The 66,248-nt window shown below is 37.3% G+C and overlaps 2 protein-coding genes and 1 pseudogene across 2 annotated transcripts; 2 read left to right on the top strand and 1 right to left on the bottom strand.

Moving 5' to 3' along the window:
- Positions 1-22: 22 nt before the first annotated feature.
- LOC110712006 (calcineurin subunit B-like) lies at positions 23-3,814 on the top strand. The gene is made up of 5 exons (XM_021890436.1): positions 23-326; positions 423-547; positions 662-758; positions 1,716-1,807; positions 3,196-3,814. Exons 1-5 carry the CDS (start codon positions 257-259, stop codon positions 3,535-3,537), a joined length of 726 nt encoding a protein of 241 aa, XP_021746128.1. The 5' UTR covers positions 23-256; the 3' UTR covers positions 3,538-3,814.
- Positions 3,815-5,777: 1,963 nt separating this feature from the next.
- Positions 5,778-17,303, top strand: LOC110712064 (annotated as a pseudogene).
- Positions 17,304-18,888: 1,585 nt separating this feature from the next.
- On the bottom strand, positions 18,889-19,350 carry LOC110712063 (peptidyl-prolyl cis-trans isomerase FKBP42-like). The gene has a single exon (XM_021890487.1). It carries the CDS (start codon positions 19,348-19,350, stop codon positions 18,889-18,891), a length of 462 nt encoding a protein of 153 aa, XP_021746179.1.
- Positions 19,351-66,248: the final 46,898 nt, after the last annotated feature.

The raw sequence follows: 66,248 nt of genomic DNA, 5'->3' as shown, positions 1-66,248 counted from the left end.
CGATAATCATTTATCATTTAATACAATCCTGAAGGAATTGCTGTTTTGGTAAATCTCGATTTTCATTTTATGGATTTCAATTGAAGGGTGCTTTTCAAGTTTCAATGCATCTATTTGATAGTTATAATTTAGAGGGCGTGCTTAATTTTTTATTTTCCTATAATTTTTTTTGGGATGTTTTCGATGATAATTAGTGGGTTGTTTTTAATTTTTATTTTTTTGCTTGACTAAGCATCACAGATTGAGAAGGAAGCAAATGGGTAATGCTCCATCAACGCTTACCCAATATGATATTGAAGAAGTTCAAGAACACTGCAATAAATTGTGTATGGGGTTTATTTTGATTTTCTCTTATATTTTGTAGAATGCTAAATTTTGTCATGATTCAATGAAATATGATATATGCTATTGTTTTAATATAGTCAATCAGCAAGAGATAGTTTCTTTGTATCAAAGATTTTGTCAACTTGATCGGACTGCCAAAGGTTTTATTTCATCCGATGAATTTATGTCTGTGCCGGAGTTTGCAATGAACCCTTTAGCTCAGGTATTGAGTGTGTAGATTTTGATATCATACTCGTGTTGCCTATTATGAATTAACTGTTAATTAGGATTTTTTCGCGGAATTGATGTTATGAATTCGTGGTGTGTCTTTATGCAGAGGTTGTTGAAGATGGTTGATGGTTTAAATTTTAAGGATTTTGTTGTATTCTTATCTGCATTTAGTGCCAAAGCAAGCATTGAGCAGAAAGCTGCCCGTAAGTTTTCGATTTTGATCGGATAGATTTATGTTTATCGGGGATTGCTAATGGTTATCTCAATTAGTTGTTGTCTTCATCTTCTAGGCAAGAGTGCTACCTCATAATTTTGATTGTTCTGCTGCTTGAGTAATATCTCAGTCTTTGTAAATGGAATAAGGTTCGGTCAACATTATGGCTAGCAGAACAGCCTATCCTATTTTTTTGAGTTAATTTTAAAAACTTGATGGGCTGTATGACTGTATCCTTCCTGTTTTTGTTTACTTTAGGATTGCATATGGATTGAAATATTGTTTTCTGAGAAGAAGGATTTTATTTTGTGGGGCCAAGATATCATAGGGGTTTTCTAAGTTGACTAGTGATTTTCATCGTTAAGATATTATACATAATTAGAATGACACCAAGTGAATACCATGGCTTCCACCCATGGCTGAGGTGACAATCTGGCACCCTTTGTATAAATTTTTAGACAATAAATCTTTAAGAGCTAAGAGCCAAAGACTCAATTAACATTATTTCTTCCTGGAACCAGCTTCTATTTACTTTGCCTTTGTGAGGCCAAGAATTTGTGGCACGTTAGTAGACCTCAAATTTTGAAATAAGTTGTTGTAGACCCCAAATGATGCAATTAAAATGTACTGAGGAAGTAAAAGAAAATTAGTAAAAAGAAAGATAAATCCTTTTTGTTTATAGATGTGTAGTTAAGTATTTGAGAATCTGGTTAGATTATCAGTCATTGAGTTAATCAGTGACTATCACCTTATCTTAATGTGTGATTATTTTGTAGATTCTCTCTCCCTCTTCTACATTAAATCCTTTAAAAGAATGATTATTAACTCTTCTGTGGTACTTGTATTAATGCCCCTTTCAACATAACAATTTGTTAAATGACACCTGTGTAAGCTCCAAATTTCAGTGAGCAGCTATAGTAAACAAATTCTCTTGTCTCTTTTGCAGTTATTTTCAAGGTTTATGACTCGGATGGTAATGGGAAGGTGACTTTCAATGACATTATAGAAGTTCTTAGTGATATGGCTGAGCAAAGAGAGGTATGGACAGTTTTACAACTACATTCATTCTTTGCTTTTTATACAGAGTTCATGCGGTTTGACACAAATGCCATGACCTGTATAAAATTTCCAATGGTGAAAACTACTAAAGATGGTTGGCTTAATTTAACAGAACTTTTTTTTTCTGTTTTATTCTTTACCAGTTACTTTTCCATTGCACGATAAATACCTATATTATACATAGCATATATAATTTTATTCTTTACCAGTTAATTACCTGTTTTTTTACCAGGCCACAAGTATTCATAATTAGAGATATTTGATTCCCGATCCCTATAATATTTTTCTTCCAGCTTTTTTTATTAATTATTATTATTCTTTCATATATAAATCAAATAAAGTAATATTTTAAATATTACTTATAAACATATATTATGGGAAACTTTCTATCCATTTTTTTTTTTGACAAATCTTCTTATAAGATATATAATCTACTATTATATTTTTTCCCCTATATTACCATTGTCCTTCTTTATATACTCAGTATATATTTAATTAAAATATTGTTTCAAATCTTTATTGTCTTTTATATTAAGAAAAACTAATTTACATGCAACAATGTAGGATCATCATCCATCAACCCAGGATCTCCACAATTTTCCTTCACTCTCCAAAACCCTTTATAAATACCCTTCAAACCCACGTTATCAAAAACACCTTATTAAAAACACAACTCCCTTTCTTTTACTCCACAAAAAAAAAAAAAAAAAAAAAAAAAGGGCAACAGATAATGTAGTACAATTGTTGGATTTTTGGGCAAGTCCATTTGGGATGAGAGTGAGGATAGCATCAGCTGAAAAAGGAGTGAAATATGAATACAGTGAACAAGATTTGAAGAATAAGAGTGAATTACTACTTAAGATGAATCCGGTTCATAAAAAGATACCGGGTCTTGTTCATAATAATAAACCGGTTTGTGAGTCTCTTATAATTGTTGAATACATTGATGAAGTTTGGTCTGATAAAGCTACTTTGTTGCCTTCTGATCCTTATCGTAGGGCTCAAGCTCGTTTTTAGGCTGATTTTGTTGAGAAGAAGGTAACTCTTAAGAATTTTAACTTTTTTTTTATTTTTATTAGCCCGTCTCTTGTCAAGCGGTCTGATCGGAGATTATTATTGTGTTTAAAATCAATAATTAAAGGATTTCGATTAAAAGTAGTTATGGTAATTATAAATGAGTATTTATTAATTCGAATGGAAAAAACAAGTAGGAAATTACGAAGTCTACCTAATTATAAAATGGTGAGTTTGATTTTCACTACCACTACTCTAGCTAGTTGAAATAGGTTCATTTTGTAATAATTTATATGTTAAGTTAGATGAAGATGTATGTTCAACATTTTATCAAATGACTAACATTTGTACAGATATACGATACTAGGAGGAGAGTTTGGACCACTAAAGGCGAAGATCAAGAGGCGGCGAAGAAGGAATTCATTGAGCATTTGAAGGTATTGGAGCAAGAGTTAGGGAACAAATCTTACTTTGGAGGAGATGAATTTGGGTTTGTTGATGTCGTTTTCATCCCATTCTATAGTTGGTTTCACGCCTATGAAACATTGGCCAACTTCAAGATTGAAGAATCTTTCCCAAAGATCATTGAATGGGCTAAGAGGTGCATGCAAAGGGAAAGTGTGGCTAAAGCTCTTCCTGACCAAAACAAGGTTTATGAGTTTATTTTTGAGTTAAAGAAGAGGTTGGGCATTTAGAGAAGCTGCTTTTTTTTATGCTGCATTGTATGGTTTGGTGAGAGTAATAATGTAAGGCGTATGTTATCGTAGGATTAATAATGTTATCTTATTGTATGGTTTGGTGAGAAGTTGGTTTTTTATGCTATATTATTGTATGGCTTAGAAGTTGAGACTGATTTATTTGAAAACATAAAGCGTATATTATCGTATGAATAATAATCTTACTCGAGTGTTTCTAAGTTTAGTGTCTCTTGTTACTCCTATGAACCCTTTCTTTCAAAAAATTTGACGCAATTTTATATTCTCTCGTCCCAAAATTAAGTGTCCGTTTTTAATATTTCACAAAGATTAAGAAAAGTGTAAAATCACGTGGGTAAGTAGTAATGAGAATAGTTACAAAGAATCAAATTGTATTATACGGAATATTTTACTCCGTATTTTTTAGTAAATATAATAATATAAAAACACTCAGAATATAAATTAAAATAAGTAATAAAATGACTAGTATGCTACTATAGTATTTAACACTAACCATGTATATTGATTAGATTATTTAACAAGTAGGGCTAACCAAAATTATCTGAAAATCCGAATCGAAAATTAAGGTACCCGTCTCAATAACCACAACAATTCAGGTACTCGATCCGATAATTTATTATCGGGTACGGTTATTGGGTATCATTTTAAAATTAACGGTAATTCGATCCGATAAGCAATTTTTTTTTTCCTACGTAAATCTATTTATCCAAAATCTAAACTCTTACTTTACATCGTAATCACTTCATAATTTAAATGATTAGTAATTATTAAGGGTGAGCATGAAACAGGTTCCCGCACTGTTACACTATCAGTTCGGATACCCGATAACCAATAACAATAAAAATGATATCCATTACTTGAACTTCGGGTACCCGAATTTTAGGAACGATTATCGGGTATCCAATATGATATCCAATAATGAAAATTTAGAATTTATAATATAGTTATTATGATATCATTCAACAATAATACCACATGATCATGACCAAATTACTAATAATTACTAGGGGTGAGCAAATTGGGTAACCGGTCAAAATTTTAGGACCCAGACGCGGAATTGGTTGGGACGGGGTCCTAAATCTGGAACCGGAATTGAAATTTGTTAAACCAGGTCCTAAAATTAAGGACTTAGAATTGGAATCACCGGATACCGATTTCGGTTTTGGGTACCCACTTATGTATATAATGGGCGAATGGTATACATAAAACCTAACGATCAATCATCAACATCAAACAAATAAAATCACAAAATACAAACCCAAAAAGAGTCGTAAATTTGTAAAAACAACAATTGAATTTAAATTGAAACAATCAGTCAAAATCAAATCTAATAACAAGTCATTAACATTAAAAAAGTCACAAAATACAAACCCTAAACAAGTCGCCAATGCTTAATAATAAAATTCACCAGGAAAATCTAGAACACAACAATTGTACATTGAAACAATCAAATCAAAATCAAAATCAAAATAAAAAATGAAATAGCACTAACCGTGAAAAACTGATAGATCGAAATTCGTGAGGTTGTGACATTTGATGAGAATGAAGAAGATTATCTCTCTAAAACGCGGAAGTTTGAGGAAAACTGGAAATTGTGGTGGGGGATAGCCTTATAAGGTGCAGGAAGGTGCCGGAGAATGCTGATTCGGACGTTTTTTTTTTATATACTCCTATTTTTTATTCCGCTTCATAAAGGTGGTACCGCTAATAGCAAGTAATTGAGTTCCTATTATTTTACACACACGTTAATAGTTGGTATTATTTTAAGCCAATTTTTCTAAAAATAATCGAAAGTTGTGATTATTTTGAGCAAATAAGGCAAAGTACGAATTATTCTGAGCAATTTTTCCAAAAAAAAAAAAAAACTTCAAAAAATTGGGTTGGCACTAACCCACCCTAAATACGCCCCTAGCTGTAACCTTCCCTCTCTTTCTCCTCCATTGAACCATACTCTGAAATTCTCCATTGAAGCGGCTTCTGAGCTTTCTCCCCTCCATTGAAGTAGGTTCTGAAACAAGGTACCTTCCTTTTAATTATCGAATATCAATTTCATATTCAATTGTTTAATTCCACACTTTCGTTAATTTAATTTTCAGTATACTCAATTGGGGGTTCAGATGATTGAACTATTGTATTTAATTAGTCGAAGAATTTAAGGTTTGCTAATTAAGTCAAATTTGGTTGCTTAATGTGTTGCAATCCTCTGCCCATATACAGAAATGCCGCGAACAACCACAATAGAATGCCCAGGTTGCCCACCATTAAGAGCCCTAACTTTCGACGTACTTGGCCTTGTTAAAAATACTAACTTTAATTTTAATTTATGCTTAATATTACCATACAATTTATTCATTTCATGGGTGTTTTTGTTTTTTATTTTTTTTAATTTTTGTTGAATAATTTCCTTACAAAATTATCGCCATTGTTGTTCAGTAATTGAAGCTCGGAGTAAGCTAGATGGAGTTCCTAAGGTTGTAGAGAGGTGGGGTGACCCTGATTCCTCTAAAGCTATCCTCGCCGCTTCTATCAATGACCTAAAATCCAACCATGTATGTATGAGTTTTTTGTTCCTATGTTTATATTTTTGCTTATGATCTTACTTTTTTGTGTGCGTGTTTTTGTGAAGTTAGTGTATTGTGATGAGCTTGTTGTTTTGGTTTATGTACTGTGTTTGCTTAATTCTAATTTTTTGTGTTATTGCCTGACAACGTTTTCTTAATGCGTTTAAGACTGTATATTTGTTTCATTAGCTATATTTCTTGATGAAATGGAGTTTTAGCCTCACAGTGCATGTTTGGGATTGTAGTTTAACTATCCCTTTGTGGGTTTAGAGTGTGTTCTATTCACTTAATTTATATAAGTGGAAATAATGTGAACATGAACAAGGCTTTGCTGTTAGAGTATGAGTTCAAATTACATCATCAGTTTGACAATTAAATCTGGAAGGATGGAGCTATATTCCAAGGGTGTGCCGTGTCATATACTTTCTTGTCTGGTTTAACATGCTCGTATGCCTTAATTTTATAGGAAAAGTTGTAGATTTTGTACATATTATGCTACTTCATTGTATCTATTCAATTGAAAAATCTTCTAAATATTGTTATTGATTGCTTCAGTTGCTAGCAGTTGCCAGGAAAAATGGTGCAGTAAGTTGCTTGCTTCCCATGTCAACACCAATGTAAATGGTATCATGTGTATCCTGTTTTAAGCTCATAGTTTTTGCTGCGTTGTGTACACGGTATTGTACTATTCAGATTGAAGTTTTGAGTCCGGTTACTGGAGAGTTGCGTTTTTCAATCTGCGATGATGGTGATGACACTTCTCCATTAGATGACCCGATTGCTGGATTGCATTTATTTAAAAAGCGGATGGTAGAGTCATCATAAAGGTAGGTCATTTTAACTCTCTTTGTATGACATCAGAAAATAAAAGTTTCTTTTTGGTTTTTAAATTTTGACCTGAGTTAGTAAAGGATACAATGGGGTCACTGTGGTGGTATTAAATTAATCTCTATATGTTTTATGTGTAACTAGGTCATGCACCTTGCTTTCTTGTACAACTAAAGGGAAAGAAAGCTTGAGAAGAATCGAAGATTTTGATTCACACACTGGTTCTGTTTCTTTTGCTACTCCAGAAACGTGGAGTGTGTGCGGTTCTGGTGAGATTTGCTGCTCCAAAGTACATGCTGATGAAGGCTACTCTGTGTTTGGAGGGTAAGCCTTGTGTATTCAGAACTATATTTCTTAAGAAATTTAAAAATTAAGATCTTTTACTGTTTCATTTCATTTAAATAATGTTGATTTTGTGTTGAATGATATGCTTTAAATTCTGTTATTATGTTTATTTTTAGGAAAGGCATTGAAATTAACATGTGGGACCTAGAGAAGACTAGTAAGATTTGGAGTGCAAAATCTGTAAGCTAAATAATTTTACTAATTAATTACTTCCTGAACTGCAATGTGACCTTGTTGTGTTTCACTTTTGTCAAGCAGACATAAATTCTGTTTATTGTTGTTATGCTTTTGCAGCCCCAAGCGAATAACCTTGGAATTTTTACGCCAACTTGCTTTACATCTTTGACCTTCCTAAGCAACGATGATCATCGCAAGGTTGTGGCTGGTACCAAAAACCACCAGGTAATATTAGCTGATGGAGATTTTTGTTGTCAGTTGTATGGAGGCAAATGTGGTCCTTTTTAAGACCATGCTTTGTTTTATTAACTTCCTTAGATTTGGGAGATCCTTATATAGCCAGTTTCCTATGAGTGGTGGGGGGGGGGGGGGGAGGGCGGGTAAGGGGGATATGGAATTTCCTATGTCTTTTTTCCCCTAACGTAGACATGTTTGAGCACATTTGTAATTACATAAGCTATAGATTGCAATCCGCACTATTTCTTCAAAAAAGGTTTTCTCTTTGTTGACTTAGGGTCTGAAATGTCTCGACTTCTATTACTCTGGATAAAGATGCATGAGCAATGCTCCATATCCTTTCCTATGATCAGTCTGGGTGCGTATTTGAGCAGATGGAGAGTAGCTTTAGTAATTCCCATCTAGGGATGCAAGAACTTTTCATAGACTCAGCACACGATATGGGTGAAAGTGTCTTTGCTTGTCTGAGTGTCACTTTCTATCAGCCACTAGTGGTTTACTCTTGGCCATGATTACTGCATTACTTCATGGATATTTTTATACACCATTATTTATTTAAAGTGTTTGTACCCCGTGGAGACTACCTATTCTCATTGGGGACCTTTCGGAACGTGACCCATCAAATCTCTGGGCATATTCAGGAATATGCAAATCAAATCCACTTATTTTAGCCTTTTTTCAGAAGTTGATCTAAGTGTTAAATTTTCCTTTTTAAGATGGTTATTCAACTCAATAAGATATTTGCCTCTGGTTACCTTACGTGATAGAAATTTTAATTTTTCTTTTAAACTTGTTTTGATGTATTCGAAAAATAATACGGAGTAATAGATAATAAACTAGCCCAGTTTTTTGAATTTCCAACTGAGTAATTGTTAAAAACCCATCCGCCTTAGCCCACAAGGAAGTTAAATAAGTCATATTCACTAAAATGCTTCATTAGAAAGATGTAAACATTCCCTTTATCCATTTCCAGAGAAAGTACAAATAGCCATTAAAACATTCTATTCTTTCTCTTCATCTTCTATTTCTTTGTCATATTTGGGAGCTGTTATTTTTAATCAGTGACTAAAGATACAATTATATTTTGAAGATTTTAGGGAAGCATAATAGCAAGTTTACCTTTTATTTGCATTATTTGTTTACCGAATTTTAGCTTATGCTCACCTTTGTCTGGATAGGTTCGCCTCTACGATACATCATCTCAGAGAAGGCCCGTGTTATCTATTGATTTTAGGATGGACATACTATATATGTAGGAAATGGTTCTGGTGATCTGGGTTCTTTTGACATTCGTATAGGTAGTGAATTTGAATATCTTGAAATATAATTATCTTGTCTTTTTGACCTAACATTTTTGTATGCCAGTCTTTGGTTGATTGATTGTATATCTGGATAAGTAGGTCATATTGTTGTTGTACATAGCATTGCAATTTCTTTTATTCAATCGATCACGTCACTAGTGTTTTATTTTTTAAGAAACTTCTCTTAATGTTGGTTTATCTCTTTTTTTAAGGACATAGTTGAGCTTTTATTCCTATTTGAATGTGCTTATGTTACTTTGTGATTCTTATACGTAGTTTGTCCAGGCTAAGTTGGCAAAATCTAGTGCAAAATTGCTAATCTTGAATACAACAATCAATCAATCAAAGCCTTAATCCCATAAGTAGGGTCGGCTACATGAACCAAATTTAATTATTCCATGTAGTCATTGACATAAATCTTCCTCCTGCATCCCTTACGATCCAATGCTTCATCCTCATTCAAATCCATATACTTCATATCCTTCCTAATTTCTTCCAACCAAGTCATTTTTGGTCTCACTCTCCCTCGTTTAAGCCCTCCATGTTCCAACTCTTCCACTCTTCGAACCGGTGCATCCTCGGGTCACCGTCTTACATGCCTAAACCAACGCAAATGATTTTCCCTTAGTGTGTCTACAATGCCTGTCACCCTTACCCTTACTTTCTTGCAAATAACTTTATTTCTGATTTTATCTCTTAGAGTGTTCCCGCACATCCACCTTAACATGCGCATTTCCGTAACCTCCATCTTTTTAATGTGCTCATTCTTCGAAGCCCAACACTGGTTTTATGGAAGTCCTGTAGAATTTCCCCTTCAACTTTAAGGGGATGCTTCGGTCACAAAACATTCCAGTGGCTGCTCTCAATTTAAGCCACCACAACTTAATCCTGTGGGCCACCTCTTGATCAATGTCACCATTTTTCCTGCCTACATACTTAAAACATTCACTTATGAAAGCGTCATACCAAATATTCAGCCTTACTCCAACTTAGCTTAAATCCTCTAGATTCCAACCTTTGCCTCCATTGCACCAACTTTGCGTTAACCCAACCTTTAGTTTCATCCACCAAAATGATATCATCTGCAAACAACATACACCATGGAACCTCATCTTGAATTGGTCTAGTTACACCATAAACACCTTTACACCTCTATTGATATACCATCAGGGCAACGACCTTCTTAGGCTTCATGTTCCTCATTGCATTCTCCACCTTACTCTCCTAATCCTCCGCACATACTCCATGTTGATTTCTTCATCACTCACGGAGGTATCTCCTGCCAAAACTCCATTACTTCCATTAAACAATTCATCGAAGTACCCCTTCCACCTTTGATGTCCTCCTCTTGTATTAAGACAATTTAGTTCTTATCTTTGACAAATTTTACCATGCCAATATCCTTCCTTGCCCTCTGTCTTCTCTTTGCCATCTTATAAATGATCTTTTCTCCCTCCTTGGAGTCGAGCTTTTCATAAACCTCATGATAAGCCTTTACTTTCGCTTGGTGAACAACTGCCTTTGCCTTAATCTTTGCCTCCTTATACGTTGCAAAGGTTTTGTCACTCCTACATTTTCCCAAGGCTTGATAGCATTCCCTTATTTGCTTAATTACTGCTTTCACATCGAAGTTCTTCCCCTTATTCCCCTAAGACCTCTTTGGCCACTCTTAGGAAACAGTTCTTCATTCGTAACCAAGTCATGTCTGGATCCTCCTTATAGTCCACCATCTTATCCTTGGCTCCTCTTGTCTTCCTTTTTTCTTCACCTTTTCTTTCAAATGAATAGTCATAACCAAAAGCCGGTGTTGGGTGACCATACTCTCTCCTGGATGACCTTGTAGTTTAAGCAACTTTGTCTATCCGTGCTCCTTGTGAGCAAGAAGTCTATTTGCGTTGCATTTGCTCCGCTTCGGAAAGTTATCAAGTGTGAATCCCGTTTCTTAAACCAAGTATTAGCTAGAATTAAATCATATGATTGTGTAAAATCCATAATAGCTTCACCACCTACGTCCTTCTACCCATACCCAAAGCCTTTATGAACACCCTTGTACCATCTTGACTCACCCCAACATGCCCATTTAAATCACCTCCAATACATAATTTCTATGTGTGGTGGACATCCTGTACCACCTCGTCTAAATCCTCCCAAAATTGTCGCTTCTCTTCTGCATTTAACCAACTTGGGGAGCATAAGCACTAAGGAGTCAGTTGGTTGGATCATTTGGAATGGATTGTAATGGAGTTAGAATCTATTCCAGCAACTTTTTTGTTTGGTTGAGTTTTTTAGTAATGGAATCTCATACCCAAGGGGTTCTCATTCCCCCTCTCCCCTCCTTACCTATGGAATTCCATACCAACCTCTCCCCCTAAGATTCACAATCCATTCTATTAATGAAGTATAGAATCCATTCCAACAATAAAACCAAACAACTTTAGACTAGTATGAGTTTTAGAATCCATACCTCTCTAGTATGAGATTCCATACCAATTCAATCCAATTTGATGAACCAAACACCCCCTAATTACATTCACAATCTCCTTTCCACATAGCAACTTCACCCTATCAACCTATCATTCTTCTGAAAGACCTCGATTACCTCTTTCAACAACCTCTCATCAAGAATCACACCAACTCCGTTCCTAGCTCCACCATTCCTAGTCTTGTGGCTCGTTTCTTGTCCAACGTACCACACCTTATACCCCATAATCAAGCCTCGAGCTCTTTCTCCTGTCCACCTTGTCTCTTGGAGGCACATGATGTTTACCACATTAATTTTTTTTTGGCATATGAAGTTTTTGTGAATATCCAAAAGGATATTATGATAAAAATATTCTATAGCACAAAAACCGAAGCACCCAAGCCATCTCATATAGCATTAGTTTAACACTTATTTTACTGTCTAGAAAGAGTGGAATACGAGACTCACTTGATAGAGAGAAATACTTATTATAAACACCAAGACATATCAACACTGAAAAATCATCCTACAATAAGAAGTTTCTTGTACATCAATGTATGGTACACCACCCTAATACATTCCCAATAGATATCTGGCCGATCCTTTCTTTGAGTGGTAATTCTTTGCTCATACCTGTGTATCTGAAATGCTATAAACATGTTCAACAAAAACAAAAATGCCATAGAGCTGGAAAATTGGAATCATCTTCTTGCAGAACTTAAGTGCAATATCAATATTTTTGTCTAACATGAAAAGATCCATGTTAAACTTCAATAGTTGCAAAATCGCCGTTCTCAGGGCGAAACTGAAATGAAAAGCTAAAAACAGATGAGTGATAATTTCTGGCTTTACACCACTGAAGTTACACAAGTATCACCCAGTTTCATTTTGTGTGAAGTGAATGTGGTTTTTGAGCCATTACTTTGAAGTTTGGCACCTAAGATGGAGATTTTGGATGTGGGGTAAAAATGTTGAATTGGCTTGGCTTAAATTTAAACCATTAAGTACAGAGTATTTATCTTCAGTTCGAATGCAACTTGATGTAATTCTTTAGTATAAGCACATTGCTGGAAATGGCTGGGTGGGTTCCTTCTTCATACATTTTTTTTAATGTAACTGATGTGCGTGATTTGAAAGCATGGATCTTCCCTTTCTCCATTTCTCTTGGTTTTTATATTCTGCTTCCTTTCTCCTTTTTGCGTGCTCACTTTTAAGCTGACTCATGCTTCTCAGTCTGTGAAGGGTTTTCATTAAATAACTTAATAGTGTTGTTTTGTCTATATTATTAAAAGGGAGTGCTAGAAGATCCAATAGATAGTGTTAAGTGCTCATTTGGTTTGAGAAAAATGTGACAAGATAGTGGTAAAGCTCTAGAGTGCAAAAGTTAGTGTTCACTGGAGGCAGATTTTAAAAGTTCTGGTTTTTCAATTGGGTGTAGATTGAAAAAAAAGAAACCTTTATTTACACTGCAATCTGTTATTGAGAGAGGGGGGGGGGGGGTCAGGTTGGAACAGTTCCCCAATATAGGTTTTGTTTCCATATATATATGAAGAACAAACACAACATTCATCCTGTACTCTCTCCATCTTCGAACACAATACTTGATAGTTAACAGGACAAGAAGCCTTACTCACTTTCATCACAGCATGTATACATTTACCAATTCCTTGGATGAAATCAAGTTTATTTTCAAAAGCTCTGTTCTCCCTCAAATTTTATACACTGTTCACTGTTGTAGTAATCTAAGAACTTTTAATGCTCCAAAGCTTCTTGTCCTTCAAACCTTTCCCAAAATAGACTCTAGTAAGTATCAATGTCGTTTACCTACTCTTCTAACCTTTAGCCAGCCACAAACTTCTAGGATATGTAATTTATCAAATCACATTAAAATACTGAGAAACTGGATCATAGGGATACATGATGGGAAAAGAATTTAAACACTGATCTTTATGAATTGAAGCTTCTCCATAACATTCTGTCTTCTTGCTTTGTTTAGGGTCCCTTTTACATAATTCTTATTCTAGGGCAAAAAGTGAAGTGTTAATAGTAGTCAATTAAGCTATATGATTTTGCTTTAATTTTTTTTCTTTTTGTTTTGAATCTATGACTTCAAATTTTTGATGCTTATGTTAATGTCTTACTACAATGAAGTTTGGTCAGTGTAATAGGCTTTCATTGGAGACTAATCTTTTCTTTCTTTATTTATTTATTTAATATGTTGAATTGTGATAGGGAAGTTACTAGGATGCTTCTTGGGAAAGAGTTCTGGTAGTATTCGTTCCATAACCAGACACCCTGAGCACTCTATCATAGCATTATGTGGTAATTACTTAATGATTTATTTTTGTTCATTTATTGATCAAATTATGTCTTATCTTATATATATATATGTGTGTGTGTGTGTGTGTGTGTGTGTGTGTGTGTGTGTGTGTGTGTGTGTATATATGTATGTATATATATATATATATATATATATATATATATATATATATATGTGTGTGTGTGTGTGTGTGTGTGTGTGTGTGTGTGTATATATATATATATGTATATGTATATATTTATTTATTTATTTATTTATTTATTTATTTATTTTATCATTAATAATTTTCTTTTAGATGTGAAGGGGGTGGGGTTAACTGTTTTTATTTTCATGTATATATAACAAAAATTTAGCTGAAAGCGAAGGATGAGGTGCCTCCTCATTTTGAATCTAAGATGAGCTTTGACTGCTGTTTGCAGAACTTTTCTTATATAATACTTTCCTTTCTGAATCAGGGTTGGACAGTTATGTGCGCTTTTGGGATATTAATTCTAGGCAGCTTCTTTCTGCGGTAAGTTCTTTATTGCCATTCAAATGATTGTCTTTAGGAGCTTCCACGACTTATTTCATGCATTACATATTTTCAACTCTGTATGACGTTTCTAACTATTGCTCCTAGTGGGATCATTCAATTTCTCCATATTCCAATCTGATTTCCCTAAATCCATGCATACATGTTGATGCCTCCCTACGAAAATGCAAGATCTGTAATGTAGTGTGTTTTGGAGGGAAATTTGGGGAATTAAGCTCAAAGTATAACTGTTGATGTCATTGCTCATAAGATTTGAATTTACTTGCACAACAGCTGTTTTTTAGCTACTCAAGCAGTCTTGCGTTAAAGATGCTCTATTACTGAAGTTAAATTATGGTTTCTCCATCTTGCGTAGCCTATTATTTCAAGAATACTATGAAAATGTTGGTCATTCATGTGATTTCTGGGGAAATAGTTGTGTAAATACAAATTGGCCGGGGGCCCTCTGAAGCTTTAACTTGATTTGGTTCTTCTGAAAGGAATGTGCTATATGCTGAAGGGGTTCTTTTTTTTTAGTTCAACTGCAACTTGAGCAGTTGTGGAACCAATTTGTGCGTACTTTTTCCTTGTGTGGAGTGTACTATTTTGTATATAGGCAGAGATTTAAAATTGATATTCTTGTTGTGGTCAATCAAAATGCAACATCAGAATAGCCTTGTCTTCCCCTTGTACTGAAGTAGTGTAAATAGTTCATAAGTGGATTCATAAGCTGGTTGGTTAGATTGACTTGTGCCTGAAAAAGTATGATTATCTTATCATGGTGATCAAATGTTGCCTATTGAAAACTATAGTTCAGATTTAGCACCAATTTTTAATTAATTGCACCTTAAATGTTCAAATGGGCTTCTGAATATTTGTGGTGGTGATGTAAAAAAGACTAGTACGTTTGTTTATCAAGTTGATACTTTAATAGTGCTTGTTCTTTTGCATATTTTGCATTTCTTGCTGCCTTTTATGAAAATAATTATGTAGCAAACTTACACAAGTATTCTTACCAGACTGTTTAGCTTTCAAGAAAGTGTTAATATAGCAGTTGCAATTATGATTGCATCTAGCTACGCAGTTGTTTTTCTGCACTATACTACACATCATGTCCTAGTAAATTGTGAAATAGAGAAAGAAATTCTCTAGCACCTTTACCAGGTTGATTGTATTGCGTTGCGATGATTCTTTTTTCAAGTTTAAACCATCGCCAACTTCTATATTCCCACATATCTGAAACATTGTTTTTCATCTGTAATGCTGGTGCAGGTGTTTTTAAAGCAACATTTGACCAATGTGGTATTTGATTCAAATTTTTCCAATGAAGGTTAGTTCATTTCTTCAATGCCACCTTTTGATGCCTCTTAATATGGATCTTTCGAAGTATTTTTTATGGAAATTTTTATGAACTTGAGGAGTATCACGTAACATGAAAGTGAGATGATTATTTTACATAAATTTTAGTGCTATTGTTATTCTTTTTGCTACCTTGAATTTTTCTATGGGAGGCAAATATACCTTGATTTCAACATCTAAATAAAGAAAATGTTACAAGGTTACGTTCTCTATTTTTCCATATATAATTATTACGTCTTTCTTACCTGTTGTACTTCTATTCTTTGACCTTTAATTCTGCACGTGATATCAATTAATTTTTTAATGGTCATACACTCATTACATGAGATTTTCATTGCAACTTTGACACAGTATCCATTTAAACCAGTTATATATGAGCCATTGCATTTTTTTCTCCCTTCGCTATGAATCCTTGAACCTTCTTGGCGTCTTATAGTTGTCAGAGCCGGTGTTCTCATAAGAGTGATGAACCAGTCTCAGTCCCTGTCTGGACCTGTTAGAGGAGAGATCTATTCTAGGTTTATTGCAGAATTGTACATGTATACAAATCTAGATATGAGATAGTGATATTGATTCACATAAGGATACATAAATTATTCCATTTCTTTCGTTGCTATAGCCTCACTAGAAAATCTTCTTTAAATCCTATTTTTAATATATTGATGAACCGATTAGTAATGAAGTGAAACGATTATTTTATATGTGCAATTATGTTCTGTTTGATAGATAATAAAGAGTAAAGAGGCTTATAAAGAAAACCTCTTGGCAAAGTCTGTGGTAGATTGGTAGTACAATTTCACTTTTGTGTATCTCATAAATGTCTATCTCTACTACATGCTTTAGGAAATTCAAGAAAAATACAATTGTGTCAGAAACTCAGGGAAAAGTTGAAGTACTGAGATTCACATATTTCTCACAAACTTACATACATATTTATCTGTTACTGTAGTTTTGTTTTTGGTTTTTGGTTTTTGTTTGTTTGTGTTTTTTTTTTGTTTTTGTTTTTTTTTCATAATTATAATTATTTTTATTTTTATTAAAAGCCTTGTGAAAGAACTTAATCATGCAGTCCCCCTCCCTTTTGCGTATCTGATGAAACAGTTTGCTTTTCTCCTAATAATTAGATATCCTTTTTGAGTAAGTAGTAGTTTGTATTTGTTGAAATAAACTAGTATTCATGGAATGATCAATATTTGGACAGAAACGACAATTACTATAGATCCACACAAACATGAGATTCATGTTAGCAATGAGGAGCAATTTCAAAATGAAGAAGACGCACTGCCAGTAAAGAGGAAAAAGGCTTCTAAAGGAAAAATTGAGGCCAAGAAGGAAAAATCCAAGAAAGTGAAGAAAGTTAAGGACGAGGTTCATGTTGAAGAGTAATATCATGGTCCCTGGAAAGATATATTCTAAGATTTTCAAACTTTTCAGGTGCATCCATTTTTGCTAGATTACAGGTTTTAAGACGTATGAGTCTTTGTAGTAGTTATTTTTATAAAGTTTATTTATATAATTATATATTTTTTTATTAAAGAAAGAACAACTAATGTAATTTGTGTTTTTTAATACACTTTTTTGGTTAAAGAACAACTAATGTAATAAGAGATGATAATACACTTTCACGAGTCAAATTTAGGTGCAATTGTGTAATTTGTGTTTTACAACATTACAAGTGTAAAATGGAGTTTTCTAATTAATTAGGATGTCTAAGAGAAAACCACCTAGAAGTATAAGCCAAACTAGACAAAAAAAATTTAAATAAGAAGCTAAAAGTGAAAAGAATAGACATTAAATAAACATTTATTGCACCGATTTACTTGTGAATTGTTAATACTTAAAAAAGAAGAAGTATATTCAATGTTTATAGATTGCATATAGCATTATCCTTTTTTTTAAAAAAAAAAAATTTCTTAGGCAAAAAACTGCTCTGTTTATAATAATTGACACACTTTATATGATACGTAGTTTAAGAAAATAGTACGGAGTATGCATGAATTAGATCATCCAATGTTTGCTACTGTGTACTACCATTTGCGAAAGTCTTTCAGATTTAGCTTAGGTGGACGTTTGCTGACCAAAGGTTAATACATAAATACCCCTAGCCCCATGACTTGGAATGACAACACTATCTTTTTTTTTAGACAACGGAGTAATAACCAAAATACACTACTACTCATCTCTAGCGAGACTTGCTAGATTTTGACTTTTGAGTAGTCTTACACGAGGTACAAATACTACAATAATTAAAATCAAAAGTAAAAACACATAAACTAAAATTAAGCTTCTTATTTGGATGGCCGGAGAGATTCATTGATGTACCACCTTTCCTCTTCATAACTGCATGAAAATTGGATTTTATGATAGGATAGGCATGGGTAGGGTGCAAACTCTTGCTTTGTTTTGAATCCTTTCTCTGATTCTCCTTTTCTGAAGGCTGGAAAATTTGTCTATGGCTTCTAAAGAGCTTTTCCTCCTCGACTTACTCTTAAACTCTAGTAGAGGTTGAACGGGTTCTTTCTTAGGAATTGGCAAACTGGTATTCTTCTCTTTAAGACCCTGCACTTGATACTCATCCTTGATATAGATAGATTCTTGCGGCAGGTGGACATGGTTAGTGCCAACATCAACAAAGGTATTTTCAATTTCATTCACTAACGATGACTGTTTTTGATTGGTGTCATCATCCTCAATAACACTGCTTCCCTCGAACTATGTTCGTGAGGGGTCTCCATCATGATATATCTTTTGGGGTAAAGGTACGCACCTTCGACAAAGACGTAGAATGTGGTTGATGGAGCCACAACTCTTTCCCCTACCTCAACTTATGTAAATCTGGACGGGCGATTCTCAAACAAGAAGATGGCTTTTTCCGGTTGACAAAAGCCACCTTACCCTCACAAGAGGTAAAACTCGAACAATTCGAGCCTTTCAAAGTATCCACCTTCATGGGGACTCCACTATCCTTCATATAAGACTCCTGACTGCCATTAAGCACTTCTTTGGTAGCTTCCAGCTTAGCAACAAAAGTCTCCACTTCATTCTTCTCCACCTTGGACCCTTCAAGTCTAGTGCTAGAATCTATATCTCTTTCATTAATTAAGCTTCCTTGATCATCACCATATTGAAGATGCATATTCTCCTCAACCTTTTCTTCATTACCATCCTGTTTCCTAAACACAACTTCCTCAAGTCTAGTCATTTCCTTCCCAATTTCCTTATTATTAGGTTCAATCTTTTGCCGATTTAAAATCATCATATGCCTTCTCCAATGCTATTCCTCTTCTAAACAATGCGTTTACATTTCTCTTATTAGACTCCAAAATCAAGGAACATGAAGTAATGGCCTCACTAAACTTGTTGAGCTTAATTGCACTAGCTGCAATATTCAAAAGAAGGCTAAATGCTAACCCTTTCAACTCAAGGTTAGCCTCACACATATGAGAATCATCACTAATGACACATATTATAACACACAAGTATTTGATACCTTTATTATACATCACAAAAGCAGTACTAAAATTTTTCAATTTGAATAGGGCATTTGCTTCATCCTTTAGAGCAGTCATATACGAGATAGTCTCCTCTGGGCTATTGGTTTTTTCAAACATTTCCTCAACATCACAATCATCCTCCCCCAAATGGTCTAAGTGATGTAGCAAGATAGGTCCTAAACTTGAACTTTTCCCCATCCCTTAAAAAAAACCCAAACAATTTTACGCACAAAAAAAAAAAAAAAAAAAAAAACAAAACAAAAAACTAAGCTAAAACCAAATTAGCAAACAAGCATCTTCCCTAGAAGCTAGAAAGATGCAGACTCAGAGCAAGAACAATTATATTGAAAAGGACTTACAAATTAATTGAAACGCCGACGCCGATGAAAAAAAAACCCACAGATCTTTGAAGATACATAAATATTGAGACATCAGGCAATTGGTGCTTTAAGGGAAGCTCGCCGGCGAGCTTGCAGGTGTAGGAATGCAGTGGGTTAGGGGAGAGAGGTATTTTCAATTTTTAGTTGTCAGCCATCAAAATTATCATAATTTTATTAAATTTGACTAATTTTAGATTCCTTTTATATATGTTTATAATTTTGAAAGCAAAAAAAAAAAAAAAAAAAAAAAATCAAAAAATAGAAAACCACAGCGATACCAAACGAATTTTATAAACATATTTTTATTTATTTGCTAATAAAGGACGTTTGCTAGATAAATGTTATTACATAAATACCCCTAGCCCCACAATGTAAAATGAAAACCCTACCCTAAGATAAATTTTTTTTATTTATCTTTGTTATAAATTTAAATTTTCTCTTTTTATCTCCTCTCACCCCATCAACCCCGGAAATTAATTATATACACCTGAGTGCACCGTGTACATAACTAACCCAAGGTTATTTTTTGCTCTTCACTTGATGATTAAATTAGAAACAATCATCAAATTGAGAACAACATACTCGTGTGTGAATTGGTACTTATGTGAAAATTGTGGAGTAAATATTATGGTACTTCAGTGATATATGCATGATAGTAAATTAGTAATGTAATAAAAATTAGTAATGTAATAATATTGCATGTTATTTGATATATGCATACTAGTAAATTAGTAATGTAATAAAAATTAGTAATATAATACTTAGCACAAGTACACAAACCATACAAAATTAGTCTACGAGATTGTGTACTTGTATGATTAGTTCACATAATAATAAAATAACACAAATGTCATTGAAAGAATGTGTGTATTTAAGGGGTTCTGGTGTGACAATATTAGTAATGTCATGAATAATAACGCTATACACACTATGAAAAATGGTGAAAATGTATGAAATTGTCCATATCAAAGCATAATAACGCTATTCATGCATTGTCCATATCAAAGCATAATCCTTTCATGTATCATTGCGCACACACACACGTACGTGCGCACACAAGTTTGAACATCAAGCCATAGGGTCTAGCTTTCTAAACCTCAATCCTAATGCAAGGCTAAGGTCTCATAATCGTTTTTAGGTCAAAATCAAGCTCAGATTGTTCTATCCTAGAGAAAAGGTGGAAACTCCGTTGTAATTGAAGCGCTTACCAGAATTGGGGGCTTACTAACACTCGTTCTTAGATTTCGAATTAAAGGTTAAACATCCTCCCAAGTGAAGCCCAATACAAAAAATTTGGGATCTAGTCCCCACTTCCCTAGAAAAATTAGCAAGCATGCTATCCCTATAAAAATCAAGGCAAGAAAAAACTGTCATTAACTCCATTCTAGGCAGATTGACCGCCACCAGCAAATCTGACTGCCATTAGCCCAGGTTAAAGCAAGGCTGACCCCACTATAGGAAAACTTAGCTACGGAGTACTGTAATAAAGGCCTAAGAAACCAGTCTTAAGACACCATGTAAAAGACCTAAGGAACCAGTCTTAAGACACCATAAAATTCACTTATATGATTTCTTAAATAAAGAAACCTTATAAGAGAGATATCCGATTTTGTGGGTGAAAACTAAGAAACCATATATCACTATAATCCAATTTCTTAGATACAAAACCTTATAATAGAGGTATCTATTTTCATAGGTTAAAAATAAGAAATCATATATCAATCTATTACAGTTTCTTAGATTTTTTTTTTAATATAAGATATAAAAAACCCCCTAAATTATCTTCATAGGATTTCTTCTAAAGTGAGGGCTTCCATAGATACCAAAAAGTGACTCCCTATTTAACATGCTATGATTTAGTAAGCTATATTATTTTACATACCGTACATATTTTTGGTAAATTGGTTAAATTTTTCATCCTCTTCCTTTTTGCTCCATCTAATTGGTCATTCACTCCAACATGACCCACATTGGTTGACATTCTAGGACCTAAAAAAAACACTAAGTCTTATTATTTTTTGGCTTTATATATGTAAGGTAGAAATTATTATTGGGCTAGGCTATAATTTTGATATGGGCCATAATTCAGTTTGGATTTCGGTTTTTGGTTTTTCAAATCTTAAAACCAAAACCAAACCATATTAATTCGGTTCTGGGATTCTCAAACCGCACCGCACCATATTAGAAAAAAATCCGCACCACATTTCTAATTCGGTGTGATTTGCGGTTTGATTCGGTTTTAAACCGCATTAGTTTCACCCCTAGCTAAACGGCTCTTATGTGGACCCGATCTACTCTAAACTCTTAGAATATCTCCTTGAACCTGTTAAAACCGTACCCCTAATACTTTAGAGTTAAGCAAAAGCCTTCGTCTTTGAGCACAGAGGGGGCTGGCAAGTTTGTGTGCCCTACGCAACTAGCCTATGAACTTGGTGCACAATTGCAGCTCACACTTTTCTCGTCGTGCTACCTATGTGTTTCATGCACACGTCCTACATGACCGACGTACAGTTTGGGAGTTTGGAACTCTGGGCTCCATAACCCACAGTTTGAGAAAATATCGAGGGAAAAAATTGATAATATGGGGAAAATATTTGAATTACCACCCGTTAGGTGGGGTCCACAGACGGAAAACCACCAGAATATTGAAATGAGTGGTAATCTGAGCGGTTATTTAATTTAAGGGGTGGTAAAATAAAAATAAAAATTAAATGGGTGGTTATTTTAAAAACAGGTACATTTTTTTGGTGGTAATTTACAAATTATCCAAAAAATTATTGTTGACTTAGATTCAGTCAAAGTGTATTGACCATTACCAGAATTCAGATTCCCTTGGTCACGCTTGATGGAGGATTAAAACAATGGTTATTTCAACAAATACCTAATTCGTTAATTTACAATATACCTATGAAATTTTTCAAATACACCATATACACCTGAGTTTAACAACAATGTCACCAAAAGCGCAAATTAGTAAAGGACATTAACTCGTTAGTCTATATTTCTTTTAATTAATAAAAAATTAAAGTAATTATTTAATTATAATTATAAAAAAAATAATAAATAAACCAAACCACCCACAACTCCCCAGGCAGCCACCTGCCCCCACCCTAACCACCCCTCGCCGGCGCTCCGCCCTAAACCACAGCGTCGGCGCCACCCCAAAACCCCTTGCCTCGTCGACGCCCCTCCCTTTCCCCTAAACCATCCTTCCTTTACCCGAAAATCACCTCCCTCGAAAAACCCTCCATCTCCACTCACCGGCGCCCAAACCCCCTCTTCTGCGCCGGCGAACTTAATTCGCCACTCTCCCAGCTTTTAACGCCCCCTTTTTCCTTGAACCAGCACGCTAAAACCTTATTAAAACCAAAATCGAGACCTTAAAACCAAAATTAGGGTTTCAATTTTGGAGTTTTAGAGTTTCAGGGTGGTGATTTTCTGCAGCCGGCGGCTATGAAGTTGGGGAAAGGGCAGAGATGGTAGGGGGAGGGGGTTTTGGAGCGCCGACAGGTGGGAAGGGAGGTTCTTTCGAGGGAGGGAGGGGTTTTAGGTGTTGCGGGGATGGTGGTTTGGGCCAATTTCAAGGGGTTAGGTCGGGCTAACGCCGACGCAAGGGTTCAGGTGGGATTTGCGCCGACATCGGTGTTGGCGTGGGGTTCATGGGAGGCGGTGGTGGCGGTGGCTGGGTTTAGGGGAGGCGGCGGTAGCTGGCTGGTTTTTTTTTTTTAAATATTTTGATTTTATTAATAATTAATTAAATAAATTTTAAAAAAATAACTAATCAAGAGATGTCACGTGGCACAATTAACCCTTAATGATTAACGGAATTGACGTCTGTTAATCATTTGGGTATATGGGGCATTTTTGTTAGACTCGGGGGTATATGGTGTATTTGAAAAGTTTGATGAGTATATTGTGAATAAGCAAATTACTCACCCGTGGAAATCAGAACGGAATCTCTGGCTGCCATGCATTCACATTAGTGTATTATTTTTGTCAATACTGCTTTCAATAATTGGTCTAATTCATAGTTTTCTTTGTTGCAAGTTGATGCTTGAGATTTGTTGTTAGCAGGATGTTGATCAAAGCACTTGACAGGAACATATAATCAACTCGAGTTTAAAAACATAAGTATATGATTTTGAAACGCCTAAGTTCTAGAAAGTAGATAATGTGATGACTCAAAGTGGACGAGTACATATTATAACCATCCAGAATCATGTAGCTTCAACACACTATTACTAAGAAAACTAGGAAAGGTTACTTGTCTTGGTAGAATTCCGCAAGACCAGGAATGGATTGGAATCTTCACACAAAACTTGTAATGGACCGATATTCTGGTGCCTTGTCTCCTGCTGCGATAATAACCAAATAACGCAATGATCATTAGTCAGGGCATTCATCTTTCAACATGTAGGACGTAGGTATACAGCTCCAGTGTTGTGTATTAGTATTGTGTGCAGAGGGGTATGAAGAGTATGAAGGGTAATGTCATGTTCATTTAGATTGAAGTATTATCCTCTATATAACTCATGACTTGTTCGGTCCTTTTATAGGTAGTAATATTGTCAATATTGTCACAAGTTTATAAAGTAGGGTTTATATAAGAAGTATAATGTTGTAAGAAAATTATAATTCATGGTTTGTCTTCCCTTTCCCTTCACAAATTTTCATTAATATTGGTAACGCTAATTGCCAATATATATTCGCGTAGAAAAATACATTATTATGAAAATTTGTATGAACTTATCATAACTATAAAAGGCCATCATGAATTTATAACTTTCCACAGATTTTAAACCATATCAAATATTATGAACACTTGCATCATCCTAAGGTAGCTTACCTTGTGAAAACTGAGGGGATGCTTGGCTTCTGAACAATATAAATGTCTGCATAGAGTCTGGAACAGCTGCAGAATCTCAGTGATAGTCTTTCTCTTCTCATTCATGGAAACAAGCAACATCTTCTTCATGTTTTTAGCTTCTTATTCAAGTACGTCCAGTCTGTTATTCAGGATTTCCACGGGTGCTACAATATTTCTATTGCTGTCGTTGCCACCACTGCTACTACTACCTTCAACACTCTTAGGAAAATTCGCGGTAGATTTTTCATCCATTATTAAGGACCCTGTCGTTGATTCATGTATATATATATATATATGTATATATATATATATATGTGTATATATACATATATATATATATATATATATATATATATATATGTATACATATATATACATATATGTATATATATACATATATATATATATGTATACATATATGTATATATATACATATATGTATATATGTATACATATATATACATATATACATATATATACATATATATATATATATATATATATACATATATATATATATATATACATATATATATATATATACATATATATATATATATATATATATATATATATATATATGTATATATGTATATATACATATACATATATATATATACATGTATATGTATATGCGAATATATATATATATATATGATCATGTGAGAACCAAGTCCTATAATAGGAACTAGGAACTCATCGTGACCGTTGATCGCTCTCAATCTAGCTAACGGCTCATGTTTCACCCGCCTTTTTCAATTTCATTAAGGGTATTTTCATAATTTTGGCAGTTGAATGACCTCCCTTGTTTTTCCAGGCGCCGCTTAATTTTCTCTCTCTCTTCTTTCGCATTTCCTCTCTCTACCTTCGAATTCTCTCAAAGGCGATTATTCGCGATCTGCACTCTTCGCTTGCGCTCATTGATTTGTCAAATTATTTGATTTTGATCTTCAATTACCTCGTATTCTTCGATTTTTGTCATTCATTTAGGTAATTTTCTTGTGTTTCTGATTTTATTCTTTATTTTCGTTGTATTTTGATTTCATTGTTTATTTCATTACGATTTTCGAGATTTAGGGTTTTTTATTGTAATTTTTATCAATTAGTTTATTTTTACTTATTAATTGTTCTCTGATTTATTTTCTACGATTTAGTGTTTGATTTAAGGCTTTATTTTTACGATTTAGGGTTTTTTTTATTTCCGATTTAGGGCTTTTACATTTACTTACCCAATTCATCGTAGTGGTTGTGTATAAAGTTGCTATATGGCTGGTTGGTCTTAATCAAGGAGTAGAACTTGTTGTGATTTTAAATTTACCTTTTACATTGAGTCATTTACTTTTCATTATTAATTTTGCTTAATCCTTATAACTTCATTTTTTTTAGTTTGTTTAACTTTTTGAGCTTTTTTATTTACTTTTTGCTTTGAGTCATTTACTTTTTAGTATGCGTCTAATAGTTTTTATTAGTATACTTTTTTAAATGGTTTACTTTTTGTTATTGTTTATTTACTTTTTTTTTTTTGATTCATTTACCTTTCAGGAAGATAACTGAAAAGGTAGAGCATTGTTCTGCTGCTGTCACTGATGAAGATATGAATGTAAGAATTTTCAAAACACCCACTCAGCCTGTGCTTCCTAAGATATATTATAATCTAGTGGTGATAAAGAGTATATCCCAGGTTGTTCTTTAGAAAACAACCCTATTCTTGGAATGAAATTTGATAGTCTTGGAGATGGTATTGCCTTTTATTGCAAATATTCTAATGAGTGTGGATTTAAAGTCCGTTCTAGTACTACTAAAGTAGATAAGAATAAGGTTAGTTCTAGTAATGGTAAAGGAGTTACTATAATTAAATATTTATTATGTAGCAAAGAAGGGTATGTGACAATAACAAGAAAGCTGGTAAACAAGTTGAAAGTGCGTGTTTAAGGAAAAAGAATGTGAAGAGAGTTGGATGTCCTGCTAATATTAAATTTAGGTTTTGTAATGGTGGGCAGTATATGGTTTACTCTATTTATGAGTCTCATTCTCACCCTTTTTCTTCACCTATTACTAGGCAGGTTACTAAATATGAAGTTAGTTTAAATTTTGCTCATAAGAAGTTTATTTTTTACAACTTAAAGTTAAATATAGGGGCTATTATGTCTTATAGGATCATGAAAGAACTTTGAGGTGGGTTTAAAAATGTCAGGGGCAGTAAAAATGACTTCAAAAATTTTTCTAGGGACTTGAAAGTTTATATCTCTAATGCTGATGGTGCAATGTTTGTTCAAAACCTTGAACAAAAAGTGAAAATTAGTAAAGGGGGTTATTATTTTGATTACTATGTTGATGAAAGCAGGCACTTGACACGTGTTTATTGGGCTGATGCTATTGGTAGAAGAGATTATCAATTGTTTGGGGACTCTTTATCTTTTGATTCTACCTATGATACAAATAAATACTCATTGGTTTTCTGCCCTTTTACTGGAGTTGATAATCATAAGAGATGTGTTACATTTTGTGTTGCTTTATTATCTAAAGAAGATGTAGAATCTTTTGTGTGGCTATTTCAAACTTTTTTGAAGTGCATGGGAAGAGAACCTTCTTGCATAATCACTGATCAAGACCCTGCAATGGGTATTGCCATACAAAAGGTTTTTACCAAGACTAAACACACGTTATGTATGTGGCACATAATAAGGAAGGTACCTGAAAAGGTTGGAACTCGGTTTTGTAATGAAATTGAATTCTTGAAAAAGCTAAGTGCAGTAGTTTAGGATAGAGAAATTGATCCCCACGTATTTGTTGATGGCTGGAACAGTGTTATGGAGGAATTTAACCTTGTAGATCATGAGTGGTTTGCATACATGTTCAAGATTAGGCACCTTTGGATCCCTGCATATTTCTGGGACTGGTTTATGGGTGGGTTACCGCGTTCTACTTCTAGGTCTGAAGGTGAAAACAGTTTCTTTTGTAATTTTATGAACCCTCATGTGACCTGTGTTGAATTCTTTGTCCGTTATGAAACTACTCTTGATACTCAAAGGCGTGAACAGGATGAGTTGAACAAGCTTAATAAATCTGAGCCTCAATTGGTTACTCATTTACACTTGGAACAGCACGCTGTTGTTGTTTATAGTCGTGTCATCTTTTATGATTTTCAAGAAGAATGCTAGGCAGCCTGTTTCTCATGTGGTGTTAAAAGTTGTAGTTCTCTATATGTAGATTGTTTCGGGGTTTTTTGATGTCCTGCGGGAGAGTTACAATTCCGGGACTGGGATCCTTACGCCTGTATCTGCAAAACAACGAAAACTCCGGTTGGTGGGAGCTCCGCCTCTGACGATCAAGTTAGAACGTGTTTAGGAGTAAAAAGTGCGGAAAGTAAAGGTGATCTGGTTCCTCTTGGGGGAGGAGCGATCAAGGTGTGCAATTAATGCTAAGTCTGGTCTAGCGAGTAGTATGCACGAGGGTTTAGGCTTTACTTGGTGAGATGATTAATTAATTCTGAATATCTTTAATGAAGGCTAATTACTGTATTTATAGCCTCGAAGTACGTGCCCAATACTAGGTTAAATGGTAAACCTAGGACTGGTTGGGCTTGCCTCGTGATTCGGGCCGCGTTGGCTATTTTCCAGGTTGGCAGTCTAGGTGCCACGTGGCGTGGCTTGATTGGTCCATGTTGGACTTCTTGGAGCATGACACGTGGCAGCCCCTGATTGGCCCACGTGGTTGACACGTGGTAGGTGCTGATTGGTCCACGTGGCGGGGAAAAGCCCCTAAACATTTGCCCCTCACAGGTGTCGACTCGTAACCGGGCGACGGCCTATGACAGGTGTCGGCCTGTGGTAGGCCATCTGATTTTTCCCGCCCATTTTTGAATTTAGGGTGTGACCCTTCAAATTCTTAGATGACCCTATATAAGGGCATTTGACCAAATTCTAGTTCACATTTTGTGAACTTTGCAAGAGAACTCGAAACCCTAAACTTTTGCTCTGAGACTTCTAGACGACTGATAATCAACCCACTGTTTTCTCTAGCCGACTATTTGCGCTAGCCGACTGTTTGTGGTGACCGGCTACTTCAGACTTCCATCTCCTTTTCTCAGAAAACACACTTCAGGTAACCGTCTGTTTTGCTCTTGCACTTTTTCATTTCTTTGCATTTTTCTTTTGAAAATATGGTATCCCAAAAGCACCCGGCACGACCTAGGTTAGTGATCAGTCGGTCACCAGGGACGGCTAAATCTAGGACTAGGAGTGCCACCTGCCCCTTTTTGGACCAATCTATTCCCTGTGCTCCAAGGCCGACTGTCTCTGTGTCTATGCAGGACACTATGGCCAGAACAAAAAGGACGGCCTAATATACAAATTCAGACGGCTCCTCATATTATGTTCAGATGAGCGAGCTCTCGGACCAGCCGCCTGGTCCCCCAAGCACTCCGAGTGATTCAATTTTGGGAGAATTAGAGGAGATTCAGGGGGCCACTCCTATGCTTGTTGATATGTCAGGACTAGAGCCGGTCCTTTCTGAGAAAGAGGAGTCGTCCTCTTCTGGGAGTTCAAGAGACTCTAAGTTGAACTCATCCAGCCGGCATTCTCCAGACTCAGAAGAGAGGCATTCTCGTCTTCATGAGGCGATAGCGTCTCATGCAATCAAAAAGGGGGACGGCTGGGCAGAGCCGTCTGTTTCTCATAGGGAGTTGAACACCCCCTACTATTGCCATGTCCCCAAAGGCAGGTAAAGCCATGGCTGAGAGACAAGGGACATTTCAGGCGGACCATGTAATGGGCCCTAATTATTTTCTAACAGTGCCGGATGTTGAAGATACAGTAGTTTGGCCTGAGGGGGCCAGCTATGGGGACGCCTGTTTTGGCTGCTATGAGGCGGCCATTAAGGCTGGGTTAAGATTCCCCTTGCATCCGGCTGTTCAACAAATCCTGGATGGGTACCAAGTGGGGCTTTGGCAGTTGGCCTCAAACTCATAGTTCAACATTCTGGGCTTTGTGGCCGGCTGTGAAATGTATGGGGTTAAACCAAATTTTGAAGCGTTCGCCTAAATGAACTATCTGAGTCGGACCCCAAAAGCAAGCGGTACCAGGTGGTACTAGATTTCCAGCCATAAGGGCTATTTGATGACCAGGGGGAAGGAAAACAAATGGAAGGACTGGAGGAACACCTTCTTTATTATCTCCAGCCCCAACAAACTTTTAAACAAGAGGTACAACAGGTGGAACAGGGATCCACCTTTCCTCGCAGGAGGCTCTGGCCTGCCACGTGTTCCTCGTCAAGCTAAGGAGGAGATCCTTGATCGAGGACTCTTCAAAGTAGAGATCAAGGCCAACTATGCAGCGGGGGTACGAGAGCTAATCCCCCTAAACTGCATACCCAAGTTTAGTTGGTTGTATGACGAGTACTTCTTGGCCGCCTGTGGCCTTAGTGAACGGACCATTAGAGGTAGTTGACCCTTTTTGTGTTCTTGTATTTTCTGATTAGCTTGTATTTTTACTAACTCCGTGATGTATTTTGTAGGTGAAGCCATGGACAAAATCTCTGCTTCTAAGAAGGCGGCCGCCCTCCTTCGCGCGGCTATTATTGGCCAGAAGCGGCCCTCTACCGACTCTCCCTCAAAGGAGAAGTCCAAGGTGAGCTTTCAAAACTACACATTCTGTGTTTTTCCTTTTTTATATATTTTTTTTATTTTATTATATTTTTTTTACTTAATAACTTTGACTTCTTGTCGCAAGATGGGGTACCCAGATCCTCTCCCACCCAGCAGCCGAACCCCAAGGTTCGGAAACAGACGACTGGGAGTACGCCTGGTTCTACCAGGAAGCAGCCGGCTGAAAAGCAGGCGCGGACCCCTCAAAGTGGGTCAAAACAGACAACTGTCCCTAGGGACACTCGACCTCCAAGAGGTATAATTGGTTTTATATTTCTTTGTCAATATTTCTTAGATCAAGCGGCCTGATTCTTTCTCCTTGTCTAATTTTCCATGCTTCCTATTGCAGGCGGCCATCAGGAGCCGGACTTGGTCCAGATGGCCAAGTCTATGGTCAAGCCTATTCCCTTAGACGGCAGGGAATCAGTCAGGGGAGTCGGCACCCTTGACTTGGACTCTATCATGGGTCTACTATCTGAGGTAGACTTGATGAATTTTCTTCGACATTGGGTAACATTGGCATTTAAATGCCGCCTGTTTCTTGGAAAATTTTGACGCCTGTTTTGTTGATTTGCAGGCCTTGCTTCGTGTTCATGGTCTCCGCCGACCCATCAACGAAAAGAACAAGGAGGTAAAGGTTGCGAAGGCCATGGCCGCCTCTGATTGTGACCGGGCAATGTTTCAGATTGCCCAAAATGAGATTTTGACAACTGGCATTCTGTATTATTAGGCGACTGCCACCTTGCAGGTCAAAACCGAATTGGAGGCGGCCAAGAAGAAAAACATGGAGCTGAAGAAGGCGGTCAAAGACCTTCAAAACCAGTTGCAGCCGCTGAAGCATGCAAAACATGCGGCCGAAGAGCTTAAAAAATCGAACCAGAAGCTCAAAGAGCGCTTGTCAAACCAGGAGGCGGCCCTGACCTAGCAACTCAGCGCTAAGGCTGAGTCCGAGAAGATGGCCTTGGCCCAGGATATGATGGAGGACTCTTCTGCCATCATGAAGATGACCTAGACTGCCCTCTTCCCAGACTTAGATTATGAGCAATGGGAGTCCAAATTCGCCGCTTGCACTGAAGAATATAATATCAAGGTTATGCAGCAGGCGGCTGATGAGGATGAAGAGAAGGATGAGGCGGCTGGCTCCTCTTCTGATGGTGAGGATGGGAATGAAGAGGAGGAGGAGGCGGACGTCGACAAGGGGGAGACTGAGAAAGAGGAGGCGGACGCCAATCAAGAACAGGCGCCTGCTAATGAGCCACAAGAGAGTGTGCTAGAGGAGCAGGCGCCCATTGCCGAAGCTGATCAGGCGGCCGCCGTTACTGAGACCCCTCTCTTGAATGCTTAAGCTGCATATTTTTAACTCTTCTTCGGCCTGCGTCCCGTCTCTTTTTTTGTATCTCTTTACCCGACCAAGGGGTCAGGGTGTATGAATATTTTTGCCGGCCTCCATCGCCGGTTGTTTATGAATGAATTTTGGCGACTGTTTAGTCGTCTTGTCCAGCAATCTTAATTTTGTTATTTCCCTTTGCCAAGTGTAGAATGTCTTTAATAGCTGCTTGTTTATCATGCCGACTGTTCTTTCTTGTTGTCTTCCTTTTTGCATCAAAATTTGCCCCTGGCCGACTGATTGTTTCTTTATCAGTTAGTCGGTCATGAGTTCATTCGGCCTTCCCTTGAAAGCTTGGGATAGCAGACTTTCCAGACTTGGATTATTTCAGGAACATTACCCAGGCCGCCTGTTGGTCGCGCTTGGGCACAGGCGGCTGTCTTGAGGGTTTTGAGCAATGGTCGTAGTAGGCGTAGTTGAGGGGCTAAGTACCAAGATCTTAGTAGGGTTCCCCAAGCTTTAGTTCAGGTTGCACAATGGTAGTCAGCGTTTCACTTGGTCCATTGTGGGTAGCCACCTAGTTGAGGAACATTCATCCTATTTCAGTAGGCCTGGCGTTCTTATAAGGGCGCTACCTAGGTTGTTGGGCGCCTATTTTTATTTTAATTGTTTTTCAAGTTTGATGGAAATTGGCCGTCTGTAAACGGGACACCTGTATTGATGGGATCCGCCTGTATTTTCTACAGACGTTCCCTTATTAAGTCTAGAGGGAACAGTAGTGAACGACCGCCTGTTTTTAAGAACAGGTGGTCCTTTAATACTTTTGGTTCCATTGAAGGGAGGGCGACTGGTTATCTAGTCACCACCTCTTTTGTTTGAGTAGTAGGAGGGTCAAGCAGCGGAGGCCGCTTGACTTCCTTTATTCGCCAAGTTTGCTTGGCTATTTAACCCAGATTATGCCAAGATGTTTCGGCAGTTTACAGGGCATTGATGTTTGGTAGAGACAGGACGCCTTGTCTGTACAAATGCGCCTGTATTGGTGGACCTAGTTGGAATAGTGGCAAAGTACCCTTATTTGCCAAAAAAACAAATGTTCTTGTACCTTTTAGGTTCCAAACTGGTCTGGGTGACTATGAGTCTCCCTTGGGGCTACTCAGTCTCCGCCACCGATTTAAGTAGTAGAGGTACCAGGCGGCGTAGACCGGCTGGTCCCCTTGATTCGCCAAGTTTTGCTTGGCTATTAACTCAAAAGGTACCGTCTGCATTTATCCCAAGTAATGACAGGCGATCATTTGACTCAGATGTGAACTGACTACTACTGGTTCGGTTAGTAGTAGAGTTATCTTTGTCTCAAGTGTAAACGGGTACGGGGTTGTCCTTGGGGACAGTTGTTCCGGTCCGTTTGTTTGTGGTTTATAGAGCATTATTCCACCCAAAAGGGAGCTGCTCTCTGCGACGAATCTCATCCGGAGGGATGTCGCCGGACGCCTGCTATGATGTTGGGATAGGTCGTATTAGTTTAATTTTGAGATAGGATCAGTCGGATTGATGCCTGGGATGATCATCCGGCCATAGGCCTTGTTTAGTTCATGGTGAACGTAGATGCTAAGTTACCTTAGACTTGAAGTGGAGGAGAGTAGCCGTCTGTTTTAGGTTCAGGTGGCGTGCCTCTCTAATAAGTAATACACATTGGAGAGTAGCCGCCTGAAAATGTACTGGTGGCATGCCCCTTTAATGACAAAGTATTGAAAATAATTGCAAGTTTTATTAATAACCCTTGTACAATTACATCATTCAGAAGTAGTACTTCTTCAAATTGTCTACATTCCATGTTCTAGGTAGGAACCGGCCGTCTGGTGTTTCCAGGCGATAGGTGTCGTCTCTAACCTCTTTATAGATCCGGTAGGGTCCTTCCCAGTTGGGAGTTAGCTTTCCCAACTCATTAGCCCTACCGACTGCTTCCATTTTCCGTAGTACAAAGTCCCCCACTTTCAGTGGATGCCTGTGTACTTTCTTGTTATAGGCTCTGGTCATTCTCAGACGGTAGATCTCATGGTGTAGGGCTACGTTGCCCCTACGCTCGGGGAGTGAGTCCAATGCTAGGCGCATGGATTCCTAATTGGCCGCCTCGTCATACAGCATAACACGAAGAGTCGGCTTATAATGCTCAATGGGTAGAACAGCTTCTGCCCCATAGGTCAGGAGGAATGGGGTTTCCCCGGTCGCCCCTTTTTCAGTCATCCTTATGGCCTAGAGAACATGTGGTAGTTCATCTGCCCATAGGTCGCCTGCTTTTTCAATCTTTTTCTTGATACCATCAGAGATAATCTTGTTGAACACTTCTACCTGGCCGTTTACTTGGGGTCGGCCAACTAATGCAAAGTTGTATGCAATTCCTTGATCCCCCAGCCAGTTCTTGAGAACAGGCGTCTCGAACTGAGGACCATTATCAAAGACCATTGACATAGACACCCCAAATCATGTAATGATGTTCCTCCAAATGAATGAGATAACGTCCTTGGTCTTGATACCTTTGACAGCCTCGGCCTCTACCCATTTGGTAAAGTAGTCGACCGCTACCAGGATGTATATCCGGCCGCCTGTTACAGGTGTATACGGACCCAAGACATCCATGCCCCACTTGGCAAATGGTAAGGGGCTATGTATGGCCGTCAGATCAGTGGCCGGACGATGGATTAGCTTGCCAAACCTCTGACACTTGTCGCAATTTTTCACCATCTCCATAGCGTCTGCTTCCAGGGTTGGCCAAAAATATCCCTGTCGCCTGGTTCTACGAGCTAGGGACTTGCCGCCTACGTGGGAGGCGCAGTATCCCGAGTGCAAGTCTTCTAAGATCTCTCGCCCCTTTTTCCGGGGTGACACATTTGAAGAGAGGTTGGAGATAGCCCTTTTTGAAGAGTTCCCCTTTATGCATTTCAAGGTTGGACGCCCGTTTTTTCAGTAGGACCGCCTTTGAGTGAGTAGCCGGCAGGGTGCCGTCTGTTAGGTTTGCCCGGATGTCATCCATCAAGGTGGAGCTTCTGTCTAGGATCCCAACAGGGTCATCCTCGATGCTTCGTTTATCCATTACTTCCCAGAAAACCGTCCTTGGTGTGTCGCAGGAAGCTGATGATGCTAATTTAGAGAGGGCGTCCGCCTAGTTATTCTCAGACTTGGGAACTTGATATAGGTGAAATTCTTCAAGTGTCTCGGCCTCCTGCTTTACCGCCTGTAGGTACTTGATCATAGCCGGATGTATGGCTTCATAGTCACCATGGTATTGGCTTACGATAAATTGTGAGTCTGAACAGGCGGCTATCTTCCTTGCCCCGACCACCTTACACATGCGGATACCAGCCAATAGGGCTTCATATTCCGCCTCATTGTTTGAGGCTTAGAACTTAAATCGTAGTGCATACTCATATCTGTCCCCTTCAGGAGACTGACATATGACGCCTGCACCACAACCATTCATTGTAGAGCTCCCATCCACATAGACTTTCCAGACTTGCTCAAAGTTCTCTGGATCAGTCGACCTGGTTAGTTCCACTATGAAGTTAGCGAATGCTTGCCCCTTCACTGCTTTCCTTTGCTCAAAAGTGATCTCTAGACTTTGGATCTCGGTGGCCCATTTGATAATCCGGCCTGATGACTCCATGGTTGTTAGTGGCCGCTTGATTGGCTGGTCAGTGTAGACCACAACCGGATGTGCTAGAAAATAAGGCTTCAATTTTTTAACTGCCATGAAGAGGGCAAGGCCAATTTTCTCCACCATAGGGTACCGTAACTTGGCGTTCTTCAAGATGTGGCTGATGAAGTAAATTGGGAGCTGGCAGCCGTCCCTTTCAGCAAGAAGGACGGCACTAAGAGCATGGTCCAGAGACCGCTAAATACATGTATAGAACTTCCTTGGGCAAAGGGCTGGCCAGCCTTGGCAAGGAGTGCAAGTGTTGTTTCAATATTTGGAAGGCCGCCTCTGCATTCGGCCCCCATTCAAACATGGTCTTCTTCTTGTTAGCTTGGAAAAATTAGAGACACTTGTCACTCGACCGGCTGAGGAATCTCCCCAATGCCTCCAAGCAACCCATAAGCTTTTGAACTTCTCGGACAGTGCGGGGCGACTGCATGTCTATGACCGCCTGTACCTTCTCCGGGTTAGCCTCTATCCCCCTTTGATTGATTAGAAATCCGAGGAACTTCCCAGACTCAACACTAAAAACAAATTTCTTGGGATTGAGCATGACCTGGTGCCGCCTGAGTGTGGTGAATGTTTCTCGGAGGTCAGCTAGGTGGTCCGTCTGGAGTTTAGATTTAACAATCATATCATCTATGTACGCCCCCACATTCCTTCTAATCTGGTTGAAGAAGACCGTATTTATCATTCTTTAGAAGGTTGCGGGCACATTCTTTAGTCCGAACGGCATGACAGTATAGCAAAACAACCCCTGATCTGTGACGAAGGCCGTCTTCTCTAGATCTTTCTTCCACATAGGTATCTGATGGAAGCCTGAGTAGGCGTCCATGAAGCTCATCAAGGCATGGCCGGTTGTAGAGTCGACCAGATTGTCAATCTTTGGGAGCGGTTAATTGTCCTTGGGACATGCCTTGTTCAAGTTTGTGTAGTCTACACACATGCGCCAGGTCCCATTCGACATTTTTACTAGCACAACATTCGCAACCCAGTGTGGGAAGTAACACTGCCGAATGAATCCTGCGTCTAGCAATTTCTTAACCTCGGCGGCTGCTGCCTGGCTTCGTTTTTTTGCCATGGTTCCTCTTCTTTTGCCTGACCGGCTTCTTTTTGGGATCCACAGCGAGCTTATGTACGGCCAGATCCGAGCTTATGCCTGGCATCTCTTGAAATTCAAATGCAAATATATCTTTTAGTTCCCTTAACAATTGGTGGAGGTCAGCACCAAGTTCAGCAAAAGCAATCGTCCCGACCTTAGCAGTCGTCCAGGACAATGTCTATATGTTCACCGGCCGGCTGAGGGCGGAATTCATCTGACCGATCCTCGGCTAGTGATTGCTATTGTTTTTCTTTTCTCTCGGCCTCCAGATGGGTGGCCTTTCTTTTCTTGCCGGCTGCTATTGGGGCAGGCTCGACTCCCTTGACTTGCTCAAGGTCCGTAGTCCCTACACTGGGGCCGGATGCCGCCAAAGTGGGCTTGATATCAGAGAGGTAACACTCCCTGGCCATCTTCTGGTCTCCCCTTAGGGAGCCGACTGTTCCATCATCTCTCTCAAATTTGAGAAGCATGAGAGAGGGAATGATGACAACTTTTGAGTTATTCAAGGTGGGTCGTCTTAAGATCATGTTTTAGGCCGACTACCAAGAACCGGACCACAATGTGACGGCCCTCCCTTTCTCGCCCAGGCGGATAGGCAGATCTACCCGTCCAACTGGGTGCACGACCCCTCCTCCAAATCCTACTAAGGGATGGGAGACCGGGTGCATGCTCTCGAGCTTGTACTTGAGCTTTGTCAAGAACTTGTGACTGATGAGATCGGATGAGCTCCCTGTATCAATAAGAATCTGACCAACTCTCTTGTTGGCCACCTTGCATTCAATTACTATGGGGTCGTCATGCGGTCCCCTAATTGTTCCCAAGTCTTGTTCAGTAATGACAATTTCAGGAAACGAGCTCTTAGAGGCTCGTCCCTAGTCGACTGAGTTTATTTCCAGCCGCCTGATGTTTTCCTTGTTGCCCCGGATAGTAGGACCTCCTCCTGCGAAGCCGCCTGCTATTGTATAGATTTGTGCTTCGTCAGTGTCCGAACTATCAGCAGGTGTCGACCTCTTCTTGCCCGCCTGTTTCTGTTTGGGTTGTTGGTTACCCTTAGATTTCTTAACATAGGAATTGAGGTCCCCTTTGTCTGCAAGGAGGTCTAAAAGACGCTTTAGGCTGATACACTCATTGGTGTCGTGACCAATGTCCTCATAGTATAGCAATATTTATCTTTGTTCCGATTGTTGACAGAACTCTTCATGGCAGCCGACTTCTCAATTAAGATCCGGTCCTTGATTTCCTTGAGGATAGCATAGCTATTCTTGTTAAACTCATACTTGGGGGAGTATGGTTTGAATTCTTCTTCTTCTTCTGGGACGGATGGTCGGAGGAGTTAGCCACCCAGACTTCTTTTCTTTTTCTTTCTTCTTTATTGGCCGACTGCTTTGGCCGGCTCTCTCTTTTTTCGGACTTCTTGTGGTCCGATTGCTTTCCAACATTGAAAAGGTCGGTCGCCTAAATGTAGGCGTCCGCCTCCATCATTGCTTCTTGGAGGGTGGTCACCCTCTTTCTGACAGGGTCGAATTTGAAGTTCGACCCGTCCTTCAGACCTTTGAAAAAGTCCGTGTAAGCTACTTCGTCAGGTAGTCCTTATATCTGAATTCTCATCAGATTAAACCTCTTGATGTAGGAGCGCAGTCCTTCCTTCTCTCCCTGTTGTATGGCCCCCAAGTCAAGGGTGGTCTTTTTAGCAGGGATGTTCATTGAAAAGTTTGAAGTGAACAGGTAGGCGAGGGTCTTGAAATTATTGATACACCCGGTCGGCAAGTTGCCGAACCACTGCTGGGCGATGCCCTTCAATGTGGTCGGGAAACACTTACACCATGTGGCGTCATCCAACCCTTGGAGGTACATAAGGTTAGTGTACGCCATCAAATGGTCTTCAGGGTTGGCAATGCCATCATAGGCCCCTACCAACACATTCTTTACTTTGGCCGGCTGGGCGGCCTCTGTTATTTCCTTGGAGAAAGCGGATGGCAGTTCTCCTAACTTGACCAGCTGAAGCTTCCAGTCCAAGGGCTTGACATTCCTTGCCGCCTGTCCTCCAAAGGGAGTAGGCTGCATGAAATATTGAGATTGCGGAACATATGGCTGGGGGGCACATACGGTACCGCAAGATGCTTCTGGGAACCCGAACGAGAGGAGGTGCCGCCCGTCTGGCTCTCATAGTTTGATTTTGAATATCTCATGGAGGTATTGTGTAGACTGTCTTGAAAATCAGACATGGAGGCCGACTCTGACAGTCGGTCATTCTTCTTCTGCTCGAGTAGCATTCGAGCATCGGAGTATGTTTTCTTTGACCCGTTCGGCTGAACATAACGGATGGGCTTCCTCTTCCCTGGTGAGGCGAAGCGGTACTTAGTCAGGTCGATCACTGGCGCCTCCCTCTCCCTAGGCTTAGGGTAAGGAGTCGCCTCCCGATCCTTTACCGGCTTCTTCCTCCCAGATTGGGAGGGTCTTCTGGCCGACTGTTCCTTTGGTGGAACAGGTGTCCTCTTGTTGATAAGTTCCTAGATCTCCCCTTTGAAACTATTCATGAAGGTCATGAGTTCGTTTCTGGTGATGGGGGCAGATCCCTCGGCCGCCTGTTGATGATCAAGCGGCGGACTGGCTGGTTTAATGGATTCAGCCAGGTAGTCCTCTCGTTCCCTCCTTTCGGTGGGACGGGTGGGTCGAGCTCTGAGGGACCCGTCAGGGGCCGTGCGAGTCTCGACCTCAGTTTCATTGTCCGTATCCTGGTCTGAGTAGACCTGGGGGTCGTCCATGGGACGCTTGTCACTTAGAATCGGTACAGACTGTGATGCCATCTCGAAAGTACTCTCCCCACAGACGGCGCCAAAATGTTTCGGGGTTTTTTGATATCCTGCGGGAGAGTTAAAATTCCGGGACTGGGATCCTTGCGCCTGTACCTGCAAAACAACGAAAACTCGGTTGGTGGGAGCTTCGCCTCCGAAGATCAAGTTAGAACGTGTTTAGGAGTAAAAAGTGAGGAAAGTAAAGGGGATTTGGTTCCTCTAGGGGGAGGAGCGATCAAGGTGTGCAATTAATGCTAAGTCTGGTCTAGCGAGTAGTATGCACGAGGGCTTCACTTGGTGAGATGATTAATTAATTCTGAATATCTATAATGAAGACTAATTACTGTATTTATAGCCTCGAAGTACGTGCCCAATACTAGGTTAAATGGTAAACCTAGGACTGGTTGGGCTTACCTCGTGATTCGGGTCGCGTTGGCCGTTTTCCAGGTTGGCAGTCTAGGTGCCACGTGGCGTGGCTTGATTGGTCCATGTTGGACTTCTTGGAGCATGTCACATGGCAGCCCCTGATTGGCCCACGTGGTTGACACGTGGCAGGTGCTGATTGGTCCACGTGGCGGGGAAAAATCCCCTAAACAGAGATGGTGTAGAGTTTTCTGTAATTGTTGATCATGAGAAAAGGAAAAACTTTGATGTAAATTTTGACTTAGCCACATATGAATGTAGTTGTACTTGTAAAATGTTTGAGAGTCAAGGCATCTTATGTAGACACATTCTGTTTATTATGAAAGGCAAGTCTATACGTGAAATTCCTGATCTTTATATCATGAATCGTTGGAGAAAAGACATTCTGAAGAAAGCTTCAGGCATAAATGCTGTTCTGGATGATGCTTCTAAGTATGATAAGAAAGAAGAAATTGGTGAGTGATGTGTGGTCCAAGATATTCAGTTGTATGAGTTTATCTGAGAAATCTAAGGATGATTTATTAGGACATGATTTATCTGAGCTTATTAGGACATTATCTTCATTTGAGGAGCAGATGCTGACAAACAATAATCCTAGAAATGCAACTAGTTAAAATAAGGTGGAAGATGCTGATATTTAGGTTTTGGTTGGGTCAAATGAAGTAGATGTAAACATCTTGCTTCCAAATCAGTGTCTTAATAAAGATTCTGCCAGAAGTTCAAAGCGGTTTAAGAGTGCAAAAGAAATAGCTTCTGAAGAAAAATCCAAAAAGGGCAGAACCTGTAAAGCTTGTAGGCAATCTAGTGTTTCACATGACAGTAGAAACTGTCCAAACAAGTAGTTCTTCAGGTATTTTACTTTTACATGTGTTCCATTTACTTTAATCTGTTATTTATTTACTTTAACATTTAATTTGATTTACTTTATATTTTTGTGCAAGTGTTATTATACTTGTACTTTTTTTTAGGTGTTTTACCTTTGTATTTTTCTCCTTTACTTTAAGTTGAAATTTATTTACTTTACATTGTAATTTATTTAATATAATCTGTCATTGATTTTCTGATATTTATTTTTGTGTAGTTATTATAATACTTGGAAATTTAAAGATGTTTTGGAAGATCAAGATATACTGAAGAAATATTAATGTTTTATTTTTTTTTATTTTTTTTATTAATTTTTTTTATGTAATATTTTTACATTTACTCTAAGTAATTGTACTGCAGAAATAAAGTTCAGTTTATTTACTTTTAGCTATTATACTTTAATTTTATGAAATATTTCATTTACTTTATGATATTGTTTTTTTGTGCCTTTCACAATGAATAATATATCATATGAATTGTATTATCATGTAATATTTCATCTTCTACCACCGCACAACCATCGTATGGCCATTAACACTATCACATGGCCAATAGTTGAAATAATATGGTGCATCACCTTCCAAACAACAATCTTTCGGAAAATTTGTACTTTTTTTTTAATGTGAACAAGCATTGAACTAACACCTCCACAACCACCTCACAACCACCTCCACCTCCACAACCACTTCACAAAGACTTTATTTTTGAAATTTTTTCTTTTACTTTTAATTTCATGTCTTTTACTTTAACACTAATTCCCTTTACTTTTAAATAGAACATCATATTTCTGACTATTTTTTTAACATTATTTATCTCTTAAATTTGTTCCTTTTACTTTAATGATAATTTCATATACTTTTGGATTAATTTCTTTTACTTTAACATTACTTTTTGATTGATTTCTTCTACTTTTATATCTAGCACCATTTTTCACATGGAATAAGTCTACTACTTCAACTCAGAATTATAATATGTATTCTTCATACAAACATACTACTTAAACCTTCAAACTAATGTTTTGGATTAATACTATACAACTTAAAGTACTCTAATGCCTATGATATATTCAAATCTATTAAATTCTTCAAATGCTTTTTACTTTCTTCTCTTCCCAATCCTCAACATTTGTCAGCAGTTTCTCTTGCATTTGATTTTTATCATTGAGAAGTAGGTCAAGTACTGTTTTTATATGATGGTGTGTCAATCTTTGAAATTCCTGTAAAAAATAAAAAGTTAACCTTAGTTTTAATAAATTATGCTCTAAGTAATTCATATAACTTAAAGAATTTAAGAACTTCAAAAATAAGTATGGTAACTTACCTCTTTTATGGTTCCCAATCCTATCCCATTAACACTATCATACACCTTCATGTGCAGCATTTGATAGCTTCCTGAGTAATTTTCTTGTCTTTATTTTTGGAATGGAAGTTAAATTATTCTTAGGTTGTAGGACAACATATCATCTGCTTTTTGATGCTTTCTTTTTTTAAACAACTTCTGCATTTGTATGGTCTGCAATGGAATGAATATTAATGTAATATGATACATTGAAAAATGAATTTAATGACATTTTGTTAATCTATTTATGCTTTACCGTTTCTGAGATAAAACTCTTTACAGGCTCCCATTCATCAGTGTTCTCATATTCAGTGTTGTCCAAATGATCAATTGTTTCATTTTTTAAGTTTATGACAGCAAGAAAAAATAATGATCTTCCCGCTTCAAAGGTATATATACCTGCACATAAAAAATATTTACACATATTTACTTTAAAGTTGTTTTTTATTACTTTAAACATATATCTTTCTACTTTAAATATTTATTCTATTGGTAGGCGTGTCGCGTACCTATCAAAAATAACCTAACAGACCAATACTAATGTAGACTAGCAAGTAAGGGTCGGATCCCAAGAGACTAAGGTTCGGAAATAATTAAATAGACTCGAATTTCTACTAAGCAAGAATCAATTATAATCAATTATCTAAGGAACTAAGTATGAGAAGAATTCGAAAATAAACTAAATGAGATGATTAAATCAAGTACTTAAAACATCCAAGATCTAGTTTCACCACAATTATTATCGATGCAATTGTAATTCTACCCTTAACATACGATTTCAATCGAACGGGGACAAGTAAACCCTAATAAATACCAAGGATCTCTCTTGAGTATCAATGGCTTCCCTAACATACAATCAATCCTATTCTCATGGTATCATGCATATTAAAGACATTAAACACATTACTCTGACTTCGCAATTATCAAACCCAACTACTCTCGTGTTATAAATCAAACCCTAAATTAATTTACTCAAATCCGTTTATACCCAACTCCCGCTGTGATAAAAACAATGGAATAATCGCAATACTATAGTTACGTCTAACCTAGCATTGGCATAATCACAATCAATTTAGCAATTCAATTGTTAAAGTTATTAAAGAATTTAAAGATTTAATTCATGCATCAATAATAATAGGGCTACACTAGATCTTGAATTAAAGAATCTACTCACACATGATTAAAGAAACAAAAACAATAATAAATAAAGAAAGCATAATTAAATAACAAAGGATGAAAAATAAATACCAATTCTTAAATAAAATTGAAAGTAGAAAGCTTGAATCTTGAATTACAAAAACTTGGAAAATAGAAAAATGGAGAACTAGTTCTTAAGGAGAGAATTAAAAAAAAAAAAAGGCTTAATTAATGAATGATCCTCAAAACACGGCTAAAAGGTTTATAAACAAACCTAAAAAGATAAGATTTAACTCCTAAGTTTGGCACACTGAAATACAAGGAGGCACGGACGTGCCTCTCTAAAAATAAAAACGCTGCTGAGTCTGTCTTCCAGGCACGGACGTGCCTGACTGCTGGGCACGGACGTGCCTACTTCTTTACCTGGGCACGGACGTGCCCCCTTGCTAGGCACAGACGTGCCTAGGGTCTTCAGTAAGGCACTGTTGTATACTCAGAAGCACGGACGTGCCTCATAGTAGGCACGGTCGTGCCTACCTCTAAAAGGGCCTTTTCTTCAATTCTTCAACTTCATGGGCCTTGGCTTACTTCATGGATCCATAACTCATCCAAATTAGTTCTATTATTCCTGAAATTCATCAAAAACAACACAACTACCCATAAAAGCATCGAATTATCCAAACTAAAGCAAAATACGCCAAAACGGACTCAAATACTCAACTAAACTAACAAAACTAACTAAAAATAAGCCAAATAATATACACAAAACACGACATATCAAACTCCCCCAAGCTAAACTAATGCTTGTCCTCAAGCATTTAACCATGAATCACAAGGGAGGAGAATGACAACTCCTCAAACAATCACAATGTGCATTAAGTTCAAAACCACGAGAAAAACGAAATCAAGAGTCAACATGCACAAAAACCACCATTCATCTCATATACTTGGACTTGACAACCAATCTTACCACACATCTCCCTATACCTACTCACACAAACATGAATAGTTCTCACTTAAGTTGTGAAAAATAAAAACAATAACGCTCATGTGTTTTCGGGGTGAAAAATGAAGCCACTCAACCTAAGCATAGCATGCATATCAACTTCACACAACCGACCTCTTTAGGCTTGCAATGTGACTTTCTCCACTTTTAGTGATTGATGCAAACACGAAAATCATGAAATCCATATTAGTTAAGCTCGGTAAATAAGGGTTAGACAACGTATTTTGGGAATGTGGTGCTCAAAATAAAACAAATCCTAATCCCACTACACATTCAAATGTCGGATTCAATCCAACCTTATTTCCTCCAACTCCATACAATTATAAACATAGCCCTTTATTCTTTCCTTCCCTTTTTTTTTTCTCTTCACACAAAGAGGACGGGATTAAATAAAATTAAAATGGAAGACTTCTCTATTGTTTCAAAGGCCTTTAAGACCATATTTCTTTTCTTCTTTTTTTTTTCTTTTTCTTTCTTCCTTTTTTTCTTTTCTTTCTCATAATCTCCCTTCTTTTCTCTTTTTTTTTTCTTTTCTTTTCTTTTTTATTCATTTTTTTTCATTTTTTTTTCAACATCATTCACACTCATAGGGCTTAACAAATGTAAAACACCTTCAAAATAAACCTAGAAAAATAGTTCTAAAGCTTTAAATGTAGGGTATCAAGAAGGGGTTAATATGGCTCAAACTGGTTCAACCTACGGGTGAATGTAAAATAAAAATAAATAAAAACAAAAAAAAACATGAAGGCCTAAAATGTGGAGGCTCTAATTTCTACAAGGAAATTTCAATCATCTTTTCGCGACATGCATCATAAAGTCTCAAATAGTCAAAAAGCAAGACCAAGAATTCGATTATATGAAGGACAATCTAATCGCACAAGAAGAAACATGAATGAGGTAGAGTGAAATCAGTCAAATAAGGCTCAAGACTCTCACCGGGTACACAAACTATTCACATAAGTAGAGCTGGGAGACCATCCTGGCCACAACCTAGCTCAAATCCAAGCACATCAATGAATGGGTTTTCAAAAACTCTTTTTTTTTTCAAAAAGCACATGTATGTGATTATAATCATAGAAGCATAGTCATGCAATGGCATATTATTCGACACTAGAAAGAAATAAACTACCCAAAAACTGAAATAAATCTAATATATACAAGGTGAAAAGCATATCCTCCCCCAAGCTAAATCATACATTGTCCTCAATGTATGCATATAACAGTGTTAAATGAACAAGGGGAAGTGGAAACAACCTACTGATCAAGAGGGGCGGGGGGAAAGCCATACCTTGGGTCGGTGCTAGGACCGCCCTGAAAGTGTTGTCGCATCATGCCCCCGATGTCATAGAAATCAGCCTGAAAGGTGGCGAGCTGATTCCGCAGGTCGCCAAAGGTGGTCGCCATGCTATCATGGGACATCGACAGGTTTGTGACCGCCCTCTGCGTGTCACTGACGTCCCTCCTCAAGTCTCCCATGCCAAGCATGACATGGTTCATGTCGGCCCTCATGGAGGCAATCTGCTCCTCCAAGCTAGGTGGGCCTTGCGGCCTTGGAACTGGGATATCCTCCTCCATGTGCGCATGACCCTCTCCTGTGTGCAGCTGGGCTCCCTCTCCCATAGGCAATGGGACACCCTCAATATATTGTGGTGGCCAAACGAAATCAGGAGGGATAATCCAAGTATCCCTCCCAGCCACCGGAGGGATCCCGAGCTTCGGGAGGAAAGCATAGGGAACCGGTCGTGGTAGAGTAGGACGACCGACTAGCCACTCGTAGCCTTGGTTCCGAGGGCGTCTCTTCACCCAGCTCATCTGCTGGAAGCTCTGAAAATTCAGTGTGGTGGGGCCTCCGACCCTGTACTGGTCCAAACCTGCCCAATCCTGCACATAGCCAACAACCAACAAAGAAAGCATACCACCTATAGCAATGTCACCGGACCCCATGGTTACGTAATATAGGTGATCTAAAAACCATGCCCCTGGGTTAATCATGTCATTATACTTAGTGGGGTCGGGGTGAGCTAACAAATGCCATAGAAAATAGAGCTCCTTGGCCGAGCAAACTCCCCCTGTGTTACATCTAGCAAATAGGGTCCAGGAAAAGAGTCGGCAGATAAGTCTCATGGCTGGGTGGATGATGCATGAGGTCTTAGAGTGGCTAGGGTCGTAGTCATCTAGCCCAGTCAAATCCCGCCATGTGTTAAGGTCACTATAGCCAGTCAACCTACTGTAGTTTGGTCTACCTATTTGGCCAAAGGTGGGGAAGCCTAGCAAGACATTAACTTCCCTCACCGTAAGGGTGTGACGTTCACCAAGACAATTGAATGATACGTCTCTAGGGGTGTTGTTGTCGGGTCTACGACGGACTTCTAAGGTAGAAAGAAACTCGTATGTAATGTTGGAGTAGGTGTTGGCATGTTTGGCTAAGAAACCACTCCATCCTAGCCGGATAAGTATGCGTTGGACCTCACCTCCCATACCCAAGGTTTCCATAGCCTCTTGGTCAAAGAACCGTGTAGGCACTAAAGGTCGGGATCTAAGGCGAAGAAATTTCTTCATGTATTCCTCATTTTCCTTGAAATCAATCCCGAATGTCTCAATGGGTGGAATATGGGCAAGTGGTACAGGAGGAGGTTGTGGAACAGGAGGGGTTCTAAGGTTTTTGGAAAAGGTGTTTCTAGGGCAGTTTCTTCTTTGGTTTGAGGAGGAGGCCATAATTGATGGTTTCACAATGAAATATGTAATTCAAGCACAAAGAAACAACCAATTAATCAACCACCTATGTCACAAACTCACAATTATCAACAAAGTGCAAAATTAGTTTCACCACTACACTACACCAACTCTTAATCACAATAATCAGAATAAAGCAAACAAACCAAACACAACTAACTAACTCAAACAATTTCTATGAGCAATTCGTAGCAAATTAAGCATAAAAATCTAGAGACCGAAAGTGCAAGAAAAGAGGGTACCCAAGGTGTGGTGGGTGTTTAATACCCGCAATTGATCCACAATAGTTACAAATAGGACCTTAGAATCCTTTCCTTGCTTCCCAATTGCTCCAAAAAGCCTTTAATCAAAAACCCCCAAATTGATTTTCAACCTAGGGTTCTTCGAAAAATTGCAAGAAATTGGGGTTTGGATTGATTTTTTATGGTAATGGAGTGTATGATTGGAGTAGAAAGATTGAAAACTTGAAGATTGTTGTGAGATTTTGTGAAATAAGGTCAGAAATTGAAGGGGGTGGCCGAAATTGGGGTAGAAAGAGAGGAGAGGGAAGCTCTTGAGTTTGAAAATTGAGAATATGTGAATGAGGGAAGGAGGGCAGCCGTGCCTCTTTATTTTCGAGGGAGGCACGGACGTGCTTCTTCAAAAATCGGGACATTGAACTTTCTACCTCAGAGGCACGGACGTGCCTAATTATTCAGGTTTTTTTTTTTTTGAAAAATAAAAGTAATTAAAAAAACTAGAATATGGAAAACCTGAGGCACGGACATGCCTAATGGGGGGGGCACGGACGTGCCTCTCTAGAAATTCAACCCCCCAAACATTCTGCCTCAGAGGCACGGACGTGCCTCCTCAGGGGCACGGACGTGCCTCTGCAGATTTTGATTTTTTTTCCTTTTTCCTTCTTCTTAGCACTTTTCCTCCTTGTTTCTTATTCTTTTTGCTTACTTTTCACCTAATTTAACACCACAAACAAAAAAAAAACTAGACATAAGAATTAAATAAAAAAAACAAGATAAATTAATGAAAATAAAAAAGAAAGATTAACGAAATATGAGTAAAAACTCAAGAATGGGTTGCCTCCCATTTAGCGCTTGTTTATAAGGTCTTTAGCTTGACCATATGTCTTCTTAGGAGCTTAGTGATGAGGATGAGAGTGTGATATCCACCCCCTCATCGATGGGATCACCGACTCGGTAGTGCTTCACTCGCTGTCCGTTGACTTTGAAAGGTTCCCCTCTTGTGTTTTCCAACTCAATAGTGCCATAGGGGAAGACTTTCCTAATCTTGAACGGTCCTGACCACCTAGACCGAAGCTTAACAGGGAACAATTTCAACCTAGAGTTGAAAAGAAGGACTTGATCCCCTTCTTTGAACTCCCTTCTCACAAGACCCTTATCATGCCACCTTTTAGTATTTTCTTTGTACAACTTTGAACTTTCATAGGCTTCAAGGCGGAGCTCATCTAGCTCATTTAATTGTAATAATCTCTTTTCTCCTGCCGTTTAAGCATTGAAATTTAAACTTTTAATAGCCCAAAAAGCTCGGTGTTCTAGCTCGACTGGTAAGTTGCACGCCTTTCCATACACAAGTCTATATGGGGTTGTACCAATAGGCGTTTTGAAGGCCGTTCGGTATGCCCATAGCGCATCATCAATCTTAACTGACCAATCCTTCCTTGTCCTTGCAACCGTTTTCCCCAAGATAGATTTGATTTCTCGGTTGGACACTTCAACTTGGCCACTAGTTTGTGGGTGATAACCAATGCCAAGTTTGTGTTGTACTCCATATTTTTTCAACATTGCTTCAAACCGATGCTCCGTGAAATGTGTTCCCCTGTCACTGATCAAAACACATGGTAAACCAAAACGAGGGAAAATAACTCTCTTGAAAAACTTACTTACCGCCCGAGCATCATTGGTTGGAGTGGCTATTGCTTCCACCCACTTTGAAACATAATCAACAACTAGCAATATGTAACGGTTGCCATGAGAAGAGGGAAACGGACCCATGAAATCTACCCCCCACACATCAAACAACTCGACCTCGAGTATGTTGTTAAGTGGCATCTCGTTCTTCTTAGAAATTGTGCCAGTTCGTTGACATCTATCAAATGCTTTGACATAGGCATAGGTATCCTTGAACATCGTAGGCCAATAAAATCCACATTGCAAAATCTTTGCGATTGTCTTCGAAGGGCTTGTATGTCCACCACAGGGTAAGTAATGGCAATGTGAAATAATGTTGCTTACCTCAGTTTCTGGAACACATCTTCGGATCATGGCATCCACGCATTGCTTGTATAGGAATGGATCGTCCCAAAAATATCTCTTTACCTCAGAAAGAAATTTCTTCCTTTGTTGAGAAGAGTAGCCATGAGGCATTGTACCTGTTGAGAGAAAATTAGCTAAGTCAGCAAACCAAGGGGATTCAGTCTGTAATAAAGCTAGTAAATGTTCAGCAGGAAAAGAATCATCAAAAGGAGTATCATCTCCATCCTCAGGGTCAAGGAGAAGACGGGAAAGATAGTCTGCAACAACGTTCTCTGTCCCTTTGGTATCCCTGATTTCGATGTCATAATCCTGTAGCTGTAGAATCCATCGAATCAACCTAGACTTGGCATGTGTTTTGGTCATCAAGAACCTTAATGCTGCATGATCTGTATGTATGATGACTTTAGAACCTACCAAATAAGAATGAAACTTGTCAATAGCATATATAACTTCTAGCATTTCTTTTTCAGTTGTGGCATAATTCATTTGAGCAGAGCTCAAAGTCTTGCTAGCATAGTATATGGCATGGAGCTTCTTCTCCTTCCTTTGCCCCAACACGGCTCCTACCGCATAATCACTAGAATCGCACATGATTTCAAACGGCAGACTCCAATCTGGGGGTTACATGACTGGAGCAGTGATTAAAGCTTCCTTCAACCTGTTAAAAGCTTCAAGAAAAGCATCAGAAAAGACAAAAAGGACATCCTTGGCCAATAGCCCAGTTAAAGGTCTAGCAATTTTCAAAAAATCCTTAATAAAACGCCGATAAAAACCTGCGTGACCAAGGAAACTTCGAACTCCTTTTACAGAGTTAGGAGGTGGTAAGCGCTCTATGACCTCTATTTTAGCTCTATCAACCTCAATACCCTTATTAGACACGACGTGACCTAAGACAATTCCCTGTTGTACCATAAAATGGCATTTCTCCCAGTTTAAGATTAGATTAACTTCTGTACATCTTTGGAGCACCTTTTTCAAATTTTCAAGACATACATCGAAAGATGTTCCATAGATAGAGAAATCATCCATAAATACTTCCATAGAGTTTTCTATGAGTCCTGAGAAAATTGCCACCATACATCGCTGAAAGGTGGCAGGAGCATTACATAATCCAAATGGCATCCTGCGATATGCAAAGGTGCCATATGGACATGTGAAAGTAATCTTTTCCTGGTCACATGGACGGATGGGAATTTGAAAGAAACCTGAATATCCATCCAAGTAACAGAAAAAGGAATGCTTTGCCAACCTTTCAAGCATCTAATCAATAAAAGGTAAGGGGAAGTGATCCTTCAGGGTGGCCTTATTCAACTTTCTATAATCTATACACATCCGCCATCCTGTGAAAGTTCTAGTGGCGACTGGCTCACCCTTGTCATTCTTGACAACGGTCATACCTCCCTTCTTTGGTACTACTTGTACAGGGCTAACCCACTTACTATCAGAGATAGGGTAGATTATACCTGCAGCAAGCAATTTCAAAACCTCTTTTTTAACTACCTCCATCATATTAGGATTAAGTCTTCTCTGAGGTTCTACAGAAGAGGCATGATCGTTTTCAAGAATGATCTTATGCATATAGAAAGAAGGATTAATGCCCTTGATATCATCAATGGTGTACCCAATGACACTTTTATATGTTTTCAAAACGGTGAGCAATTGCTCCAATTCTGTGTCCTTGAGTTTAGCATTGACAATAACAGGATATGAATTATTTGGACCAAGATATGCATATTTTAAGTTAGAGGGGAGGGGTTTCAACTCTACCTCGGGAGGCTTAGAACTCTCCCCAATACTCATTACTTCCAATGTCTCTCTGATCGGGTTCTGATTTGGATCGGCCTTTGCTTCATCAAGTAACCTAGTATACTCCTTAGACCGCCAATCTCCATTATCATCTTCCTTCCCTAATAGCACTTGTTCAAGAGCATCATCATTCTGATTCGAGGGAAGTTGCTCATTCTGTAGCTCATCGAGCACATCAACCTGACAAACAGTGTCTCCCATAAAAGGAGCACCCATAACATTCAAAAGTGAGTATTCCAATTTTTCATCACCTCCTTCAAAAGTAATCTTACCTTTCTTCATGTCTATAATTGCACCTGCAGTAGCTAAGAAAGGTCTACCTAGTATGATAGGAACATTCACATCCTCATCCATCTCCATTACAACAAAATCACATGGAATGAAAAAATTACCTACTCGGAGGGGTACATCCTCAAGTACACCCAAAGTAAACTTCACTGACCTGTCTGCAAGTTGCAGAGATATGCGTGTGGGTTTAAGTTCACCCATCTGCAGCTTCTTGCATATAGACAGTGGCATGAGGCTCACACTTGCACCTAGATCACATAGTGCCCTATTGATCTCAATAACTCCAAGCTTCACTGGAATTGAATAGCTACCTGGATCTCCTAATTTCTTAGGGAGAGTGTTCTGCAAAATAGCACTACACTCTGCATTCAAAGCAACTGTAGTATTATCTTCTAATTTCCTCTTGTTAGATAGCATATCTTTTAAAAATTTTGCATAAGAAGGCATCTCAGATATCGCATCTAGGAATGGAATATTAATATGAAGCTTTTTAAGAACATCGAGGAACTTACTAAACTTTTTCTCAAGTTTAGCTTATGCTAATCTTTGAGGAAAAGGAACCTTAGGCATATATGGAGCAGGTGGCTTTGGTGGTGCTTCCTTTGATGCTTCCTCAACCCTAGCATGCTCTACTTCCTTCTCACTTGCACTCACTTCTTCATTGACCTCTCTTGATGGCTCCTTGGTAGGAGGATCTTCCAACTGCTTTCCACTCCTCAGGGTGACGACATTCATTTGGCCTTTTTGAGATTGTTCAGTATGGCCCGGGAAGGTTCCTGGAGTCTTTAGGGCTTGGCTAAATTGGTTGGCCAATTGGCTTATCTGATTCTCCATAAGTTTACCCTGAGCCTGCAACTGTTGGATATAGCTATTTTGATGTTGGATGGCATTGTTTGTTGCGGTTATAAAGCTCTCTAATGTCACCTCTAGGCTTGATTTCTGAGATTGTTGTTGCATTGGTTGGTGGGCATTGGGTGTTTTTTGTTGGAAACCAGGTGGTGGTTGGTTGTAGGTGTTGGGTGGAGGTGGTGGTGGAGGGTTTTTTTGTGCTTAGGAATTTTTGTATGAGAAGTTAGGATGGTGTTTCCATCCTTCATTGTAGGTGTTGGAATAAGGGTCATAAGGTCTCTTTGGTTTAGAGGAGTAGAAAGCATTGGCTTGCTCGATTGACATCTCTTCCGTATTCTGCGAAATCTGTGGGCAATCTGGAGCAACATGACCCTGCACATTACATAACTGACACAACTCCTGTGGGGTGTTAGAAGTTCCTGCTTGGAAATTATCAAACCTGCTTGTTAGTGCCTGCACAGAACTAGTTAGCATAGTTAAAGCATCAACATCAAGTTTTCCCCCTTTTTCACAGTGTTTCGGCCTCCAGGATGATAATTATCATTAGCCGCCATCTTCTCTATGAGCTCCCTAGCTTCAGTGGGGTTCTTTGTCAAGAGAGAACCTCCTGACGCAGCATCTATGTAAATACGGAACTCATGAGTCATGCCATTGTAAAAGGTCTACATCAAAATCCAATCTGGAATGCCATGGTGAGGGCATTGTCTCTGCAATCTTTTAAATCTCCTCTAAGCCTCATAGAGAGACTCATCATCTGACTTCTTAAAAGTTTGTAGGCCATTCCTCAATCTTGCAGTCTTCTCATTCCCTAAAAACTTCACTAGGAAGGCCTTCACTAACTTGTCCCATGTATCGAACGAGCCAGTGCCTTCATCTCTTAACCACTCCTTTGCCCTGTCTCGAAGTGAGAAGGGGAAAAGGCGTAGTTTGATTGCATCATCTGTAACACCATTCAACTTCATAGTATCACATTTCTCCAGAAAGCTATCTATATGACTTACGGGCAATCATGTGGTAGCCCTGCGAATGAATCAATAGAGATGAACTGTATGAACTGTGGCTTGAGCTCAAAGTGTTGAGCTGTGATTGGTGGTCTTATGATGCTTGAAAGGACTCCGGTAGTCGTATCAGGAATACCGTACTCTAAGAGGGATTTCGTTGGTTGGTCTACCATGTTTCTCCTGCATCTGTTCCTTGTTCTCCTTCTTCTTATAGTTGCGTCGATCTCAGAATCAAATGGTTCAAGATCTTCTGAACCTGAGCGACGTGTGGGAATGCACAAGAAAAACTAGAGAAAAGTATCAAAAACACAAGGGAAAATAGCCGAAGCAACGAAATAAACTTAATAAAGATGAATCACAAATAATTCTAATGAAACCGTTAGTCCCCGGCAACGGCGCCAAAATTTGGTAGGCCCGTACCTATCAAAAATAACCTAACAGACCAATACTAATGTAGACTGGCAAGTAAGGGTCGGATCCCAAGAGACTAAGGTTCAGAAATAATTAAATAGACTCGAATTTCTATTAAGCAAGAATCAATTATAATCAATTATCTAAGGAACTAAGTATGAGAAGAATTCGAAAATAAACTAAATGAGATGATTAAATCAAGTACTTAAAACATCCAAGATCTAGTTTCACCACAATTATTATCGATGCAATTGTAATTCTACCCTTAACATACGATTTCAATCGAACGGGGAAAAGTAAACCCTAATAACTACCAAGGATCTCTCTCGAGTATCAATAGCTTCCCTAACATACAATCAATCCTATTCTCATGGTATCATGCATATTAAAGACATTAAACACATTACTCTGACTTCCCAATTATCAAACCCAACTACTCTCGTGTTATGAATCAAACCCTAAATTAAATTACTCAAATCCGTTTATACCCAACTCTCGCTGTGATAAAAACAATGGAATAATCGCAATACTATAGTTACGTCTAACCTAGCATTGGCATAATCACAATCAATCTAGCGATTCAATTGTTAAAGTTATTAAAGAATTTAAAGATTTAATTCATGCATCAATAATAATAGGGCTACACTAGATCTTGAATTAAAGAATCTACTCACACATGATTAAAGAAACAAAAACAATAATAAATAAAGAAAACATAATTAAATAACAAAGGATGAAAAATAAATACCAATTCTTGAATAAAATTGAAAGTAGAAAGCTTGAATCTTGAATCTTGAATTACAAAAACATGGAAAATAAAAAAAATGGAGAACTAGTTCTTAAGGAGAGAATAAAAAATAAAAAAAAATAAAAAAAAACAAGGCTTAATTAATGAATGATCCTCAAAACACGGCTAAAAGGTTTGTAAACAAACCTTAAAAGATAAGATTTAACTCCTAAGTTTGGCGCACTGAAACACAAGGAGGCACGGACGTGCCTCTCTAAAAATAAAAACGCTGCTGAGTCTGTCTTCCAGGCACGGACGTTTCCTCTCTAAAAATAAAAACGCTGCTGAGTCTGTCTTCCAGGCACGGACGTGCCTGACTGCTGGGCACGGACGTGCCTACTTCTTTACCTGGGCACGGACGTGCCCACTTGCTAGGCACGGACGTGCCTAGGGTCTTCAGTAAGGCACTGTTGTATACTCAGACGCACGGACGTGCCTCATAGTAGGCACGGCCGTGCCTACCTCTAAAAGGGCCTTTACTTCAATTCTTCAACTTCATGGGCCTTGGCTTACTTTATGGATCCATAACTCATCCAAATTAGTTCTATTATTTCTGAAATTCATCAAAAACAACACAACTACCCATAAAATCATCGAATTATCCAAACTAAAGCAAAATACACCAAAACGGACTCAAATACTCAACTAAACTAACAAAACTAACTAAAAATAAGCCAAATAATATACACAAAACACGACATATCATCTATATCTTACACATTCAGCTGCATTCAAGTCCAATGATTATGATTTTGTCCAATCAATCCATAGTTTTTGCAGACTTGTTACTCCCTTTTTCCCATGTGCATTCAAACACATAGTTAAAGCATCCTGCAAAAAAGTCCCAAGTTTATTTCACATATTTATACAATGCATAGTTTTATATTATAAAAGTAAACGTAAAAAACTTACCATGAAGTCAAGTCCAAAGAAGAATCTGACCATGTCATTTTCAGACCTCTCTTTTTGCCTTTCATTGTTATTGAGGTGGTTTGATCAAGCAGTGATCAGATTAGTTGAAGCTTTCCATTCATTGAGCAAAGTGTTACAATCTTCCCTTATTATTTCAATTGATTCTCCAAACCAACCTACTACTTCGTTGTAATATTAAATTAAATTTTAAATTAAATTTATGCTAAATAATTTAATATATAATGCAACAGGAGTATTAGTTTATTTGCAAGTATAACACATACCTCTTGTTTGGAAAGTTTTCATCATCATTGATTGCTAAGTAGTCAATCACTTGCTTACATTTCAAGCTCATGTTTTTCATTACTTCCTTGTGTGTTTTCAAGAAATCAGAAACATATATCATATCTTTCACCTTTTTCGCCTGCTCAAGTTTTCTAACTACTCTGAACCTTGAAAATTTTTCCACAAGATCTTTTCTTTTAGTGTTTATCTCTGCCAAAGCAAGAGCAACACATATTTCTGCATGATACACCTTTCTCCTATTTGCTAAATCAAGGTCAAAATCAAAAGGGTCTCTAGTAAAACACAGCATATGCATCATTGTAAAAACATCACAATCAAGAGTATATTTTGGTGTTTTCCACTTGAACATAACTTCATCAAACTCATAAAATAGTATTTCATCAGCTTTTTCATGATTAATTCTCTTCAGGAAGTTTGACATTTCCTCCACCTATAACATTTGTAAGGCAATATATAAGTAAAACAAATTTACAGTACAATTTACTTTAAATAACATATGTATTACTTTAATGAGAACATCATTTACTTTATATTTTATCTTATTCTTTTTACAGGCATAATAATGTGTACTTTTAATACAAACTTATTTACTTTAATAGTAATGTCATTTACTTTATATTAGTAATAATTTACTTTTGAGAAATTAAAAAACCTTACCACAAGAGATGCAAGAATTTTGTAGAAAGACCTATGCCTGTCATCATACTCCTTATTATCCAAGTATTGAATGGTCTCTTTCAACAAGTTAACCACTATCAAACTATAGTGGTTACTTAGACAGATTGGAACAAAGATCTGTCATTAAAATTACACTTATTAGTCTACAAATTCAAAATCATATTTCCCTACAATGTAGTTTAATTGACATGAATAATAAAACATACCAACTGAGCTGTCATAATTTTCTCATTTGCATCACAGAGGCACATCCAATCATACCATGCCTGAATCAATTCTGCCGCGTGTGTTGAAGGAGATGGTATTTCTTTTTCATCTGTTTTTGGAGTTGGCTGGGAAGGACCTTGTGACATGAGAGACAGCTCTAGAGGTCTCTGTGTATTAATGAGGACATAAACATGTTACTTAATTAGATTATATACATTTAATTATTTATTTAGCTAAACATTTAATTTAACGCTTACATTATGGTCAATGCCAAAGAAAAAGCATGATGGATCTTCTTTCAATCGTGAATAATTCATAAGAAATGACCAACATTGAACTATATTGGATTTTATCATTTGAGGGGGGGCAGTTGGAGTTAGGGATACTGTGTCATCCCTTGTTATCATGAGAGGAGCTTCATCTTTCACAAGCTCTTCACATTTAAGTGTTTATAAAGTAAAAAAAAATATTATTTAAAGTAAATTAAATATTAACTAAAGTAGATAGAATATTTTTAAAATTAAAAAATTTCATAATTTACTGTTTGAATGCACTATACTTCACAAAGCAGTAATCAGCCACTACTTGATATAACTCTGGCATTTCATTCATTCTTGATTTGTTGCTTCTCATTGACTTTGAAGCGAAATTAACTTCAACATCTTTTTCTCCACAATCTACATTGATGTTTATCTTTGAAGCTATTTCTTGGTGAATGTTCTTAAGCACAATGGTTTCTTCTGCAACAGGTTGTTTATTACCATCACCTAAAATAAAACAGCAGATGTAGTTGCAAATAAATCATACACTATCTACTTTTAATTGATTTGTATTTACTTTTATACAATATTTACTTTTGTTAACAACTGTTCAAAATCAAAGATAACAATTAAAAAGTTAAATAAAACAGATCAAACAGTTATTTATTAACTTTTAACCAATTTTTATCTACTTCTATACAATTTATATTTACTTTTATCAACAACTATTAAATTTCAAGGAAAACTACCCAAAGTTAATTCAAAGAAAACTATCCAAAGTCTCTTCAGCATCTTTGAGTGCCTTTTTACTTTGTTCTTTTGTGACAGGTGGCTTATCTTTGCTTGCTTTTTTCCTTGGTTGTCCACCATCTTCCTCAGCATTATCACCGTCATCTTTTATAGCATCCTCTTGAACAACAGTATCCTTTAGGATACTATCAGTGACCGAGCTTATTACATTATTAAGGTCTTCATTTGGTTCTTCATGAAAATCATCACCATCATCAGCTATATTGACTTCAGTATTTGGATCAATATCCTCAACATTTATTTGATGTTGATTCAGATATTCTTTGTGTTTAGCTGCCTGCTCCTGATAAGTGTCGTAGAAAATGTTTGTAACATCCTGCAAATCATCATACAACCTAACCACTTCATCAAAAGCTCTTTGCACCTGTGGGTCATCCAAAAGTCTCTGTGTTTGAGTAATTACCTCAACTTCTCTACCAATATTGTATTTCTATCAGCAACATCTCTAAGCCTCTGTGTGATTGCATTGATGCGATTAGCATGCAACATTGAAAATAGAGATGTATCTCTAAGCAATAGCATCAAATCCTCTTCAAGTTCCTACAAGTTATAAACATTTTACTGTTATTAAAATTAATATACTCCATTTACTTTTTATTTATTATTGTTTAGTTTTCATATGTCCAGGACCTTTTATGCCATTTAGCATTTACTTGTAAAGGTAAATTGTTTACTTTTAAAAGTAAATCATTTACTTTTACTGGATGGACAACAATAAGTTTACAGAAAACATAATCAAATATTTCCATCATATACTTGTACTCACTTTTCATTAATATATATCTATTTACTTTTTACTTAATTTTATTTACTTTTAAAGTTAAACTATTAACTTTTAAATATAAACTTACAAGTATAAAATAGAAGCAGTAAAAGTGACATAAAGTACTTACATCTCTTGCTTTTTCATGGATTTCAATATCTGAAAACAAAGTGCTTGGATTGTCATATGTAACGTATCTTCTTGCTACAAAATGTTGATATGCGTTAAACCTTCCTTCTTTAGCACAAACTAGATAACTTTCTCTTTGCAATTCTCCCTGGCCAAACGACGCTTTTGCTTCCTTTGATATTCTGGTTTTTACTTTTTCATCCATCTAGTGCTTGATCAAAGGTAGCTCTGTTAGTTCAGGGTGTCCTCTGAATGCAATGTGGTGAAAGTAAGCAATCTGAAGGACAAGGATACATCCACTGATTCCAGATCTTGCTTCCTTGTTTTTGTTGTTTTTCAATCTCTGAACTGCGTTGTAAAGGTTTTCAAGAACATAGGAACACCAATCCAAATTTGGTATTTCCTTCACATCATCACAATACTTGATAATCTTGCTATCAATAACCCTATTTGCAACAGGTGCAAGGAAGATGCTGCACACGTACATCACAAAGTACTTCTTGAAATCATCACCTCCTTGTTTTAAGGTCTGAATTTTCTTTTTCAGAATATTGACAATGATTTCATCTTCTAAACCAACATCAAGCTTCTACTTCCAATTATTTATAATCCTCATATCAGTTAAATTTTGCTTTCTTAACTTCACTGTCAACTTATTTCCAGTAGCATGTGGAAGGAGAAATATATCATGCACATCATAGGTGCTCAAAGAGAACTCCTTCATCATGTCTACTTTAAACATACAGCTTTATTCATTGAAGTGGTCCATGGAAGCATCCTTGTTTGAACATATGTCAGTTTCAGTTCAAATAATCCTGCAAAGCCTATATCTGACACTGCCTTTTTCTGATCTTCACTGAAATCCTTCATCAAATCTATTACAGCATTTGGTCTGCAGTGTGTCTTTTTTATTATAATACCACCATTGTCTTCCACAGCTTCATCATCAACAACTACAAAATCTCTTGTATCTCTTTATCTTTTTTCTCCTTTTTTGTTCTTTTCTTTAGAGGTGGTTTTGTATTGCTCTCTTCGTTAATTAAAAAAACATCTTCTGGTTTATAATCATCTTCAGCAGCTGGTTCTGGTTTTCTTTTTTTGCTTCCTGTAATTTCATAAACAATGAATTATATTAGGTATTTTATTTACTTTATGTCCTATTTTATTAACTTCTATAACCATCATACACTAGTAAAATAACACAAATGCACACCGGTTCAAAACCCCCCTATCGCACCAGTTTTAAACCGGTTTAGATTTGACGGATGCCAAAAAAAAAACATTTTAGCACCGGTTCAAAACCGGTGGCAATTCTTAGTTTTAGCACTGGTTAACCGGTGCAAATTAATATTTTTGGCACCGGTTAACCGGTGCTAAAAAAACACTGCCATGTTTTTTTTTTTGGTATTAATAACAATTGGCACCGGTTCAATTCAAAACTGGTGCCCTTAATGCCCCAAAAAAAAATAAAAATAAAAAATAAACAATTGGCACCAGTTCAGTTCAAAACCGGTGCCCTTAATGCCCCAAAAAAATAATTTTTTTTTTTTTTGCATTTTTTACACTTAAATTGATATATAAACACTAACATATATATAAAGTTACATATTTTCATTAAAAAATGCTGTAATATTACAATTTTCGTCCAAAAAAATAAAATAAAATAAATTTCTGTATATGGGTCTTCACCAAAATGATCAGCACTATGGGTCTTCACCAATTCTTCTCCCTGTTCAAAAAAGGAATGCTTTGGAACAAGACTCGTGAATCAGGCTAGATATACTTGAAAATAGAGCTATACATGTAAATTAGTAGGTCCTAGAGTTCAGTTTAATGATCACAACAACTATAATATAATTAATGTTAATCCCCCCCAAGTTGTTCAAACACCATCTGGGCATTTGGTCTGGTTCTCCGGTACAAAACCGACATGTTCAAACACCTTCACATAGTACTCTTGTATGATTCAGAAGTATTCAAGTAAACTAGACTTATCATAACCAAAATAATTCATTTGCTCAATTAGAGAAAAATTAAGTAAATGAAAAAGAGTTCAAGCAACTAATTTGCATGAATTTGAGAGTGTACAACATTTATTCCAGAAATTCAAATTTGAACACTTGATACCAATTAAACACTCAAAAAAATTCAATAAGATATTTCCTTTAGAATAGAGCACACTTATCTCTCAAACTAAGTGCTGAAACACCAAGAAGAATTCCTTTTCATATTACTTCCCAAGGAGATAATCTATTACAAACAACAAGATTATTACTTTCTAATCCTCAATTTACATATCACAATAATTCACTCTTGCATAAATATCCTTCAAAATCAAATTAGCCTAATAAAACCTTATTCAGGGTGACTAGCTCACAGCCCAGATATTTACTAACAAATGCAAGAAATTATATGTATGAGAACAATGTGCACATTTAAAGGTCTCAGATGTCCCTATGCATCATTAATAATAAACCCATTAATCAGTTCACAAATCTGCCCAAAAGTCTCAATAAATCAAACATAAAATGTATTGATTGGAATCTAATGGCAAATAGGTGATGATTATCATTTGGGTTTACTATCTCATATATTGGACTTTCATCATAGACAAATGGATAGGAGAAAAAAAAAAGGGAGGCCATTTAAGAGTCTCAGTTCCCCCATAACTATCACTGACAACCAACCTTCTTCCATGACTACCAATTCTACCTAAAGACTACAATCCCAGAACACAAATGGTTCATGGGAGGTCAATGGCAAATATTATTCATCACTTCACCAGAAGTTGGGCTCTCTTAAGCAAAGGTTTCATCATTGACAACAGGACAGACATATCGATAGTCAATGGGGTAAAATCAGGGACTGACATATGGACAGACATTGGGGTGAAACAAGGACAAGCATTGGTTTGTTATATTGGGGTCAGTTAAAAAGGGACATAGTCAAGGAGTATATTCCAAGCAACATTGATCAAGGGACATATCAAGGAACATATTCCAAGTAACATTAAACAATGGACATAATTAAGGGACATATTCCAAATAACATTAATCAAGGGACATTAAAAAGGGACATAATCTAAGAAACTCAGGCACATATCACAGACACACCAACATCAATAGCAATAACAACATATCAAAATCATACATCCCCTGGCCAGCAACAGATCACAGGTGCTGACAACCATTTATCAACAAGAAACACACAATCCTCCATCTCAGTCAACAATAAATCAGAAATTTCATCAACAACATCAAGAGACATAATCCAACAAGGCGGTTTGAACCGGTGCCATTTCAAGAATTTTGCATCGGTTTGGTTTGAACTGGTGCCATTACTCTTACACTAAATCCGCCTTGTTTTTTTCCCACCGGTTTTTAAGAACCGGTGCGAATTCCTCGATGCGCATTTGTGTTTTTCTACTAGTAATATCAAATAGCATAATCAAATTATAGTACAAGACACATCATATCATATATGAATCTAAAACAACATCATCACAATAAACACCCCTATACACCAATTTTCGATATAAGAAATATTTAACTTTTCTTAACCTTTTTAAGGTGTAAGTTGCTTAAGAATAGAGCATCACAAACACCCATACACATCATTAAATAATTCATTTTTAAAAGTAAATCAATTACATCTAAAAGTAAAGAACAAAGCAGTTAAAGTACATCAATTATTTTTAACCTAAATGATGATATAAGATAATAATTAGTTTTATTTAACCTTCTAAAGGTTCAAGTTACTTTAGCCTCTTCATTATCAATATTTGCTTTTTTGTCAGCTTTTCATCCTTATCACCTACTGTCAAAGTGAAAAAATAAGATTAATAATTCTTATTAATAAATCAACACAACTATCCATGTTGTATTTACTTTACAAATATTCAACATAATATACCTGCAACATGTTTCTTTGGAGATTTCTTAGTTGCAACAGGTTTCTTTGGAGATTTATTCATAGCTGTAACAAGTTTCATTGGAGCTACAACAGTTTTCTTTAAAGTTTTCTTCATTTTAATATGCATGCAATTCAAAACAAAATGAAACATTAGTCATATCAAATTATTATAAAAATATTTTTTTAACATTTAAGTATCATGTATTTACTTTTAAAACTGAAACATTTACTTTAAACACAACATTATGAAGATCAATTTTCCAGAAGATCTATTTGTTTTACACCAAATTTATACCTAAATACACAAACAAATACATAATTATAATTGCATGCAGATTAAAAACTTACACAAAGACACTCAAACACATAAATACATACTTAAACAATATTTCGATTAAATTTCTAACCTAACTTAAAGTAAAACAAATGAAATTACAACAACTTCATCCAGAAATCACTGAAATAACTGCTAAATACACAAACATATACTTGATTATAATTACATACAGATTAAAACCTTACTCAAAGACACTCAAACACGAAAATACTTACTTAAACAAGATTTCGATCAAATTTCTAACCTAACTTAAAGTAAATCAAATGAAATTACAACAAATTCATCCAGAAATTACTAAAATAATCTACAAAACACTTTCAAAAACAAAAAAGTAATAAAAAATACAAATCAAAAGTAAATCAAATGAAATTAGAACAAAAACAAAAAAAAAAAAAATTAAACAAATACCTGAATATCGAGCAATTTGAACTTTGAAATACTTCAATTCAACTTCTTCTACTTCAACTTCAACATATTCAAGAAAAAAACACAAAAAAAGACAGATCTAAATTTATGGCAAAATTCGTACAAAAAAATAAATAAACCTTTGATTCAACTTCTAATTATCTTCTAATCAATTTTAAAATAAATTACAACAAATTTAACCAGAAGTTAAAAGTAAATCAAACGAAATTGGAACAAAAACAAACAAAATTCCGAAAATACCTGATATCGAACTTCGAAAACTAAAATTGAACTTCGAACTACTCCAATTCAACTTCTGCTTCTTCAAATTAATTTAAGCAAAAAACACACAAATAAGTAAGAAATTGCAACAAAATTAGACAAAAGAATATGAACTTCAAAGTTCGAAAGAATACCGATTTTTCGCCAAATTTTGTGATTTTTGTTTCGAAACTGAAGAAATGTAGGTTATAGAACTTGAATTGTGCTTATATATATAAAACTCTTCTCTTTAGGTTTTAAATTAATCTAGCTTTGATTAATTATAGAATTTGGGTGTGTGTGTGTGTGCATATTAATGGTTAATATGCAAATAATTTTCAGATTTGGTTTTGAAAGAAAAAGCCCCAAATTGATAAACCCTAGGTTTCTAAATTGATGTTTATTGATGGAATTTAATGTTGGTTGATTAAAACTATTGAAATTAGTGTTTTTAAACTAAATTACAGCAAGTTTAAGAGTTTTTATAATGCTGGAATTTTTATGTACAGGCTAGAATAAAGTTTTCTTGTAGGGATTTTAACTACCCATTAATTAGGAATAAAAGTAGATGGTTTTAATTAATTTTTAGCATGTTTTAGAAGGTTTAAAAGTGTTTTAAAGGGTATATATATTGCTGGAAATTTAATATAAATAGGTATTAATGTCTCTTTGTAATTTTGGGTTGTAAAAGACTTCCAAGTGAGTGATTTCGTGTAGTCGTGGCGATTTTGAGATCATATTCGAGGTACGTTCTCATACTCGGTAATTATTTAAGTGTGTATAAGCATGCTAGGACTTGTTTAATTAATTCCAAGTTAGTATCATGATAGGTATTGATTGGAATTGTTGGTTGGATTGATTTTGGTGATTTATTTGTGAAGCATGAATTATTTGTGGTGAATTATTGATTGGAATTAATTATGATGACATGTTGAATATGGACCACACTTTTATTATTGAAATTATTGAAGGCATGTTTAATTAAACTAAATGTTTAATTTGGTTTGGAATAAAAAAAGGGAATGTTATCATGGTTCATATGATTTTTATTGATGCTTAAGCATGCGAATTCAGGTAGTAAGTGTCTTAGTACAAAGGAATAAAATGAAATGCAGTGCCTAAGTGCACTTAAGGTGCTCTAAACACCTAGGGATAAGATTTGCGGTGCTTTAAGCGCTTTAGGTGTTTCAACACTGAGGTAGTTTAAAAAGGGTTCAACATTTAATTATATGTGATCACTAAATATTCAAGAATTGAATTGGAATGTTTGATTACTTGAATGATTTATGTTGATTGATTGTGTTGTGGATTGAGAGTCATCAACAAGTCTAAAATAAGTAAACAACGTAAAGTGAAAGAGATTACGCATCAAAACTCTTAGAACGTATATACCTCGAATATGAACATATGGAGATAGTTATGTGACTTTATATTTGATCATAACTTCTACTAGGAGTACATGACGCTGTATTTTCCTTTAAATTTTTATGTGCAGGACGTCCGTCACTCAATAAGTGACATTTTTGCCTACCTGGTTAGCTCTGGGTGTAGTTTACCTCAATTTATTTAGGGCAGGGATTGGTGGGAAACTCATTCGATGTGTAATCAAATTAAATAAGAAATTTATTTATTCATTAATTGTGTTGTATGTTGTGTGCTTGTAAATAGGTGCAACAAGGTAAGTTGTGTGATGTTAGGATGAAAGCATGTTAGTGTATACTATTTACGCTTATGTACTCAACATTGCTGATTGTGTGTTTGTATGTTTGTTTGGCCTTGTCTTTATCTTGGCCCTACGACGACCCATTTCTAATGGCGAGTAATGAGGATAAAGTAAAGAAAAGCTTTCAGGTGATGAAGCATATTCATGATGGCATGAGTGAAAAGCGAATCTTGTTTAGTTTCCATAAGTATATGATGTGTTTTATTTGCTTTGATTATTATTTAAATTTGATTGTGAGACTAACGCGATGTTCTAAATACTTAGTTTGGTTTTGAAAAGGGCCTACAGTGGTTTCAAGTTATAGGTTGACTTCGTTTGACTTTGGTTTGACTTTAATTTTGTTTGATTTGACTATTAAGGTTGACTTGTTTGAATGGTTTTAAAGTGAGTCTTCCGATGTGTCTTTGATAATTTTCGTAGCCGTTATTACTGTGGCGGTAATGTCTTTTTAGGGTAAGATACCCCTAAGACACGTGGCCCTATAATGGCTTGCCACGTGTCAAGATCGTAACGGTCAGCAAAGGCCCAATCCCTTTGCGACACGTGTCACTGTACCCTAATTGAGGTACAGCTCTCCCCTACTATAAATAGTAAGGGAAAACCTCATTAATAGGGATGGAATCATTTTCCAACAACCAACCAAACACAAATCCCCTTGCAAACGCTCTCAAATCGAGAAGCATTTATTGTCTTATTTCCTCATTAAGAAAGAGACTAACTTAATCTTCGAAGGCAGAGCACCCCAGCTCGAGTCGGAGTAATCCGTTATTTGTGCATGTACAGGCAAAGGAAGGAGCATACTAGGAAATTGTGACTCTCCCGTAGGACACATAAAAAATCCCCCAAACATCTGGCGCCGTCTGTGGGGAGAGTACTTTCTAGATGACTTCAGAACCGGTACTGCCGGGTAAAGGTAGTCAACCTGCTGGTGAGGCTGAGATCCACTCGGACCAAGAAACAGCCGACAACCATGAGGTTGAGACTTACACAGCTGCCGATGGTTCTTTCAGAACCAAGCATACTCGTTCTAAAGACAAAAGGGAACAAGCAGAGCAGCAGGCGGGCCCAAACCATCCTATCAGGGGACCGCTTGGGTTAACTCCTGCCTTAGAAGGGGCCACCCCGGTCTCCAGGGATGAACTCATGAACATGATGATGAGTTTCAAAGGGGAAATCAAATGCCTTCTGGATAACAAAGCCGGCCCCCGTAAGGGTCAGGCGGAAGAAAGGCGTCTTGGAAAAAAGACGGCCAAAACAGTGAAGGGTAGAGCATCTACCCCGCACCCGAAGTCAAAGGTGCCAGCTAGGCCCATTGATTTCCAAAGATTCGCACTCCCATGGATGAAGCCAGAAAACCCGTCCGGCACATACAGTCGGATGGAACAAAGAAAGTCTATTCTGATGCTCGGACGCTCATTCAGGATAAAAAGACTCAGCAGCGCTCCGAGTCAGTATCAACATCAACCTTTCGAGACAGCTTCAATAAGACATTGGGGAGGCACTCGAGAACAAACAATGACAGCCGGACAAGCGAGGTTTCCGCTCGATCCGGCCCTCATATCATCCAACCGGCATTACATGGGACACCATACACGCCTTTTGGATCTCCCTATACACAGCCGGGTCTTTTCGGGGGACAACAGCAGCCGTTTGTCCAGCCTATGGACTGGCAGCTCC

Source organism: Chenopodium quinoa, unplaced genomic scaffold, assembly GCF_001683475.1.
Source record: "Chenopodium quinoa cultivar QQ74 unplaced genomic scaffold, ASM168347v1, whole genome shotgun sequence".
NCBI classification, from domain to species: Eukaryota; Viridiplantae; Streptophyta; class Magnoliopsida; order Caryophyllales; family Amaranthaceae; genus Chenopodium; species Chenopodium quinoa.
Note: the sequence above shows the minus strand (reverse complement) of the source record. Positions and strands in the feature narration are given on the sequence as shown.

Excerpts from the sequence above, each read along its gene's own strand:
- LOC110712006 (XM_021890436.1), top strand. The coding sequence starts at position 257 with ATGGGTAATGCTCCATCAACGCTTACCCAATATGATATTGAAGAAGTT. Across the intron at positions 327-422 it reads AGAACACTGCAATAAATTGT|TCAATCAGCAAGAGATAGTT; the intron begins GTATGGGGTTTA and ends GTTTTAATATAG. Across the intron at positions 548-661 it reads CAATGAACCCTTTAGCTCAG|AGGTTGTTGAAGATGGTTGA; the intron begins GTATTGAGTGTG and ends GTCTTTATGCAG.
- LOC110712063 (XM_021890487.1), bottom strand. The coding sequence starts at position 19,350 with ATGGGGAAAAGTTCAAGTTTAGGACCTATCTTGCTACATCACTTAGAC.